The sequence below is a fragment of the Silene latifolia genome, chromosome X, assembly GCF_048544455.1.
Source record: "Silene latifolia isolate original U9 population chromosome X, ASM4854445v1, whole genome shotgun sequence".
NCBI classification, from domain to species: Eukaryota; Viridiplantae; Streptophyta; class Magnoliopsida; order Caryophyllales; family Caryophyllaceae; genus Silene; species Silene latifolia.
This window is the reverse complement of record NC_133537.1, coordinates 117,765,719-117,837,807: the sequence shown is the minus strand read 5'-3', so window position 1 is coordinate 117,837,807 and position 72,089 is coordinate 117,765,719. Positions and strand designations below refer to the sequence as shown.

At 38.0% G+C, this 72,089-nt stretch overlaps 1 long non-coding RNA gene across 1 annotated transcript; it reads left to right on the top strand.

The window, feature by feature from the left end:
• Nucleotides 1-45,746: 45,746 nt before the first annotated feature.
• On the top strand, nucleotides 45,747-46,786 carry LOC141621569 (uncharacterized). Its single transcript, XR_012532457.1, has 3 exons — nucleotides 45,747-45,848; nucleotides 45,985-46,064; nucleotides 46,686-46,786. It is a non-coding gene; the product is annotated as an uncharacterized LOC141621569 (long non-coding RNA).
• The last annotated feature ends 25,303 nt before the right edge of the window (nucleotides 46,787-72,089 follow it).

Below are 72,089 nucleotides of genomic sequence, written 5' to 3'. Positions count from 1 at the left end.
AATCGTCTGTTTTAGCCCAACCTGTCTCATCAGCCTTTCCGGGAAGATGCACACCATGAATTCTAAGCCAGGAATGTGCACAGATCAGGTAGGATCCAAAGAAGACACTCCAGTTAGGTGGATTGTGCCACCATGGTACAATCCACCTAACTAAAGGGCCATCATCACTCTTCAGTTTGTTCTCCCAATAATTGCAGACTCGGGTGAAGTCCACCATGTAAAGCCTGGTCCTCATTGCAATTGAACGAGCATGATAAGAAGGAATGTGAACTGGGGGCTCGATCAATCGAAGTCGTTCCATAAGCCAAACCTACCCAAAAGCAGGCATTAGACAAAAAATAGAAAAAAAAAACGCGTTCTTTTACCTGCAGAATGACGGGACTTCCCAAATACGGTAGGTCGCGGTTGGCTTTTCTATTATCCAAGCCCAAAAGGATCTCTCCTAAACATAAACAAGCTGGGCTCCTGCGCAGCTCCATTTGCTCAACAAGGCCCAGAAGACGGGGATCACCTCTCAAGTCTTCATCAACATGCCCTTGGAAGACATACACATGCAACAAGCAAAACCCAAATGTCCTTCGCCTAGCAACATAAGAAACGGTGGGGTCGGCCTTGTTAATGAATCGGTCAATAAAGTCCAACATTCGCACTCCCTTCGAGGTCACTAGACGGTCCACCTCAAGTCTAGTCAACCCAAGCAAGTCTCTAAATTTGCTTTTATACCCTTGCGAGGTAGAAGGAATGGCAGGCAAGTGTTCAGGGTCCCACCCACCAATCGCAGCAATTTCTTCAGGAAATGGGCAAATATCGCCTCCAGGAAACGCAAAAACATGGTAATTCGGGTCCCAATAGTCAAGACAACCATCCATGAATGGTTTGACAACCTTGATAAGCTTCAAACTCAGCAATGATACAAGATTATAGGCGCCCATATCATATTTCTCCATGTTGGAAAATTCGTTGGTCCATTCTTTTAAGCGAATCTCCAAAGTATTCATGATGAAGAGATTATTTTGAGAATTTTATGTAATAAGACGAAGAAGAGACGGAAGAATTGTGTGAATAAAAGCTCCATCGACGTCTCTATTTATACTAATTTCTGTTTCCAAAAATCCGCCAGAACGGAACCACCTGGGAACAGGCGCAGCACCTGCTGCGCCTCTTCAAAAGGACGCAGCTCGTGCTGCGCCTCTTCCTCTGCTTGACTTCTGTGATTTTTCGCGTTGGATCTTTCCTAATTCCTCGACGAATAATTTCCTATTCCTACGGGTTATTATTTTGGTAAATACGTGGAAATTACCATATTTCGTGTTTCCTAATTCCGCGGGCACACATTTCGAGACGATATCAACATTTTCGTCATTCTACCACACTTGTATAATTTATTTTAGGAAATAATTTTCATTTTAATTCATTTTTTTTAGGAAATAATTTTCATTATAATTCATTTCAAAATTTATATGTTTATTTCATTTACATATTTCTTTCATTTCTTTTTTCATTTCATTTCTAACTTATAGGTTTCTATTTTTTTTTCTTTTTTTAGGGGTAACCCTCCCTACCGTCCGGTCATTTCCGGCAAAATTTTTGCATTTTTGCGTGCTTTCGAGTCATTCGTTTTGCGCTAATTCAGGCCATTTATATATACAAATGTATGTTTTGCGTGATTTCTATGTAAATTTCGGCAGCATGACGGCGTAAAGCGTCCTCTACCAAACCTGTTCAAAACTAACCTGCAGATACAAGCAACACAACCCAGCAGCAAAGGCACTCAGGCCATCTTATATACAACCAAAAAGGAAAATGTACAACAAACTGGGGGCTCGAGCCCCAAACAAAGTCCGGAATGTTCAAAATGAATGTACGAATGTACAAATGTGCAAAATACAGCCAACAAACAAACAAAAAACTGCACAAAACTACTGCTGGTCGCCCTCCAGCTCTGCAACTCTTGCCGCAAGAGCAGCAATCTCGGCGTCTCGAACCTCGAGCTCCCTCAACAAGCGAGCAGTCTCCTCCTGAGACTGAACCAACTCTCGCTCCAGCTCGCGGTCCCCCTGTAAACAACAAAATTGGCTCGTGTCAATCACGTCAATCGTTTCAAGAAAAGTTGGAAAATCAAAATTCAAAAATGAAACAGGCACAAGGTTCATACCTGACGACCTCGACCGCCGACAAGTGCCTCGACGGCAGTAGCTCGCAGCCGGTTGGCCACCCTCCATAACGTCACGAACCGAGACGGCGCAATCTGCATTTTCATAAAAAGAAGTTCACAATAATTGAACAAACTCAATCAAATGTGTTCTTACACAAAAATTATGCAAAATTAGAGGCTCACCCTCCGAATCGATGATCTTTGCCCGTCGTCCAAAGCCAAGATCTCATCACGGCCACGTCAAAGTCACGTAGCTCGGAGATCGTCGTCCTCCCGGTCGCGTCAGTGTACTCGAGGGTCTCGGGGTACTCTGGGGGCTCGATGCCCGCCGCCTCCACCTCCTGCAAGACCAAATATTTCTCACTAATTGGTGATCTTTCATCGTAGTTTCAAAATCAAGTAAAGAAGAAGAGTAGAGATACTCACCACTACCGGCCAGTACGCCAACCTCCCGTAGAGAAACGCCGAGTAGTCCTCGCCAGGAAGAAGGAGGGCGTCACCACCGACGTCAGCCAAGTCAGCCTCCCTCTCTGCCTCAGAAGGCTCCCTAAACATCGTCATAGGAGGATTGACGGGAACCGTCAACACGTCCCGACAGCACTGACGAGCCAAGCGCTCGCCCAAGTACCACACAGGACCCATCGACATCCTCAATAGCAGCCGGTTCGAGCTCCTAGGTCGAAGGACCTCAGCCACAAAAGGAGGCGCTCCAGCGTACTCCGCCCAAGGCCTGGGCACCCACTGGGACAATATAAACAAGGAATCATTCTTATGATCAATTTAAAGGTAATATAGAAGCAGATGAATATAAGTGAGATGCTTACGCTGTCTAGTTGAAGAGCGTTCACGTCCCGCCGGTAGACACCATGAGAAGAACGCTTGCTCTTCGTCCTGCACATCACCCAATCCCTCACCGCGGGATAGGCCTTCTCCAGCAGCTCCGTCCTCTTGGGCGCGAGGCCCGGAAAGTAGGAGTACACCCACGCCTGTGAAGCAAGATAGTTAATAACGATCGTTCGTGATTTGATAAAGAAAGGAATTGATTTTGGTCTAAATGAAGGTTCATACCTCCAACAGTAGCCCAGGTCCGACAGCGCTAGGAGAAGTCCCCTTCTCCATCAACTCCGGACAAACCATGGCCCTCATGAAGCGGATGAGGACCGCAAAACCAGCCGTGACCCAGTCCCAACACCCCAGGGAGCTCTGGTCAGAAAGGAAGGGAAGAAGCTTCGTCGACAGCCTCTCTCCCTTGTCTCCGAGGTAAATCGAAGACAGAAACCACCAGAGCCACAAACGAGCCCTCTGCTCAGCTGTACAGGGAGGAGGAGCCTTCTCCCTCCCGTCAATCGTCACCAGCGCCGGGATCTTTCCCGCAAAGTAGTCTCGAACGTAGGAGCTGGGTACCAAACCCGGCACTGTGACAGCCTTCGGCGACAAGTTCCAGCCGATCAACCTCCTAGCCTCGGCCGAGTCCACCCTCATGGCAGTCTCCGGCCACTCCACAACCTCAGACCCACGCGGCAGACCAGAAATCATGCCGTAGTCCTCCAGAGTGACTCCCACCTCACCAAAAGCCATGTGAAAAGTGGAAGTCGTATCCCAGAATCGGTCCAAGAAAGCGCGGACCAGGCTAAGGTTAGCCCGCAGCTTCCTCTTCGCGATATCCCTCCAGGCCTGCACCAAGGCACCAAACGCTCCACGCTCGATCATGGCGCGCTCCTCCGCCGACAGCCGCTCGTAGCACTCCATCGCTGTTGTGTAGCCCGAGAACGACCTGATGTTCCCGGCCTCCTATTGTGATTTGAAACAAAAGCTATCTTTAGTTTTTTTGAATGAAAATTGGAAGAGATATGAACAAATAAACGAAAGAAGGTGAGTGATGAGTAGTGAATTCCTATTTACCAAGCTCTTCACCGTCATGTAGGACAGGTGACCCTCTGCAGCCCACAACAAGTGCCTACTCTCCCGGGTCTCAGCCCACGCGGGAGCTCCTCTCAGCTGACGACCTCCTTGTCCGACGTTGGCCCGTCTCGGGGCCTCCTCCTCCTCAACAGCCTCCTCCTCATGGACCTCGTCCCCAACAGCCATCACCGCAGCGGTGAAGGCCTGCTCCAAAGCCTCCTCGACAACAGCAGCGTCTATCTCCATGGGAGTCCTCCCAGAAGTAGAAGCCTCATCACCTTCAACATTAAAGCAAATTTAGGCCGCGTCACGTGACGACAAGCCTTGGTTAAGGGATTTTTCGAGCCTTCGGAAGCCCTGAAATTGCTCTTTCTCGCCATCTTTGGCCATATTCTCACAAACGCGATCACTCATGTGGTAATTAGGGTCAAGTCAAGCCTAATTTGAAGCCTAGTCTTGGGTTCAAGTCGAAACTTCGGCAGCATTTAGTTATAACGACGATTATGCCCTAGAAAAGTGTCCTGAAAAGCTGTCACAAACCAAAATTCCGAGATGGTAGGAAGTTTACCCATCATCCAAGAATCCCAAATATCAAGTTTCATCGGAAATGGGCAATCCTAAGGCTATTTTCGAAGCAATTTACGGTTTAGCTGTGAAACCGTCTCAAATTCACTCAAATGCTCAAAACTCAACAAAAATTCGAAGCAAATACATGGTTATGTTCCTTATATTACCAATTATTCATTTCTAATACCAATTTGACGAGGCAAATGCATTTGGGAGAAAAGCCCCAAATTTTCGATTAATTGGGTCATAAACCCTAATTTTTTCGATCCAAAATTGAACAAATACAGAAGATTAATGCAAGAATGAGACGCATACCTCGATTAGTCATGATTAATGCAAGCTTTTGGATCAAACCTTGGCGGAAATGGTTAAGATTTGAGAGAGAAAATGAGGAATTTGTGTTTCGAACAAATGAAGTAAACCCTTTGTTTATCGCGTTTTTACGCAGAAAAAACGCTTTAAGGAAAAGACGCAGCAGGCGCTGCGCCTATTCTAAGAGACGCAGCTCTTGCTGCGCCTCTTCCTTGTGTTCCCTCCATACGAGTTTTCAAAAATTCGTTATGAGTTCGTTATTTGTGGGCCCATCTTTGGTGCGCCTCTTCCCCGATGCTATTTATCCTTTTGGTCCGTTTGACGATTAACTTTCGTTCCGACCCGCATTTCTTAGCCAGCAGCAGACTATTACACGTTATTTATTGCTTCCAAGACCCTTACTTGTCACAACGAGCAGATATTCCTTCACAGGTGTTTCGACACGCCTTCATTATATTTCCCCAACGAGAGTAAGCGGATAGACTTTTCCTCTCGAGACATGGAGATTAATTCTCGATTATGTTCCCCAACGAGAGTAAGCGGATAGACTTTCACTCTCGAGACATGGAGATCAACATCAACCCCTATCTTTTCCGAAGTTTGTTCAAAGCTGAACACGAACAGATTTCTCCCAGCAGTTCCCGCCTGTGTTCTGCTACTCACAGTATTTCTTGTTTCCCCTCGGAGTGCGATAAAGATGTCGTTCTCCATAAGTTCCCAAACTAGTAGAGTTCCTACACTCGAACCTCGTTTACCCTTTAGTTTAAACTTACATTCGGGCCTCCTTCCCGCCGATTCTTTCCTTTGGGGTCCCATTGCCTAGCACCAACCCTTATATATTTTTTTAGGTCTTAACCTTAGCTCCTATGCACCTCCGGAAGCATCTCGAGAAAGAAGTCTCAGGTATGGCCTCTTCTTATGGCTGGCGAGCCTCCTTACGTAGTCTAATGGACTTTAAACGACCCTCCCCGATAGTCGACAGACTCTAAAATGTTCCCGACAATAGGTCCCTGGCTCAGACCCCTTGAATCGCCTCGCGTCGCCATAGTCGTCAGGTTGTAATCTTCGATTGACCTGATGGCTATACTTTGACTTTCGCCTTGTCCGAGCCTCAGTCAAAGTGGGGGCTCTGTAGATACCTCATTTCTGCACCTCTCGCAAACCACCCGGTGATGATTGGGCCGCATGTTTGCTACGCGGAACAATTTGTGTCAGTTCGTAAGTTTATCGTCAAGTGATTGCTCAAACACTGATGTCTACCTCTTAGTTGTCATCTACGCGCCGATACGGTCGTTTTGACAGTAATTAGAGTACATTTGGAGTCCGGGCCTAAAACCGTCTTCATTTTCTGATAACCATTAAATCCCGAGTCAGAATGTTCTGGAATGTTCCGGATATTTCTATTCCATATTTTATAAATATTTCACAATCTTTATCCTTTGGTAAACAATTTCCCTAATATTCACATAAGATATTAAGGAAAACCGAATTATTCCGTCCTTCTATAACTCAAACACGGAAATCTTTCTTCCGCAGGAGGAAACCCCTTAGGAATAGACGCAGCAGGTGCTGCGCCTCTTCCAAGAGACGCAGTGACTGCTGCGCCTCTTCCCAGGTCCCTTTCTGCGTAATTTTCGTATCTTTTTCATATCTTTCCGAGATTCACTTCCAAAGACTCTCCGAAACCCTAATCCCTTCATGTGATTAGTATAAATAGGAGCCTTCGCTCCTCATATTTCTCACGCGAGTGTATGCCCTTCTTTTCTCCCTTTGCATTCTAGACCTTTGTTCTTACTTTTTGGCGTCTACGTGCTTGAACATTCGACCACGTAAGCTCGGATCCTTCTGAGTACCAGCCTCGTTTGCATGACCGACCAATTTGACCAACTCCACATCAATCAACTTAATTAACTTAATCGTTTTCCTCTTACGAGGGCACTTTCATATTTGCATTATAGTTCGAGTCGAGCATCACTAATCGATAACTTAGTCCTTCTCGTTTCGTCAAACATGTAAGTCTGAGGGTGTAAATCCTTCTTTTATTTATTGTTCTTTACTTTTGTATCGTCACTATTGTAAGGTTTATGTCGAAAATACCTCCTTAGAACTGATTTCTAAAACCGTGCTTTAAAACCTCTTTTTACGGATTTCCAGAAGACAAACCGTCGAGAAAAGACGCAGCAACTGCTGCGCCTCTTCGAAGGAGCGCAGCACTTGCTGTGCCTCTTCGTGAGGCTGCCGCAGTTCTTGCTTCCTTTCTTCTTCCTTCGTCCTTTGTAATTCGTCGTCTTTATTTGTTTTTCGTCTTGTTCTTTAATTCTTTGACATAATAGCTTATAATCTCACATGTATATTAATTATCATCATTAAGCATGTTTTATCCATCATAAATCCGACTTAAATCCCTTATAATCTCATATTTGCGGGTTTTCGTCATTAAATTCAATCCGGGTTGTAGAAATTCGATTTGTTCATATTGGGTTTCTGTAATTCACTCCTTTGATATATTTTCATCTGTTTATTGTCATATTCATCGCATGTTCGTCATTAATTTGTCATTAATTCATCATGTTTAGTTTATTTCATTCACCCATGTCACTAATCAATCATTCTTCCATGTAAATAATCCGTTTGCATCCGTCTTATCCATGTTTTATCGCTTTTATGACCAATAATCATATGCAAATAATCCAATGATCACTTCCATCCGAGTAAATATATTAATATATCCTTAAATTCACCGATTCAAATAAACGATTTGCAGTTCCGGCTTCACAGCCAGAACTCACCCTTGAAACGTACGCAAAGAATCGTTGCGCCTCTTCCGAATATATGGCGCATCTGCTGCGCCTGTTCCAGGATGATTTCTGTCTCTGAACTCCGTTGTTTCCTGACCTAGTTTTAATTAGCTTACGTATAATTAACTATTATCCGTATTATCACCTTCTGACTTGCTCGGTAATTCTTTTGATTCTTTCCTTTATTCGTTTTTTCCAAATTATCCGTTTTTTAAGGTATTTTCGACATAAATCGCCCAGTCCATTGTAATTATTGTAATTTTCATTATTGTAATTTTCTTTATTGTATTTATCATGTTTCTTGCGTCATTTGTATGCCTTCACATGTAATTGAGCATTAAATCCTACTTCGACATTAATTGTATGCTAATTACGTGTCAACCGACTTAGCCTAATTCTCACATGTTAGGATTAAAACTTGGATGTTGCATTGCATGCATATAATCGACGATATATCGAGTATAGATGATGTCCCTAATCATTAGTAGAGGCCGCTATCGAGGCGGGCGGGATTAGGTGTTCGATCAAAAGAGCTTCCTAATACGTACCCTCACCCCTTACTCCAGATCTCTGTGAACATCTGTGCTCATTGGCATCCACGAGAGTCATTCTAGACATAGAATGCTAAGGGTAACGATTTCTTAGTGTTCATGTCACTACTTTGTGTCTTGACATGACACGAGGTATTCGAACGGTTCCAATTTCCCATAAAAATTGGTGGCGACTCCAACAAAAATGCAAACGCTTGTTCTCTTCCTCCCAAGCGCCCCCGTGGGCCCCCCGCTGTCCACAATGTGTTGTTATGTTGTTGTTCACATGATAAGCACGATTGTCTAGCATCTATATGCTAAGGTTATGTGTTATTCATATTCATGTTCTTATGTTTACATGTTATATTAATTATGACATTTCGTGGCTGGAGGACTCGGAGTTACTCCCCACTGACTGTGGCTTTCGTATTTGTATAAAATGCGATCGACAGGTATGGTGATGCTTATATGGGGTTCATGGACGAGCTAGCGAGCAAAGTAACCTTGGGACTTACTTAGATTTGGTTTTATTTATAGAGACCCTTATACGAGTTTTTATGTCACATATATTTTAGGGACATATGTCTCCCTCTTTACATTTGGTTGTATAACTTTGCTATTCGCGACTTTAGCGATGGTTATGTTTTGAAACTTTTATTTAGACCTTGTATGTTTTGACACCTTTCAATTTGGATATCTTTATAACAGGTTCAGGTTTTAAAAATTACAGGTTTTTACCCAAGTGAACCTATTACAAACATATCCATGCAGTTTTATTCTAGAATTACGTGTTTACTTTTCCGCAATGAATGAGGGTGTCACAGTTGAAATCAGAGCAACCCTGCGACCGTGTGGTGATTGGAGGCAGTTGTTATACGCTCCTGGAGAGGCAGTGGTTATACGCTCCATTGTAATCACACACCTAGCGGGGGAGGATTCTGGGTTAGCGGTTATGCTCCCAGGCGCAACGAGGATGTTGCGTTCTTCAAGTGGGGGTGATTGTAACACCCCAGGTTAATTGAAGAGGTCCAGTGATAGGCTTAAATGACTAGTGCTTAAAGGGATTAGAAGTACTACTCATATCAACAAAGTGCACTTTCTTTTATGGTCATCCCTGCGAAAGAACTCCAAAGTTAAGCGTGCTTGGCTGGGAGTAGTCTTAGGATGGGTGACCTCCTGGGAAGGTTCCCGGGATGCGTATAAGTGAGGACAAAATGCGCTATAAAGGACCCGTATTGATCTGTGGGCCATGTACACAGCCTGGTGAGCTATCATAAGTAACCGCTCCCGACCAGGTTTTGGCCGGGGTGTTACAGCAAACCCCACAAAGCTCAACTTATGATGAGATAAGGTGACATAGTTGCAGAAAATCTGTGCAAAGGTGTAAGTATAGTTACTAAATCATGAGTATAAGAATAGGTTAGTTACATTGGCGCCTTTTTTTTATTTCATATTTGGTGGGATTGATATGTACTTTGTTCGTTGGTTATTGCCCATTGTCTAATCAAATTATAAGTATGCACGCATGTGTTGAATGAGTAGTTCCTTGCACAGTACAGAGACCAGTTCATTTAGACAATCTTGCAAGTTGTTTAATCTTATACTGTATTAATAAGGACTTGTAGGTATTATGCGATACAAATACGCTTGCTTACGTAGTAGTCTTAAGTAAAATTTCAGCATTCATAACGTTTTTTTCCTATTAAGCCTGATGAACACATGATAAGATGCGTGCTTGTTCGATGTCTGATAAAAGCAATCTGCTAAAATAATCTTTAAGCTTAGATTTTTAGACAACGGGTTGAAGACTGCCATAAACGAAAGCGTATAATAAGGATCTGTTTTGTCGTCAAAGAGTAAGCATATGAAGACAACGGTGAATCTGGGAAGCTGAATTGACACTGTAACTCTGAAAGTAGTGTTAAGCATGTGTCACAGTCCATCAGAGGCAACACGGGTACTATACATTAATACAATTGATTAAGAATACATGTAATCAACCAGCAGAAAGATCAGACCCAATGTCATTTAAATTTGAAAGTACTGATTATCAAACGACTACACACCATGGATATTTAAGTATGATCTAATTACTAATTATTGTATGAATGAAGGAGCTCAGATGCTTTATGTTACAGCTAAGCATTGGTTGTCAACAACGTTTTGATTTTCTAGCTTCGCATACACACTACTCAAGCAGTACACGTAAATTATAGACTTATAACTCCACAAAAGCATGACATGGTGATAGTCGTCCACATGAACATAACATATTACTAAAGTGATTAGAAAAGAACAAGTACTAAGAACATTAATTACAAGAAAGCATAAGCAGGCAAAGTCCATAATTAAAAGGATACATACTAAGCAAAATACAGCTTCCACAGACACAGGCAGAACACCCCAAACAAGAATGACCGCTGCCAACAAGCAAAGACAATACATGAGGCAGCGCAGCAGGGTCACAATATTACAGCCAAGTGACAACTACCCCAAAAACGGACCTTTTATTTAGAAAACATAACATGGCACCTGTGCATCTGGGAGCGTAAATATTTTAGACATTCCTGGTGCGTTTGCTGGTAGACCTTGCTGTAGTGGAGCCTTACAGTAAACAGGGTTACGACCATCTTGACACACAACAACATTACTGGGGCTAGCCAGACGGCTACATCGCAGAGGCTCTGGTTTGACAGGTGCTGGAGTAATTTGGGAAATATGAGCTGTTGCATTTTCAAATGACATTTCATCTTGCTCAATAAGTAGGTTTGAGAACGTTGGTTCATTAAGGACCCCATTCATCCTTGCTCTTATCGCAAAGCAGCTTTCCAGTTCAAGACCACATAACAAAGTTCCTAATTTAGATTCACGGGATCCATAATTTGCGTCAACAATCTCAAGATTGTATACAGGTATAAGATACTGTACAACTTTCTTAGCCAAATAGTTTTTTGCATTCACAAGGGTGTCACAAGTTGGCCCAACAAAGACCTCCTTGGATGCATTATTAAGCTGAGGCTGGACTATTATCCAAGACGTGTAACGACCAGTGCAGTGCTTGACAGTCTCCAACGGTGTACACTGAATTGTAATAGTCTTGAAAATTTTCCTGAGAAGAGGCATATAATCTAATAAAACATGAGTTACATTCGCAGGACTACCAGGCACATTCTCCTCTAAAGCACCCCTGCTTCCTCCTTTGATAAGATCTTCTAATTCATAGCGCTTAAGCTTGTAGAGGCCACTGCAGCGCTCCAGAGCACTGTATCGATCAAAAGTTAAGTCCTCAACAAGGACCCCCCACCTCTTAATTAGATTACGAACAGCCTTCTTCGCAGCAACCTCGCAAGGCTCTTCTACTGTATCAGCGCGCCCACCTACGTATGTTAGAGTTAAAATCACAGTAGGTGATTGCATGATATTCGTTTCAACTACCACATATGCACTATTCTTAGACAGGTCCAGAATGTGGTAAACAGGCTCAGGAAAGCAGAGCACGGCAGCTATTTGTTTCAGTAGTGGATGGAAAAGTATGGTTATCCGATTAACCGTCGCAGGGAACACCTGTACAAGTTCAACATGTACAATCAGCTCTGTGACACGCTTTACTCTTATCACATTTAAACAAGCTTACATATGTACAGTTCAGATCAAAGCAGTAGTTCAAACTCTAACACTAATATCATGAACGTCGAAAATGAATGGAGCAGGGACACAAGACACATTCTAGATTCAAACTTTCAGAACAAGCTGCAGCCAATGCTGCAAAAGACGATATCATTTAAGAGCTGAGTCAGCTTATATATGCCTAAAATATTTGGAAGAGACATAGGAGACAATTTCAATATCACTTTTAACGAACTTAATTTGATTTGAACTTAACACATCTGTATTTGACAAAGTGTACCCTGAAGTGTTTTTGCATAATTTTAACTGAAGTAATTTGAACCAGTGATTTTAAACTTCATGAAAGTTAAATGTGTTGTGTTTAATACTGATTGAAAGCACACATGAGTTGGTGCAACTTGACCAAACTTATCAGAATGTTAATCTTAATTGTAACAGTATAAACAACTAAATTAGAAACATGCTCTGATCTAGAAACTTCATGTAACAGCATTGTACTGACCAAGATTTAACAATACTGAGGTCAAACAAATTAAAAAACCAGTGTGTCAGCTTGATCTAACTAACTGTACTTAACTTAAGACCGCTATGCGAAATAAATGATAGCGTTTTAAAAATGGAACACAGAGTTACATAGCATAATTAGACACAGAGCTAAATACCATGGCGAGGAGGGTAAGCATGTAGCTAAATAAATCAAAGCATACAATTTTTCAAATGTTTAAGCAAAATATATACCTTCGGAGTAGGCATGTGAAATTATTGTTGATGATAAGCCATCAACCGTTCAGTGAAGAAGAGTTAGTTGTGTTTTCGTAAACAACAAAATAATGTCACCACTTTTTATAAAACCATATATAGCAAATAAGCCAATAATGAGTATGTATATATGTAAATTGTAGTCATTGTCTCAACAATACCACTATAAAAGTGTAGTACTATAAAAGTAGTTTACATAGCAGAAAATATGGAATTGTTTGAGATATCTTAACCAAAGTTTTGAGTAAGTACCAAGTTGGTATGCAAATTTAAAGAGTAGGGAGAAGCCATGTGTAAAGTGCTTTCATAGCCTTACTATATTTACTGTTTATGGGCCACATTTGTTAATTTCTCAATTGAAAAAGTGCAGAAACCCTGGAACCGAGACTTCCAAGTTACTTAGTAACCAAGTACCAATTTTTGTTGTCAAAATCTAAGGGTTATGAAAATGGTGTGAGTAGGGCCCTTGTAGATCTGGAGTGCTCACTATTTTAGATTCAATTACGTTTGCAGCCTTTGTTGAAAAATATAGTAGTTCTGAGCGACAGTTATGATCACAGCTAAACAACATAGTGGAAAGCGTCGAGCCAAATATTACATATATATACATTGTCGTGCAAAGTTTACAAACACGCATTGTGTTGCTCAGTCAATCAAAAGACATCGTAGACCAAACTCCTAGTCAGGACACCCATCATCACAGAAGCTATCCAATTATTACATCTAAACAGGCCACCAGAACTCTCTAACATTAAGTGATTATAACCCTAAAACTTATAACAGGTGCGTGGCTAACTACTGATGCCATTTAAGAGACCCCCACAGTATAAGCTACAAAATATCAACCACCATAACTATCAATAGAGGAAGATGAGGATTCAAGTTCTTGAAGCATTTCTTCTCTTAGTCGTATTTCATGCAGCGCGTCTAGATGGTCACAATACACATCAAAGATTCTCAGGGGCTCGTGGTGTCCTTCTGGCAGAATCACTATCTTCCCACGGGCATAACAGATATCAAACACTGCATTCCAGTCCAAGACATTCCGCAGCCTTTCAAATAGTTCAACAACTTCTCCTGTCAGATTCTGAAGTTCTTCTCGTTTCAGCGCTACGGATCCTGTAGTAACTCAAAACAAAAGACGCACCAATAATCTGGAAATGTAAAGTAGCAGTAGGCTGTAAACCTTTTACTATATAAAGGTTGACTGGAACTTACGATCTGTGACAATCCCACCCAATATTGGCACGGAAATTGGGCATGAAATGTTAACATACAGAGGGCAAAGAAGTCTAAGGACTGGACCGGGTCGAGACAACAAGTCAAACACAGCAGTTGACGCCATGACAACATCTAACCGCTGAAATAGCTTTGGCGCATCCGACACAATGCGGTCGATCTTTTCCTGGATATCTCGGACTATAGCTGCATTCTCATTCATCTTGCCTATCTCCTGTCAATCTACATATTCCCTTAATATAACGATCATTACACAAGAGTTGATGGACACTAATTGAAAAGATAACTCACGTAAACCAATTACACTACTCTTATTAAATCAAAGCATCCACAACTGCAATGTCTGTCCTAGAACCACATTACAAGATCATGTTGACGAAGGACGTGTTGGTTGAGACAGTGCTGAGGCTATCAGACATGCTTTTCTGTTAGCGACTGTGATTAAGTAGCGTTGTCATTCTTAAACTGTAATTTTTACGCAATAGCTAAGCACAGTGACTATACACACCAGCAACAGTCAACAATTGAGTAACAATTATCAGCATTGATTCCTCAACAACAGACCACTAAATCTAATCAGAATACACAACCCTAATTAACTCCTGGGCAACTGAAGGCAGCAACTCTTAAAATTATCAATGCACACAAAATAATAATAACAAAACCACTAAACCTAATCACAAGACACAACCTTAATTTTATTTCCGAGCAACTGAAAGCAAAATCGCTAAAAGCATCAATCAAGTTAAGGTAACAAATTAACAATAAACTTAAGGAACAAATTAACAATAAACTTACCAATGTCAAAACCTCCAGATCTACAACCTCCGTTAAACCCGTGTGAAAATGAAGCGACTTACTGTAAAAATGAAGGTAAGAGGAGAGAAAGCAAGAAAGAGAAGGAAAATGGCGGATAAAGAGGCGAGAAGAGCAGCAGATCTAGACCATTTTTCAGGGAACCCGTATAGAAGGAGAAACGTATACAAGGAGAAATAATGATAAATGATTAGCGATTAAGAAATAAGAAATAATGAGTGATGATTAGAGACGCAGAAAAGGAGAATGAAAAAGCTCAAAATAACCAGGTGAAGGAGAATGAGAGACAGAGTATAAATGGAGAGAGACAATAGAGAGGCAATAATAAAAAAGAAGATTAAAGAACAAGAACAGTACAAAGACTGTTTCTCACGTGAGCAGCATGAATACTACTGCTCTACTGTTCACAAGCAACTTATTTGTAGACGTTTAGACATTTATAAGGGTTGTAGAAATCAAAATAGAAAACAAATGCAGACTATCAGCCAAATGGGATTTTCCATTAGATGATTATGAGAACTCGAAGGAATTTTTCTTGTAGTTTAGTGCATTTGCTTAACCATTCACCTCATCCCTTGTCTCATCCCGTAGTTAACGTTAAACTTCACACCAAAGGGCGCGTGAAAGAAACCAACTCATCTCTTTGTAACTATTTCCAGAGGTTGTCAACTCGTCATACTCATTCGTCTGCATTGAATTGGCTTTGATGCATCCTATCCAAACTCATACTCCGTAAAAAGATACAAACAGGCTTTTATGTTAATGACCGGCATTATCTTACTTCACACCTGTGTCTTCTTCCCTTGTTTAAGGAAGTTTCAAAATCACTCAATTAGTGAGCTTTATTGCTCCCAATTCAACCACACATTTGAGCTATAAAACAACCAATCAACTGCAGCTTCAAAGTTAACTAATCTTCGATCAATCCATTTAATAATCAAACAACTACAAACAAAACCGATGACACCATAGTAAAAATTTTACATAAAGACGACGCTGTTAACATCCAAATTTGCTCTTCATGTGTTGGGATCATTTGGAGAGCACCATGGAGAGCGCTTGAAGAGCCTCTACTATACATGCTCTTATAAAATAAACTTGACATATAGGTTAAGTTTAATTTGTATATTATGGATCATTAAGAATTAAGATGAGAGAAACACATGGGTATCAATGGCTTTGTACATTACAACACAAGTGTTTTGGTAAAAATTTACCGGTTACGAATTATTATGTGAGTGATAGTGATTAATCTAATGCCAATTACGGTTTGGATGCAATAATGACAACGAGCGAAGAAAAGACGAAATGAAAGAAAATGACACGGAGGATTTTTGGTGACGCGGAAAACCCGGTGTGGGAACAACCGCGGGGGGAGTCGGAATCCCGCCAATTTGCACTATAATCGGGGTCAAATATGCAAGTAAGGAAATACAAGGATAAAATTTCTAATGGAGTATTGTTGTATGGCAGAGGGAATTAGGCGAGTAAGAGTGTTGAAGTTCAATGAGATGCCCTTGGTTTGCTCTTTCTTGGCTTTATATAGCTGTTGGGTCTAGGTCAGAAGTCCATCAACTTCCCTCCTATTTTGCTGTTGTGTACTTGGTCAACCCCACAAGAATAGGAAATGTTTGTTGATTTCTTCACGTGGGCTTTGACAAAGTAAATACCCCACTTGCGTTTATTTGCCATCTTGATCCTATGGCTCTCAATATACCACGTCACCGGTCCTCTTTAATTGCTCTCCTCCAATCAATGTCGGCCACGTCATAGGTAATAAAAAATGTAGTTTTTTATCCCTAACAATTGCCCCCAATTTTCCTTCTCAGCCTCAAGATGAGGAGGGAAATTAGTCTTTCAGTTACGGATGCTCGTCGTCGATATGTAGCTCGCTTCGCTTTATTTGCGATCTGCTGCTGCGCTCTTCTTTTTCTTGACTTCTCACCTTCTTTCCGGATCTGCTAAGCCTAAGGCTACACTTGCTGCGGTTACGGCTCGAGGGAGAAGAAACGTCTTTGAAGATGCCTCCAAGCCGACGAGAAGAGAAAGCGGCCTGCCTCGCTTTCTACGCAGCCCCCGCTTCCGAATCCTACCCTGCTTCTGAGTCCAACCCTGATCCTGGGGGTCCCTCCGAAGTAGCACTCAGATTCCCAGGAGATTTCGGCTGGTCGAGATCTACACGATACCTGAGTTTGCTTGGTTGGATGCTGTTTCCTGCTCCTAGGTCTGCTGAGAAAAGAAAGGCAGATTCTGGTTCTGCATATGGATCCAGCGCGCCAAAGAGGGTTGCTCTTTCTTGGCCGTAGTCTACTTCTATTGAGATTACTTCACTTGCAACCATGCCCCCAATCTGTGGGCCTGCTCCACCATTTGGGTGTGTTTCTGCTTCTGGAAATGCTCTGGCATCTTGTTCTCCTGCTGCTGAATTTCCCTGGAGCTTTTGGCAAGTTCAAATTCTCTAGAGATTTAAGTTTCTATGATGTTGAGGGTCGCACTTTTGATGCTGAGATTCGCCTCTCACGGGCTCTGGATACTGAAGCTTCTCTAGTCTTCAAAGTGCAGGTGCTAGAATTTGGAAGCAGAAGAGAGAAAGATGGCTGCAAAATTTCCTGAGGGTCTGAACCTGGACGTGTTATCTGGTCTGGAGGGGGAAGGTGCTCCTGTGACGCGCCGGATGCCGAGGAAGAAGTGACCTGCTTGCTCCCGGTATTCGAACTACGCCTCTCGAGACTGCTTTCTGTTTACGGGTCTAACTCGCATCTGGATCCCACGCTCGGTGAATGATGGATCCAGCTCATGGATGCTAGGTCCAACCTCCTCCTTACTCTACTGATCTGCGTCTGGTCGGCATAGGTGCTTCTGGTGGCTGAGAACCTCTGTCAAAACTTGCTTACGCAGTTTATATGCAGCTGGTACCTGAGAAATGTTAGTAATACAACCTAGGTGTATGCGATGACCTTCTAATGCATGATCTAGCGATCTAACCAATGTAGACACGTTATGAACTTATATGTCGGGAATGCAATGTTTATCAATGTGTCGTGAGAATGATCACGTCTGAGCGTGTGTTGCGAGTGTCGCAGGTGTTTAATCGTTTGCTTTGTATCTTGCCGTTTCTGGCGTACTTTTGATTTGTGCATGCACGTCGGTTGTTTGGCCATCGCTGTTTGGATGCTGGCTAAGGGGTCTAGTATGCCCACTCGTTCAGAGGAGCCAGCCTTGCGTGGGTGCTAATGCATCGCGGGAGGCTGGTTGTCCCGGTTGTACGTGCTTAGCCACGGACACACGCCTTCTGTAGTGAATACAGATTCTGCCAGATTAGTTTGCATTTTATTCACTTGGCCATTTATTTGAAATGAATTTCTCTATTTGAAACATTTAAAGTGGGTTTATAACTTGAAAAACTTTCAGAATCAGGAAATATCAGGGTCAGAATACCTGTAGGGTCTTTTCAGAACCAGAAAATGTTGATATTGAAATACGTGCAGGAAATTTTCAGAACCAGAAAATGTTGAACTTAAAATATATGTAGAAAATTTTCAGAACTAGAAAATGTTGAACTCGGGATATATGCAGACAATTTTCAGAACCAGAAAATGTTAAATTCAGAATAGATGCAAAAAGTTTTCATAACCATAAAAATATTCAGAGCCAGAGAATTTTCAAAGCAAAATCTAGAACCTGGCTGAGTTGTATCTGGTAGGCTGAGTACCCAGTTGCTGACCATGCTGGTGGCTGACATGTGCGTGCCTCTGACAGGCGTCACACCTTTTTGCAAATTCTACAGTATCATTGCGCACTGTGGGCTAAAAGTATCTCTACCTCAGTACTTTATTGGACAGGCTCTCGCCCGCATGGTTTCCACATTCTCCACTCGTGGAGAGCATGCAAAACGCACTGAGACTCTTCCCGATCCGGGCATCCGAGGTAGGGTCCAACGAGGGATTTCCTCCTTTTATCTCGTTGGAAGGGTGTCATTCTGTGCAGCCCACCAGTGCGGTTTCCTCCATCTGAGTATCTTCTTCACTTTTGGTCTTTGCACAACACTCCTGCTTCCGCTTAGGTTTTAGTATCGCTGGCTCCAAAGACGTGGACAATTGGTATTGTGGAGATGGTTCCTGCTTTGAAGGTTGCCCCCAAGGTGGCTAGCACATCTGCTTCTGCGTTCTGGTCTCTGGGGATTTGTTTGATGTTGAACTTGGCAAATCCGAGGGTCAATTCCTTTGCTATATCTAGATATGCCATCATCCTGGAGGTGTCTGATTTTCAGATCCAGAGCTAGCTTCAGACCCAGGATCAAGGCCTCATATTCTGCTTCGTTGTTTGTGACCTTGAATTCACATCGTATAGCTTTGACTATGAGATCTCCCTGGGGTGATTTGAGGACCAATCCTACTCCTGCACCTCTTGCGTTTGGAGGCTTCGTCCACATGTAGCTCCCACACTTGTTCTCCTTTGTCTTCCTCCAGTTCGTAATGTCCCGCTCCTGCTGGGTCCTCCCCTGCAGAAGCAGAGACTTAATGACGTAGTGTCTTGGATGTTGTGACCCCTCCCGCTCTCGTACTAGCACGCACTTGCACTTGCGCTACGTGGATCGCGATGCAGGAATAACGGTTCCCCTGGCTCTGGCTTTGTTAGGAGTGACGGGGTGCTGAGATAATGTTTCAATTCCTTAAATGCTTTTCTCATGTTCCTTTGTCCACTCAAATATTTGAATCTTCTCTTGGGGGTAGGTCTGTGTCGTCCTTCCCTTCCGTGCTTCCGACACCTTATTCTCGCCTGTTTGTAGGGTCCTGGTCTTTCGCTCCTCTTTTCCACTTGGGCTTTCCTGGATACTGGTTCTGAATCGTAAATGCCTCTTATGGGTGCAGAGTCTTCCTCTAGCCTCATGACAGCAATCGCCTTTGATTGTACCTCCTCAAAGGAAGTGCATGGATGCATGGTCAGGTCCTTGTATAGCTCTGAATCCTGGTGCAGTCCTTGGCGGAAGGCTTGTATAGCGGTTGCTATATCGCACCTCGGAATTGCCACTTTCTCTTTGTTGAACCTGTTCAAGTAATCACGGGTAGACTCCTCAAACCCTTGCACTATCCGGTGAGTCACTGTGCCTTCTCTGCGGCTTTCTCACTGCTAGCGAACTGCTGGTTGAATGCATTAACTAGGTCGGCGAAGTTAGCTATACTCTTGTTGGGCGGTAGCCGACGAACCACTGCAGGTCGCTCCAGGACAAAGTTGACCCAAATCCTTTGCACATACAAGCTTCCTTAACGATCCGATTGCGGTTATCACCATCATTTTTTGCTTGTAGTGGTTGATATGATCGAGTGGATCTGTGGTTCCGTCGTAGAGCGTCATAGCTGGCGGTACACATCCTTTAGGAACACCGACGAGGGCTATGTCGTCCACGAAAGGTGAGTCTGCGTAGCTGTCTCGGGCTGCTTTCTCCAACGGACGAGCTACGCCTGGTATCCTGTACATCGCTCCTCGGCTCCTCGGTGCTGCTCCAACAGTTACCCGCTCTCGCAAGAGCGTTAAAACAGGCAGGAAGGAACCAGCAGGTGTACCTCCTAGCCAGGGCACTCCAGAAAATTGGCCTGGTGCTGGATGACTGGTTACTGGTGTTGCACTGATTATGGATCCAGGCTGCCATCCTGGTGTCTGCTGGAGTCCTCCGATCCAGCTCCATCTGAATCGGGCCGGGGATGGACTGCTGCGTTGATGACAGTCCAGACGCCATCCTGACGTCCTGGTGTGCGGGGTACTGTAAAAGGCGAGAAGGTCGATCTGACGGGGTGGTAAACAAAGCATTACCTGATGTCTGCTGCAGGCTGGACGGGTTATCAAATGATAGGCATCCCAATCCTCTGGGCTCAATTGGTTCACTGGATGCTACTCTTGCAAGGTCTAGTCTGGTGACTAGCTCTGATGGAATTGGTCGACGTGATCCTCCACCGTTGGTCAGGTTCAGAGCCTCGGGTGCTGGTGCTGGTTTGGGCTGGACTGCTGTCACGATCTGAGCAATCAGGTTCTAGTTATCTTTCCTCAGATCCTCAACGGCCTGACGCAGAGTGTCCATCCCCTGAATCATCATCTCAGACGGGTCAAGCACCGGAGGTCCTCTCGCTCGAGAACTTCGCACCCGATCCCTCCCGGTCGGGGCTCCGACGCGACTTCACCTCTCTTTGGGGTTGCTTTCCTGCTGGATCCGGGTGTTGGGCGCGCGCTTCCTTTGGTACCTGCGGCGGTTTCAGAGGCAGAGGCGGAAGCATGGTTCTGGGTGACATGCTGACGGAAACCATCTGGCTGGATGCTGGAGGAGCGCTCACTGATCCTGCAGACGCAGAAGAAGGTCCTGCTCCAGAGGAAATGGCTGATATGCTCTGGCTGCTGGAAGGATTCTGGTTGCTGGAAGGATTCGGGCTGGTTCCAGACATCGTGACGGCTGGTTCGGTTTTGCGAGATTTGGCTATAGAAAATGATCACTATGCCCCACGGTGGGCGCCAAACTGTTTTGGTAAAAATTTACCGGTTACAAATTATTATGTGAGTGATAGTGATTAATCTAATGCCAATTATGGTTTGGATGCAATAATGACAACGAGCGAAGAAAAGACGAAATGAAAGAAAATGACACGGAGGATTTTTGGTGACGCGGAAAACCCGGTGTGGGAACAACCGCGGGGGGAGTCGGAATCCCGCCAATTTGCACTATAATCGGGGTCAAATATGCAAGTAAGGAAATACAAGGATAAAATTTCTAATGGAGTATTGTTGTATGGCAGAGGGTATTAGGCGAGTAAGAGTGTTGAAGTTCAATGAGATGCCCTTGGTTTGCTCTTTCTTGGCTTTATATAGCTGTTGGGTCTAGGTCAGAAGTCCATCAACTTCCCTCCTATTTTGCTGTTGTGTACTTGGTCAACCCCACAAGAATAGGAAATGTTTGTTGATTTCTTCACGTGGGCTTTGACAAAGTAAATACCCCACTTGCGTTTATTTGCCATCTTGATCCTATGGCTCTCAATATACCACGTCACCGGTCCTCTTTAATTGCTCTCCTCCAATCAATGTCGGCCACGTCATATCCCTAACAACAAGTCCCTTCGTACCCATGGTAATTTACAATGACTTGAAAATTGCCATTAAAAAAAACAATTGAAAGCTTAATTACCATAGAAGATAATAATGAAAATAAGAACATCATAATAAATTACACTTCCTCCATCCCATTTTTATTGTCCCCTTAGCCTTCAAATTTTATCCCATAATTATTCCTTTCTAAATTTAAATATTGCCCCTATATAACTACCTACTACTATAACAACCATAAATTTGGGACGTAAACTCTTCTTTCATTCCCAAAGAAAACTTGGTAATTCACCACTTTTCCTTAAATCCTCCCAAAATAGAAAGACAATAAAAATGGGATGAGGGAGTAGGAGGTAAGGAGGGTATTGCCATACCTGATGCTAATTGTTGCCTTGTTGGCAATGAAGATGAAAATCGCCTTTTCGAAATTTTACTATTAAAGTCGAAGTCTTACTATCAATTTTAATTTTGAGCAACCCAACACACCAAGACTGTTATCATAACTCTTAGGTATCATTAACATCCTTTTACCTCGGTTACTTATCATCCTCGAATTAGAAATCAGGCATAAGCAAAGAGTGTTAGCACAACTAAAAATTAATCGACCAAGCATAATAGAAATTCATTACTAAATTAAGAGCAAAATAGACCTATTCAATAATCAACATTCTCCAAAACTCTAATTCAACAAAATACGGAAAGCTTAACTAAAAAATAGAGCAATCCCATTTAAAAAGCAATTAAATGAGTAATCTTGAACATGAAATCACAGTATCATAATACCAATATAAAAATTACGAACAGTAATATTAACATAGGATAAGGTATGAAAACTTACAAATATTACAACTCTGCGGCTATTGCAATTCATGGAGTTTATGAGGCACAACTCCATTTTATGGAGAGGAGGGTCAGCAATTAAAGAGAGTAATTTCTGGAAGATGAAAGGAGCCAAAGAATAAGCGTTATTTACCCTAAAATCTGATTTAAGCATGATGAATGGTAATAATTAAAATTAATTAGGAAGTAAAGAGGCATAATGGAAGAGTTCCAATAAACTGAAAAGCATGTCGAAGAGGCTACGCTACCTAGTACACTTGAAAAGAATTCTGAACGCTTACGTCAACGTCAATCAATGAAAATTTAATAAGATTAATTAAATAAGATTTTTTTTTTAGCTCAAGCAAAGAATTTTCTAGCGAGGCTACGCTACCTAGTACACAAATCACAATAGCGTAGAGAGTTGACACGTGGACTACTCAAAGTAGCCTTTTTACGTTATTGTATAGATTAACTTAAGAGTAATTCTACCGTCCTCCCGAAAGACGGTACTCCTTACACACAAGCTATTATAATATTCTACTTGGGTGGATTGTGTTTGTGTGTGAGGAGTGCCGTCCTCCGGGAGGACGGTAGAATTTTTGCTAACTTAATTATAATGTTATATCCTATGTCTAATTGTTTATTATATGATTAAAATATCTTTTTTAAATAAAATAAAAGATAAAACATTTTGTTAACGAAAAAAAAGGTTATAAACCTTAATATTTGTATGTTATTGTTGTAACTGACGTGTGCCATTAATACAAACACTTATAAGAGCTCTCTAACATAATATTTAAGAGACTCAAACGATTTTGCATTGATACCTAAGTTCGATGATACTCTTATTTATAGTAATGATATCACCCCACCCTATGATAATCTTTTGATGTGGGATAATTCAACTATTTATATGTTAGAGAGCTCTTATAAGTCATGATATCCCTCTTATTAATATTTGTATATTATTGTTGTAACTGACTATGAATATTTATAGTCATGATATCATCACACGATTCACACCTACATTATTTTTCAATGTGGGATAAATAAAATACTTAAAAGTACATCATATTTTCGCACCTAATTTGACATCAAACCTGGTTTAATAATGAGAAAGTATTATACTATATATTTAGTATTTGAATTTGTGCACTGCACGGGCGGCTAAAAAACTTTGTCATTAAGGAGGATTTTAAAAAATTTGATTTATTTTGTGTTATATATTGTACTTCACCTTATTCATTAGAAAACACATCTGAATGGGCACTAATATTCAGAAAAAGGATTGTACGATAAGAGGAAATACAGCTAACTTAAGACATGTAAAAACTTAGCAACTAATATATATTGTTTCAAAGTTACATTGCAATAATCTTGTAAATCTTTTTCTAATTAACTTCTGATCCTGTGCCCTTAAGGCACACAATAGAAAAACCGGTTAGTTATTTACAACTCTATAATTAATTACTTTGGATTTCAGATCCTCCATGCAAATATTTACAGTATTTGAAATATTCTCTATATATGTACCCGAAATTCTCTATATAGAGTTACTGCTGTGATGGATGAGCGTCACCGCGTAAATAATATTTCATCTAACCTAAACTCAATCAGTTATTGATCGTCCAATTTCAATTTTAGACAAATAATGAAAGTAGTGCAGGGTTATAAAGAGATGTAATTATGTATTACACGATGACTTTTTACTGACACTTGTATAGTTTGTACTCAGTCTACCAGTCATTCTTATGAGATGTTCATAAGCCATTTTATTTTAAAAACTCTTATTTTACAGATGTTTATTCGCCATTTTATTTTCATCTACTTCGGATATCTTTGAAATTGCGGTTAAAAGCCAATACTCGAATAATCTCAAGCCTCATCTTATTGCGTATATCCCCTATATGACTCACTTCAAATTTCAAAGCAACGCTAATGTAGGTTGTTTGTCTATCAATTACGAGAGGGGATTCTCTATCCCATTTTGTGTCCCAATATACTTACCTTGTGACACATCATTAGTTAAAGAGAATTTGCTATCAATCTTATCATATGAATAATGATGTGTCGTAAAATAAAGACAATGGGATAGGAGATGAGACACAAAAGTGGGATATGTGATCTCAACTCATCAAGTAGCTTAGTTTTTGTCTCTTTAACCTTGTTTGACAAAATTCATATACCTTGATTACCCATGTACATCCATTAATGAGTCCATACACAAATTCTCATTTATAACCGACTTCTCATTTATAACCGTCGTAACTAACGACGTTCGTGTAAAGCTATTTAAACCAACACTTTTTTTAGATAATGATATTTCACCCTCCGCTATAATTGCAAGTCACAACGGTTAAGTAAAACTTAGTTGAGCGCTTGATATTGGTGAAGAGTATGAATTGCATGTATGATGTATCACGTACCATTACCCAACAACAAATTTTGTTCCCTTCAATATTCAACCATGGAAACTTTAATAACCGCCACGCTATTATAATCGTCAAATTTTCCATAATATCCTCCCTTCCGACACTATCTCAAGCCACTGAAGTGTTGTCCTGAAGTGCCAAATCACAGGCTCCATGTCCAGCATACACGCCATTCGGATCCCCCACCTGCTAATAAATTTGACCCATCTACAAAAGTGCTTTTATGTAAATAAATTTAAAAGTGACAAAAATTAAAATGAACGTTAAAGGTGGAAATGGCTATTCGGAAAACGTTAAATATGGCAAAAAAAAAATGATCGCTTCCCTTGATATGCAATTTCGTAAAGACCAAGATTTAAATATTTGATGAAATTTTGATAAATTGTGCAATCATTCCAAGTTTGATATGAGTGATACTTCTATTATAGTTTCTACGGATAATATCATTGTAGCTTAATTCTTGGGTTAATTCACACATTCTGGTGCTCAACAACTTACTATTATTAGCTGGCCTTCATTAACATACAGATTCAAACACATTCTTAGTGCTCAAACACATTAACTATGGTTGCAAAAGTTGACTCGTATTTTACGCTTCATTTTAAGCCATCTTTCTTAATGATGATGATTAGTTCAGGCCGGTGGGTTATAATCGCATAATCATCCAACGATGAATTAAAGCTTTTGACACATAAAGAGGTGAAAAACATTACTGTAGATATGGAAAAAGAGTAGACCTCTCTAGGACTCTAATCTGATTGTGTTGTAAAATTTAAAAACCATATATTAACTCACCTTCACTCCATCATTTCATCACTTTTTCCTTTATTTTAAACTTCATTACTACCCAGTAAAACCCGTAAAAACTATCAAAAATAGAAACGATCTCTAACTATGACATCTACATCATCTAAAGACGTACTACTAACAACATAATTTTATCAATCAAAAGAAATTATTTGCTAAAATACACTAATTACGATTATTATCTTAACACCATAGCCACCGGTTAAAAAATTAAACAATCATATCAAAATAAAAAATAAAAAACTAATAATATACCATAACCAAAATTTAAACTATATCATTATAAATAAGTTGTTTCATAAAATTAACCTTTCTAATCAAATACGTTATCCATCAATCTAAATATTTTATAATTAGAAATATTAAGAACAAAATTCAATTCAAAACAAAACAACTATCTCGTAAATATAAAAATTTCATATATCTTTCAGCCCATACATTATGATGATAGTGGGTGGGTCATTTACCCTTAGGAATTATCAAAATTCAAGCCAGTTACCGTCTCTTCGTCAATGTCGCACACTCGTCTAAGTCTCTCTTGCAGAAGAGATCATCTTCAAAAAAAAAAAAAAAAAAAAGACATGAGAAGTTAGTAGTATATTATTCCCCGACTCCCCCTTGTTTCAATCATTTATTTCCCTTTTATGTTCTTTGTGAAAAAGATGTTAATCAAAAGTTAATAAATGATTGGGATAGATGGAGTAGAAGACATTAGATAAAATATGAATATATAAAAATGGTTTTTTTCATATAAGAGAATCCGAAACAAAGAGAAGAACAAAGAAGAATGGGATAAGTATATCATTGTATGGCTTAAATTGTTTTATTGTATTAAGTAATTGGGTTTTTGACGGGTTATATGATTTTTTGAATTGAGATTGCAAAAATCCCTGATAGTCCATATTTGGACTATATTTTGTGTCATAATCATAGAATCAGTTGCATAAAATTTACATTTGAAGAAGATATTCGGTGATACCACCAAAAAAAAGATATTCGGTGAGATACAGAATCTGCTTGATCTTAGTATATGATGATTAATGTAAAATTGTTTTAGGCAATTTTCAAAGTTAATATCGATTCCTTAATTAGATTTAAAATTAACTGTGTAATACCGCGTATTTTAGGGCTTGGTTAGTGGTTAGTCAGACGGTGGAAATAATAAAATGTGTTTTCAAAATGTATTTTATAAACTATAGTAATTAGAGAATTATATCGTGAGATGAAAAAATAATAAAATAATAATGAGTCGGGATGGCAATTGGGTAACTCGTTTTTGTAGCTAATAATAATAATAATAATAATAACAACAACAACAACAACAACAACAACAACAACAACAACAACAACAACAACAACAACAACAACAACAACAACAACAACAACAACAACAACAACAACAACATAACAGTAACAATAACAGTAACAGTAATAATAATAAGGATTAATCAATGAGAATAATCCGTACTATTAGTGCCCTTCCTATAATACTCTAAATTACGCTTTAACTTACTATAATCCTAACTATCCTACTTCCTTCCCATATTACACCTGACTAAAAGGTAGCCCTTTAATTAAATGATATCATGTCTATTTATTTTCTTATTCTTTTATCAAATCAGTAATAACAACACTTCTACACTCCTTGCTCTCTATCAATCTTCATCGTCTAAAATAAAATAAAAATCTTCATCGTCTATTTTCCCTACTTATCAACCCTTAACTCTACCATCAATCACCAAACACCACCCCACCACAATCACCAAATCCACCATTTTTGCATCACCACGACATCGTCTTCAAACCATCGCCAATCCGTCATCACAACTCTCTACCACACACCAAACCTAATTTGCATGAAATCCAGCCACGACCTCCGCTATCCCGTCTCCGCCACCATTTGAACAACAGAGTGAACAACATCAAACCTTCATAATCTCATGTGGTGGTGGGACTGAGAGGGGACGGTAGGAGACTGAGCTTCTTCATCATTGATTTTGGTAAGATCAATTAAGTGGTCTATGCTATCCATATACATACAAGTTGGATTTGTATGATAAATTAGACCCAAGTTTATAAAGGATTTTCGACAGGTTGGGGTAAACTAGCTCACAAATGTTGTTTAGATAAGTTAAACTTTTGTCATGTACTCATGTCTTGTTTGCCCCTAATTCGAAAGAAATAGTTTGATCCTTTGGTATAAGATCAGTCTAATTACCCTTTAAATGAGAAATTTATTGATCACTGATCAAAAACATAGAGCATGAATACCCTAGAAATGTAGGGTTTTACCAAACATATGGGTGATTTTGCTTTAAAATCCAATCTTTTCAAGAAATTCGTCAGTTTTAGTACACTTGATTTTGCTTTTTTGTGTTATAATTTGTCAGTTGGGTGAAGAGTGGTGGTTAACTGGTGCCCTGGTGGTTGATAACGAACAATGCATATGAGGACTTCTCCATTTTTATTAAAAAGAGGGGAAGAAAGGACATATACAAGAATCCCAGGAAAAAAAATAGAAGTTCCAGAGGAGAGAGATAGAGAGAATGGAGAAGAAGGGGGGAAGGAAGAATATAGAGTAAATAAAAAGTGACCGGTATTAACAGGTAATCAAACTGACCAAGTGCAACAAGAGAAAAGAGTAGGATACTTACGACTATAGTGAGTTAAAGCATACTTTGGATTATTATAGGAAGGGCACCCATACTATGGATTATTTCCATTAATTAATCCTAATAATAATAATAATAATAATAATAATAATAATAATAATAATAATAATAATAATAATAATAATAATAATAATAGTAATAAGAGTAAATTAGATATTACTCCCTTATAAAACACGTTTTGCTAAAATTACTCCCTTTTAAAACAAAATGCTAAAATTACTCCCTTAACTTCAAGTCAGGCAAGAACTTGCTCCCAAATCATAACTCAGGTGAAAAAAAACAAAGTAATGGACAATAATACCCTTCATTTAACATATGCCCAAAGTAAAAAATTTTCATAATCTCAGTCAATTTGTTTTCTCATTCACACACACACACAAAACCTGAACCCCCAATTTCCTAAATCAAGACCCTAAAACCCTAACCCCTAAATTTCTCCCCCAATTCAATTGATTTTTTTTTGCGACGATTATAATCAATCAAATGCTCTGGAAGTAGGCGACAAACTCTAATCTGTAATCTGCGCGTTCATCCAAATTAAGGTGAGTTTTTGATATTTATGGTTGATGTTATTTCGATTTCGATTTTTTTAAATTGAATTGCGAGGTTATTTTGATGCGTTTATTTTAGTTGTTCCATTTACATTTGATTTTGAATGTTCTGTGTTCTTTAACCCTAAATTAGTGTAACCCTAATTTAAACCATATGATGATGTTGGTTGTTTTTACCTATATTGTAGGTTATGGGTTCATTACTTAAGCCATTTAGTGTTAATTTGAGGGTTTTTTATAAGGGGAAGTTTGAAACAAAGGTAGGCCTGACTACTTATAAGGGGGGTTGTATACACAATCTGAATGGTGTAGTGAATGATAGGTTGAATGTGGATTTTTTAAAGGATTTGGGGCAACATTTATGTAAGTTAGCAGACTTTGATATGTGGTATTGAAGGTATGGAGTGGATCTTACTAATGGGAGGACTTTGCTATTGAAAGAGGTTGATGTGGTCCAGTTGTTGAGGACAATGTGTAAGTTGGGGACCATAACTCTGTACATCACTCAACCTAAAACAGGGGTCACTCCTAGAATCACCAGAAGTAGGGGAAAGAGAGACAATGAGGGGGAGATGCAAGTGAAAAGTGATATGGAGAGTACTACTTTAATAGACAAAAAGCCCATATTCAAAGCACACCCCAAAGTAAATGCCCAGCCCAACAAAAATGCACAAATTAAAATTGGTCCATCCACATTTAAAGGTGGTCCAAGCACATTCAAAGCCCCTAGGAAAAAGCAAGCAAACATCATAAATGAGCTTTCACTACCTCTGAGATCAAGTCCCAGGGGTGAGAAAAAAATTCACAAAACTGAATCTTTACAACCTTTGAGAAGAAGTCCTAGGCAAAACAAAACAAACATTTCCACTATAGTAAAACAACCTCCAGCTACAGAGCCAAACAACTCAGATCTAATACCTTTAATTGGATGTAATGTCATCTCAAGTAGAGCTAAGTTGCCTATAAAGAGACCTTTACACTTTGTGGCCAACTTAGGAGCTGGTTTTAGTGGTAAACAGATAGATAATTCTGGGTTTGAGGCTGGTGTTGAGGCTGTTGAAGTGCAGAAGAGTAAAGTTGTAGGGTTTGAGGCTGGTGTTGATAAGAACAAGATTGAGAAGAAGAAATTGCTTAGTGTTGAAACTGTTGATGACAAAATCATAATACCAGATAAGGTGACAGAGAAAGGTAAAGGAAAATAAATTGTTAAAGGCAGAAAGAAGACAGTTGCTAGAAAATTTAAGGGGAAAGGGAAAGTTGTGCTTGGAAAGGGAAAAGAAAAAGAAAAGGAAAAGGAAAAGGTAGAGGTTGGTGACCTTGAAGATGAGTTTACTGATTCAGATATAAGTCAAACAAGTGATCCAGAGTTTGAGCAAGATGAATATGATGATAGGGTTGAAGTTGAGGAAGATCTATTTGCAAAAGCAGATGGTGGTGTGATACTTAAAACTGTTCAGGAGACTGTGGAAGAAAGAGGTAAGGGTGCAGCAGATTTAGAAGAAAGAGGTAAAAGAAAGTTGATAGGAGTTGATGACCTTGAGGTCAAGTTCATTGAAGAGGAGGGTATAGAATCAGATGAGCTTAGAAGTTTGCATGGGTCTGATGATGAGGTTGATTCTAACTCTTGTTTTAATCCTGTGACTGACTTCTCAAAAAGTGTGAGTTTGAGTTTAGGGTTGAAGTTCCCTAGTGTTGAAGTGTTTAGGAAGGCATTAGTTCATCACAGTGTGAGTAATGGGTATGATTTCTACTATTCTCACAATGGGAAAGATAGAGTGACTGCCTATTGTAGGCATAGGTGCAAGTGTCCTTGGAATAGCAAGAAATCTAAATTTGGTGAATGTACATGTGGTGAGGAGGTGAGAAAGTGTAAGTTCAGAGTTCATGCTACACAAATGGAAAATGAGAACACATTTCAGATTAAGGGCTTGAATTTGAAACATAACTGTGTTAGGGCAAGCTACAATAGGAAAGTAAACTTTGAGTTCTTGGTAGAGAAATACTTAGAGTTCTTTAGAGATAACATTGACTGGAAGTTGAAAAAATTTCAAAGCTCTGTCTTGAAAGAGTTGGGGGTTCATGTTAGCTATATGAAATGTTGGTATGCAAGGGCAAGGGCCAAGTTAATCATTTATGGGAATGTGAGTGATCAATATGCACATGTGTGGGACTATCTTTTCTTTTATTTTAAAATACAATAGAGGAAGTTCAGCTTTTGTGGTATGTGATTCCATTGAAAGGCCCCCACCCATCTTTAAAAGGATGTATATATGTCTTGCAGCCTGCAAGGAAGGGTTCACTAAGGGTTGTAGACCCATTCTAGGTGTAGATGGGTGTCATTTGAAGGGAGTGTACCCTGGGATTTGTCTTGTTGTTGTAGGCTTGGATGGAAATAACAACATATATCCTGTTGCTTGGGCAGTGGTTGAAGTGGAAAATAGAGACTCTTGGACATGGTTTTTGGAGTTGCTAGCATCTGACTTGGGTAAGGTGGAGGGAGAAGGGCTAACCTTCATGTTTGACAGGCAGAAGGGTTTGCTAGATGCACTGAATATGGTTGTACCAAAGGCAAATGTGAGGTTTTTTGCAAGGCATATTTGGGCTAACTTCAAGTTGAATTTCAGTGGCCAAGTGTTTAAGGAATCATTTTGGGCAGCTGCAAGAGCCACAACAAAGGTATGTAAATAGTTCATAATTTACTTTAGGTTGAGTGTTGATTGGTTTTTTGTTAGTTTACATTTTACTAACATTTTTAAAATGCTTACAGGCTGAGTTTGACAATGAGATGAATGGTCTAAAATCTCTATCAACTGAAGCATGGGAGTATCTGAATGCTATCCCCCCTAGACACTGGTCAAGGCATGCTTTTGACACAGAATGTAAGTCTAACCTTCTACTCAACAATCTTTGTGAGGTCTTTAATGCTGTTTTAAAAGAAGCCAGAGACAAGCCAATCCTCACACATATGGAGTGGATGAGGAGGTATGTAATGGAAAGAATATGTCAAAAGAGGGAGGGTGGAAATGCATATAAGGAAAGGTTAATGCCTTATGTGAATAAGTACATGGAATGGGCTGAGAAAGAGTCTAGGTTATGTAAATGGTCTAGGGCTTATGCAGGGGTATATGAAGTGATTTATAAAGGGGAGCCGTGTTGTGTAGATCTTAATTTTAGGACCTGTACTTGCTTTCATTGGAATCTCAGTGGATCGCCTTGTCCACATGCTATGTGTTGCATAAATTTGGAAAGATCAGACCCAAAAGATTATGTTCATGAGGCTTACACTAAAGCAAAGTATCAGATGACTTATGAACCAGTTGTATTTCCTATGCCTGGTGTTAAGCATTGGGAGAAAACAGGTCTACCAGAGCCACTGCCACCACCTATGAAAAGCATGCCTGGTAGGCCTAAGTCCAAAAGAAGAAGGAAGGAGCCAGATGAAGATGCAGCTAGGCAGGTTAAGAGGATGAAAAAGACAAATAAATGTGGCAATTGTGGAGGGTCAGGTCATTCCAGAAGGACCTGTAAAAATACAATAGCACCTCCTGTCATTGATAGGGCACCAGGTGGAAGGCCACTAAGTAAAAGTCAGTGGGCAAAAGAAATGAGGCAGAGGAAAGTGACAAGAGCTGGAACAAGGGCACCTCATGGAACTGCAACTGAAAATACTACATCATCTCAGGCAGGCCCATCCACCAGCCACACATCAGCTCCAAGCACCTCCAATCCTCATGCCAATCTATCCTTCACTCAGTTGCTGAGTCAAGCTAGCAATAGTTTACTTTAGTAGTGGTATTATGTAACTTAAGTTTGAATGTTGGTAATGCAAGAACTGATGTAGCTGATAATGCAAGAACTTATGTAGTACAATATGTTTTAGTACTTAAATGTATTTTGTTGACAGTTTCTATTGGCAATTTCAATGGTAATGCAGGAATTCAAGTAACATTAAAACCTTAAATAGAGGAATTCAAGTAACATTACAACCCGGAATAAGTTCCATACATTACAACATCAAATGGCTCATGAATCGTTAATTGAAAATTTTCATGAGCTTCATTTGTTAAACTAAAATGTGGTGATAATTAACACTACAACTACAAACATAATGGCAAAAATTGCCATAGTTGAACCTTTGAAAAATGAGGCCCGTCTGCCAGCAACCTCAATCACACCAAAGACCTTCATCTTCTCAATCTCCAGTACCAGCTTCTTCCTCTCATCTTTAAGCGACTGAACATCCCTACCTCATATATCAACTTCACATTTCAACAATCTCTTCTTCATCATCAGTTTGTTGATAACCTCTTTTTGCCAATCCATTTGAGTGCGATCATGCCAGCGAAACCATTCACAACCAACTGAACCAGTCCTAGGATTTGAGAATTTACACTTCTCAAACCGTCTTCCAGGATTGTCAGATGTCCATGATGTTAATATCGCCACAGGAACTCCACATAAGCATTTCCTCGGATATTGGCTTGTACTATGGTAGCTGCTTTCCTTTGAATGATTAGACATTCTATTGCATCACACCAACAATTCAAATCAGAAAAATACCCAAATAAAATAAGAACCCTAATTGCAAATTCAATTAATTAAAATTTCAATTAATTGTACAAAAAAACAATGAAGAGTTTGAAATCTGCAAAATAAAGGGAGAGATAAAGAAATTCACCTTCAAATAATTTGCCTTCCAAATTGTAGAAATAATTTATTGAAATTTGTTTTAGAGATGGTATATATGAATATGGAGTAAATTGAGCAAAAGCAAGGAATATAACATGAGGGGAAGACATTACAGAGGGAAAACGGTCATGAAATTAGACAAAAGGCGGGAAAATTAAAAAAATGACGGAATATTTCACCTGAGTTGTGATTTGGGAGCAAGTTCTTGCCTGACTTGAAGTTAAGGGAGTAATTTTAGCATTTTGTTTTAAAAGGGAGTAATTTTAGCAAAACGTGTTTTATAAGGGAGTAATATCTAATTTACTCTAGTAATAATTGGTAAGTTTCCTAACAACTTTCTAAGTTGCCCTACTTTCTACTATAAATACCCCATATACCTCACATAATAGTTTTTGTTCATCACATAAATTAAGGAGAGAGAGAGGGGGAGAATTAAAATGGAGAAAAACAAAGGAAATTCATCGTCTTTTATTTTCCACAAGGTAAGTTTTATAAAACCGTCTCATAATATAACTCGTCTTGTAATTAATTCATATAACTCGTAGTATAAGCCACTGTATGACCTAACCCAACCGTGATTTTGGCCGTGGACCACCAGGGGGTTGACTCTGACCTGGCCGGACCACTGTTGACCGAGGGAAGGGGGTGGTTTGACCGCTCGTTTAGGGTAGTTGCTTGTTGTATTAAAGCCGTGTATTTAACAAGGGTTGCTGGTTGTTGGACCCACGACTTGGGTTGGCTGGGTAGCTGGTGGTGGGTCGTCGCTTGTGGGCAGTGTTGGGTGGTTGAAGGTGGTGGTTTAGGTGGTTGTTGGCCGGAATTTCGAATGGGTAGGTGTTTGTGGTGGGTTTGTGTGTAAACCGTAATTGCGAGATCTAAGACCACCAAGACTCGTTTGGACCGTGACCTGGGGATAAAAAGCCGCTGGGGGAACCACCGTGGGTCAGAGGAGATCACGGTGGTGGCTGCTGGTGGTGTGTGGTGGTTATTATTGGTAATTGTCGTGTGTTGCTCTTGTTGTTGGTGTCGTTGCTAATTGTGGTTAGGGCGTGGGTTGGTGACCATGTGGGGTGGCTAGGATGGTGTCAAGACCATAAGAGGGTGGTTGGCAGTGGTGGCTCGTGGTGGAACTGGTGGCAGAGGTGGTTGTGTCGGGTTTGGGTGTATTTCACGGGCTGTTTTTGGGGTGTGCTTGTCACGGGTAAACCGAGGGATTATGGGTTGATTTGGGTGCTTTATTGAGACGGGTTTTGTGTGGGTTGATTCGTGGGTCAACACGGTTTAAACCATGTATGGATTGTGAGATTTGGTTATTTAACATAAGACGGGTTTTTACATTATTAAGTTACGTAATAATATAATTAACATAACTAATGTGTAACTAACATAATATAGATAGATAGATAGATAGATAGATAGATAGATAGATAGATAGATAGATAGATAGATAGATAGATAGATAGATAGATAGATAGATAGATAGATAGATAGATAGATAGATTGATAGATAGATTGATAGATAGATAGATAGATAGATAGATAGATAGATAGATAGATAGATAGATAGATAGATAGATAGATTGATAGATAGATAGATAGATTGATAGATAGATAGATAGATTGATAGATAGATAGATAGATTGATAGATAGATAGATAGATAGATAGATAGATAGATAGATAGATAGATAGATAGATAGATAGATAGATAGATAGATAGATAGATAGATAGATAGATAGATAGATAGATAGATAGATAGATAGATAGATAGATAGATAGATAGATAGATAGATAGATAGATAGATAGATAGATAGATAGATAGATAGATAGATAGATAGATAGATAGATAGATAGATAGATAGATAGATAGATAGATAGATAGATAGATAGATAGATAGATAGATAGATAGATAGATAGATAGATAGATAGATAGATAGATAGATAGATAGATAGATAGATAGATAGATAGATAGATAGATAGATAGATAGATAGATAGATAGATAGATAGATAGATAGATAGATAGATAGATAGATAGATAGATAGATAGATAGATAGATAGATAGATAGATAGATAGATAGATAGATAGATAGATAGATAGATAGATAGATAGATAGATAGATAGATAGATAGATAGATAGATAGATAGATAGATAGATAGATAGATAGATAGATAGATAGATAGATAGATAGATAGATAGATAGATAGATAGATAGATAGATAGATAGATAGATAGATAGATAGATAGATAGATAGATAGATAGATAGATAGATAGATAGATAGATAGATAGATAGATAGATAGATAGATAGATAGATAGATAGATAGATAGATAGATAGATAGATAGATAGATAGATAGATAGATAGATAGATAGATAGATAGATAGATAGATAGATAGATAGATAGATAGATAGATAGATAGATAGATAGATAGATAGATAGATAGATAGATAGATAGATAGATAGATAGATAGATAGATAGATAGATAGATAGATAGATAGATAGATAGATAGATAGATAGATAGATAGATAGATAGATAGATAGATAGATAGATAGATAGATAGATAGATAGATAGATAGAGATATATATATATATATATATATATATATATATAGAGAGAGAGAGAGAGAGGGGGTTCAAGTGAGTCCATAATTTTGGTTGAATCCCTAAGTCCTATTCTCAGCCACACATTTTTTTGAGTGTAACTTTACTGTCTTATAAGTGTAACTTTAGTCCACGAGTGTAATTTTACTTCTTTTCGAGTGTAACTTTAGACTTTTATGTTCATTTTTTATATAAAAAATTGCATTTTTTTTAATATAATGTTATTTTGAATATATAACCACGAATTTATGTAATTTTAACCGTCTAAGTAACTTCAATACTTTATGAGTGTAACTTTAATGCTTTATAAGTGTAACTTTAATGGTGTAAGAGTGTAACTTTAGTTTTTTAGGGTCATTTTATATGGAGAAATTTTAATTTATGTAACTTTTTTACCTGTTAAATTTATATAATTTTAATATTTTACGAGTGTAACTTTAGTCCATGTTAGTGTAACTTTAGTAATTTTAGTATTTTATGAGTGTAACTTTAGTCCATATCAGTGTAACTTTAGTTCTTTAAGGGTGTAACTCTAGTCCATGTTATGAGTGTAACTTTAGTCCATGTCGGTGTAATTTTAGTCCTTCAAGGGTGTAACTTTAGTCCATATCAGAGTAACTTTAGTCCCCACAAACATGAAACCACCAATGCCACAACCACCATTACCACCACCGCGAACATACACCACCTCCACCACCTTTTCTCATTCTTTTCTCACATACTACAACAACAACAACAACAACAACAACAACAACAACAACAACAACAACAACAACAACAACAACAACAACAACAACAACAACAACAACAACAACAACAACAACAACAACAACAACAACAACAACAACAACAACAACAACAACAACAACAACAACAACAACAACAACAACAACAACAACAACAACAACAACAACAACAACAACAACAACAACAACAACAACAACAACAACAACAACAACAACAACAACAACAACAACAACAACAACAACAACAACAACAACAACAACAACAACTCTTCGCCAAAAAAAAACAACAAAAACAACACCACCACCACACCATCACTGCCCCCACCGCCTAACCCCTGACGTCAACAACACACCACCACCACTCGACACCTTCAATAACCCGCCACCACACCCAACAAATCATATCAGGAAAAAAAAAAGAGAAAGAGAAGGGGAGAGAGGCAGCAGATCGTGGTGGGTAGGCGGGAGAAGAGGAAGAGGGGGAGGGAGGCGGCAGTACAGTGGAAGAAGGAGAAGAAGCGGTGGTGGTGCATAATGGTGGCGACTCATATTTGAAAAAAAAGGGAGGCGGCAGCGTGAGGAGGGGAAGAGGCGGTGGTGGCACGTGGTGGTACGGCAGGCGGCTTAGATCTGGAAAAAATAAAGAGAAGGGGGAGAGGGAGGGAGGCGGCAGCTAGTAGGCGGCGCGGAAGAAGGAGGACAGGCGGCGCTGGGTTGGCGGCTGCGATGTGGTGGTGGTGGCAGTGGTGGTGGTGGCAGGCGAGAGGAGAGGAGGTGGTGGTGGTTGGGGAGATTTAAGGTTTGTTTAGAGAGAGGAGAGAAGGAAGAGAGAGAAGTGGGAGTTGGTGTTGTGAGAGGTAGTGGGTGAAATGAGAGAAATGAGGGTTTATATTCAGTTCACTCCCACATTTTTTAATTTAATCCTAACCTTTCATTCCCTTATTTTGATCTAATCTTGGCCCTTCATCTTTGTCATCCAAAGGCTTAAACTAGGACTTATGGACTCAACCTAAAATATAGGACTTACATGATTCTCTCTCTCTCTCTCTCTCTCTCTCTCTCTCTATATATATATATATATATATATAGAGAGAGAGAGAGAGAGAGAGATGAGTTCTAATGAGTCCTCATCTCCAATTGAGTCCATAAGTCCCTTCAAGGGCCTTTGGATGGACACAATGAATGGTTGAGATGCATTTGATTAAGGGCTATTAAAAAGAAAAGGAAAAAAATGTGGATGGTTAGATTGAGATGGATGGTTGAGATTGAAAATAACCAAAAAAAACTATCACTAATCAAATTTCTACACACTAATTAATTTTTCTTTCTCTCTCTAGCCCCTAATTAATCAATTTTGAGTTTCAGATTTCAGAAGTGTAAATGTAATGTTGTATGAGTTTTACAAGTGTAAATCTAACATTTTACGAGTGTAAATGTAACATTTTAAGAGTGTAAATTTGATTTTTGGTGACGGAAATTTTGAATTTATATAATTTTAGCATTTTACAAGTGTAAATTTGATGTATTACGAGTGTAAATGCAATATTTTAAGAGTGTAAATTTGATTTTTTTTTACGGAAATTTTGAATTTATATAATTTTATCATTTTACAAGTGTAAATTTGATGTTTTACGAGTGTAAATGTAATATTTTAAGAGTGTAAATTTGATTTTTTGTGACGGAAATTTTGAAATTATATATATTTAACATTTTACAAGTGTAAATTTGATGTTTTACGAGTGTAAATGTAATATTTTAAGAGTGTAATTTTAAATTTTTTGTGACGGAAATTTTGAATTTATATAATTTTAGCATTTTACAAGTGTAAAATTGATGTTTTACGAGTGTAAATGTAATATTTTAAGAGTGTAAATTTGTTTTTTTGTGACGGAAATTTTGAATTTATATAATCTTAACATGTTACCAAGTGTAAATGTGGTGTTTTACGAGAGTAAATGTAGTATTTTAAGTGTAAATTTGAAGGTCTACGAATGTAAATTTGAAGGTTTAAGAGTGTAACTTTGGTCCTTTGAGTATAACTTTGGTCCTTTACAAGTCTAACTTTGGTCCTTTACGAGTAAAACTTTAGTCCGACTACCAACAAACACCACCAACGTCATCCTCCACCACCAACTCATATCCACAAAAACTATGAGTGCAAATCTATATAATTTTAAGGAGTGTAAATGTACAGATATACGAGTGTAAATGTAAAAAATATGAGTGTAAATGTAAAGAAATACGAGTGTAACTGTAAATAAATACGAGTGTAAATCTGAAAAATGTGTGTAAATATAAAGATATATGAGTGTAAATGTAAAGAGATACGAGTGTAAATGTAAATAAATACGAGTGTAAATCTGAAAAATGCGTGTAAATGTAAAGAAATATGAGTGTAAATGTAAAGAAATACGAGTGTAAATCTGAAAAATGCGTGTAAATGTAAAGAAATATGAGTGTAAATGTAAAGAAATATGAGAATAAAAATCATGATAATACGATTTTTTTTCAAAAATCTACTATATATTTATTAGATCTACGAATGTAAATTTGAAAAATGAATATAACTTTAATAAAATACAAGTGTTTTTTGTTAGATTTACACTTGTAAATCTGATAAATGACACCAACACCACCACCGTCCTCTTTCACCAACCCACACAAAATGATATTTGTGAGGACTCGAAAAAAAAATGAAAAAAGAACCCAAAAAAACCAGATCTGAACCATAAATCTAAAAAAAAAATATAACAAAACGATTTTTTATAAGACGAGATTTGAAAAAATATAAAATAAGACGATATTTGAAAAAAAGACGGGATTTGTGAATAAATAAAAACAACAAACTCCAATCTAAATTAAAAAAAAATATAAATAAAAAAATTCTATAACACCAAGAATAACTTCTCGTAGTAAATAAGAACAAAAAAAAAATGAAACACAACCCATCAAACATAGACGACGCATGTCAGGGGATTTGTGGATAATAAAAGTAGTAAAAATTTGAAACACAACACATCAAAAGACGGGATTTGTGAATAAATAAACACGACACACAAACAAATAAAAAAACAGGCACAAAAACGGATGGTGGTTGCAGATCTGACAAAGGAGAAAGAAGGAAGGTGACGGAAATAGGAGGAAGAAGGAAGGTGGTGGTGCGTGGTGACGTGCGGCGGAGAATGGTGGTTGTGTAGGGGTGGTGGGGCAGCAACAGATCTGAAAAAAAGAAAGGGCGGTGGCTTGGTGGTGGTCGGCAATGGTGGAGAAAGGGTATCGGGTTGTGAGAATGGTGGGTTGGGGGTGGACGGCTGGTGGTGTCGTCGAGGGTAGTGCAAGAAGGGTGACTGTGGTGGGCCGTCGCTATTGGTGTTGTGATGGCCGTTAGTTTCAATTTTTTTTTTTTTTAGATGGCGGGATGGTGGCTGTGGATGTGGGTTGTTGGGGAAGGAGGCGTTGTGGCTAGGTGGTGGGTGGTGGTAGTCGGGTTGTTTCAGATCTGGAAATAGTGGTGGGTGTGGGTGATGGTGGTGGGTATGGGTGAGTCGCGAGGTGTGGTGGTGGCTGACAGGTCGGGGTAATAGGGTGAGGTGGTGGTGAGGATGAGAGGAGGGAGTTTTTTTTTTTTGGTTTTGTGAATTATTTGGTTTTTTGTTTTTTGTTTTTTTTGTTTTTTAGAGAGATGGAGGGATGATATTTGTGTGATATGAGAGAGAAGTGAGTGGAAAAAGAAGGGTTTTATAGTGCAATTAGGGTTTGATTAGTGATAGTAGAGAGGGAAAGTATTTAATTAGGAATGATCCCCTAATTTGTGCACTACTCCTCCCTTTTTCTCTTTCAATCTAAGCCCTCCATCCCATCTTTTTAAGGGTCATAAAGAGGACTTATGGACTCAATAAAAAAGGGTGGACTCATTAGATCTCATTTCTATATATATATATATATATATATATATATATATATATATATATATATATATATATATATATATATATATATAGGGTCGGGATCCGGTGAGAACCACCTACATAGTGAGAACCACGAGAACTCCACTATAAGGATTATTTTTGTAAAAAATAACGACATATTTGGATTCGGCATAGAATGTTATGCCTAGATAACATATTTTTTTGGTTCGAAAGGTATAAATTATTGACCGGAATCGAAACGAGAAACATTTTATTAATTTTCATGCACCTACTACTTATTTTTCATGTATCTAACAATTTTCACGCACCTAGAACTCGTTTTCGTGCACCTAAAGTCTGATATTTTCATGCACCTAGTAATCGTTTTCATGCATGTAACATTTTTCACGCACCTAGTATTCGTTTTCATGCATCTATAGCCATTTTAGTATACCTAATTGTATTTTTGTACATTAAGTTTATATTTTGTTAATGAAATCAAATTTTTTTGTTTAGCTTACTAAAAATGTATTGGAATAAACTAAACTAATGGTAAATGATCCATCAAAACTTTCGGAACAAGATTTGATGATGATTTAGTAAGGGTTCTCACGGTTCTCATTATATTAGTGGTTCTCATCGGATCCTGACCCTATATATATATATATATATATATATATATATATATATATAGAGAGAGAGAGAGAGAGAGAGAGAAGGGTTCTCATGAGTCCCTCATATCATATGAGTCCCTAAGTCCTAATATTAGCCTTTAGATAGAAGGGATGGAGGGATGAGATTACATCTCATTGAAGGGTCACAAATCTCCCTCCCTAATCCTTGTATAACTCCTTCTAATCTTGTATAACTCCTTCCTTATTCTATCCTCCCTACCCACTTCCTCATTATTCATTTTCTCACACTTCTCTCCTTCCTCATTCTCTCTCTTTTTTTTTTCTCTCATCCTCTCAAAACAAAAACAAATAAAAAAAACAAAACAACTTCATCATCGACCCACATCCCTCCACCACCCCGCACACACGCCTTCTTTTTGTTTCTTTTTCTTCACAAATCCGGCGCCACCTCCTCCCTCCTTCATGCCTCACTGCCGCCGCCTTCTTCTTCTCCTCCATTCAATTTTTTTTTCTTTTTTCTTCACAGATTCACCGCCACCTCCTCCCTCCTTCATGCCTCACTGCCGCCACCTCGTTTTTCTGGTTTTTTTTTTTCATTTTTTCTTCAAATAGTACTGTTGTGTATAAGGTGGGTGCTTGTTAATTTTTGTAATAGATGATTTATGCTCATGTATATCTGTCTGTTAGATAAAATATAAGGAATGAATTATAATAAGTACCAATAACGTAAGTTAAATCACCGTTCCATGATTTTGTCTTTCTCTTAATTTCATTTTTTCAACAATTAGGAAATTTTGATTTATGATTAGCCGTTCAGCCACGCACTTGGTATTATTTTGCTTTGGAATATAATGGTATGAAGCAAACTGAATCATGGAACTCTCTATGCCCTTATCTTTGAAGTAGTAGTCAATTGATGCAATTTCCATTACCGAGTACATGCTTTTTTTGTGTGTTGTTTTTGGTTTTGGCCGTTTTTTCGATTTTTTCAAATGTTTTCATTGTTATTTGTTTTATATTGTTATTGTATTTTCAGATCTGGGTATGGTAGGTTGTTATTGTTATTTGTTTTATATTGTTATTGTATTTTCTAATGTTTTCATATTACATTTGTTGGTTTTTAGTTTTTATCCGTTGGTGGTGGTTGATTTGTGACGGTTTTTTAAAATTTTTGATTTACATTTTTTATTGTTCTTAAATCTGGTTTTTTTTATTTTAGAATTTTTAATTTACAATTTTCTCATACTTATTTGTGACGGTTTATCACATATTTTTATTATTCATTAAGCACCATTTTTTATTTTTTATTTTATTTTTCAGATTTAGCTCTTTTTCTCATTTTTCAGATTATTTCTTTATTTTTATTTGTTAATTTTCGTAATGATATTTGAAATTTTTGAGATCTATATGTGAAAAAAGAAAAGTTACATTATTTACAACTGAAGTTATACCCTTGACATATTAAAGTTATACTCTTTACGACTAAAGTTATACGCATAAAATACAAAAGCTATAAGGTTTTTTAATTTGGTATTTATTACGACTAAAGTTATACCCTTAAAACATTAAAGTTATACTATATACGACTAAAGTTATACCCTTAAAACATTAAAGTTACATTATTTACGACTAAAGTTATACTATTTACGACTAAAGTTGTACTTTTGAACTAGACGAAAAAATGAGTTGGTATTCCAAATCTGATTACTTGTGATTTAAAATCTTGTCTAGTTTTATATTTTTTGTTATTTCAAATGTGTCTTATTTTACATTTTGATAATTAAATAATGGCTTTTTTTTTCCGGATTTAGTATTGTTGTTTTAAAGTTAGTATTACTGGTTTTTAGGATTTCGGTTATATATTGGACTAAAGTTATAAGTTTGTTGGACTAAAGTTATATGGTTTTGGACTAAAGTTATACAATTTTGGACCAAAGTTATACGATTTTCTACTAAAGTTACATAATTTTGGACTAAAGTTACACTCGTAAAGCAAAATTGGACTAAAGTTATACAAAAATGATTAAAGTTATACAAAAATGGACTAAAGTTATACAATTTTGGACTAAATAGTGTAACTTTATGGACTAGAGTTATTTGGACTAAAAGTTATACAAATATGGACTGAGGTTATACAAATTTAGACTAAAGTTATACAAAAAATGACTAAAGTTATACTATTATTGGACTAAAGTTGTACCTTTTAAATATTAAAGTTACAGATAAAAGTTATATCTTTATGGATTAAAGTTATACAAAAATGGACTAGAGTTATACAAAAATGGACTAAAATTATACAAATATGGACTAAAGTTATACAAAATGGACTAAAGTTATACAAAAATGGACTAAAATTATACAAATATGGACTAAAGTTATACAAAATGGACTAAAATTATACAAATATGGACTAAAATTATACAAATATGGACTAAAGTTATACAAATATGGACTAAATTCATACAAATAATACTTATATAAATTCAAATTTGTTGTGTTGGTTTTATTTGTTATTATATAAAACTTGTCATGTAAATTTACGTATAGTATAACTCTAGTCCTTTTCTATATAACTTTAGTCCAAAATTGTGTAACTTTAGTCAATAATAGTATTACTTTAGTCCTTTTTTGTATAATTTTGGTCCAAAATAGTATAACTTTAGTCTTTTTTTGTATAACTTTAGTCCAAAATTGTGTAACTTTAGTCCATAATAGTATAACTTTAGTCCTTTTCTGTATAACTTTAGTCCATACTATTATAATTTTAGTCCTTTTTTGTATAATTTTAGTCCAAAATCGTGTAACATCCATAATAGTGTAACTTTTGTCCAAATGTAATTCAGATTTGAAACTAACACAATGTCATTGTTGTACATAATGTAAGTTAAAGTTATACATAATGTCAGTGAAGTTATACATAATGTCAGTGGAGTTATACATAATAACAGTGAAGTTATATATAATGTTGATTGGAGTTATACATAATATCGGTGAAGTTGCACACAATATCATTAAAGTTGTACATAATGTAAATTAAAATTTAAATACTAAACTGAAAAATTTATATAACACAACGAATTTTAACGAGACGAGATTTGAAAAAATAAAAAACAAGACGATTTTTGAAATGTCAAAATATGAATTATAGTAACTTTAATATATTTTAGATTAATATTAACAAATAGAAATAAAACAACTCCAAACAACAAATTTAATACAAAATCTGAAAAAAAAAAAAATACTTTAACTTACTCGCGGTGGTGGTGGTGAGTGGTGGTGTCGGGTGGGGTGATAGTGTATGAGAAAGAGGGGTTTGATTTGTTTGGATTTTTGATTTTTTGGGTTTTCAATTTATTTGGATTTTTTGAGTTTTTTGGATTTTTTGGGTTTTTTGGATTTTTTGGGTTTTTTTATTTATTTGGATTTTTGGGGGTTTTTATTTATTTGGATTTTTTGGGTTTTTTATTTATTTGGATTTTTTGGGTTTATTGAGGTTTTGAGAGAAGAGAAAAGTGAAATGTGTGAGATGAGAGAGAAATGGGTGAGTGTAAAACAAATATATAGTAAATTAGTGGTTAATTATGATGGATTAGTAAGGTGTGTTAATTAGCCTGTATAATGGTTTTGGGTGAGTTCATCTCATCCCTCCATCTCCCTCCATCCAATGGCTCATAATAGGACTTATGAACTCAATACATATACATGGACTTACATGATCCCTTCTCTCTCTCTCTCTCTCTCTCTCTCTCTCTCTCTCTCTATATATATATATATATATATATATATATATATATATATATATATATATATAGAGAGAGAGAGAGAGAGAGATTGAATCATGTGAGGCACCCTTCTTAGGGTGAGGCGGTGGACACCTTCTAAACCGTCGATCTAATAACTATAGACGCACCCGATCTTTGCCACGTGTCCCTATTTAATCATACACTCAAAGCAAATGCCAGCCAACAACTTCATTTACGACATTTTACTCTCTCTCTCTACTCGCTCTCTCCCTCTCTCTGTCTTTCACTCATTTACTCGCTTCACTCTCAACACTCAACTACCGTTTTTCGATTAACTTGTTCATCATCGTCTGAATCACACGCAGTTCATCATCTGATATTTTGATCGCGATCGTCATCATCATCATCATCTCTGTTCGGTCGTCCTTTTTCGGATCTATGTATGTGATCTTCTCATTCGTATCACTATTTTTCTTCATTTTCGATCAATTATTGTAGATCTACTATTTTCAGACGCTTTTCAATCTACTATTTTTTTCGATTATGTATTACTAAATCATTTTCATTATAATGCAGGTTTTAATCATCCTCGAAGAATTATCCGATCAGTACGAACGCAACAAAATCAATTTCGGAGCATTTTCGATCTACTATTTGTATGTCCTGTTCGCTCTCTTCAATACTTACTTCGTCAATTTTTGTTTATTAGGTTTTTCTCATTGTTCATTGCTTAATATGTTTCGTTTTTGTTAATATTGTGCTTTTTTGTTGTTGTTGTGGTGCTCTGTTGATTCTGCAATGTCGATATAGTTATGTGTTTTTGTATCATGAAACTTGGAGGTGATATTGTGAATATTGGACTGATGTGTTGTTGTTAAACCTGAGTTAATTTTGTGAATTTTGTAGTCGTTTTTGTGAATCTGGTGGAATATTTTGTGAATCTGGTGGAATATTTTGCGAATCATTCTCATTATAATGCAGGAAGTTAAACCTGCCTCATGATTGTAATCTTTTTATGATGAGTTTATGTGAATGCTTGTCTGAAGCATAGACCTTATCTTGCGAAACCTATAGACCACTTTGTCCATAGTTGGTCATTTGTAAAACTTCATCTGAATGCTTTACCTTGTTTTGATATGGCTTTTAATCCTACTTATCTGGAATGTACTTATACGAAACATGACATTTTGTGTATGTGTATGAAATGTATTACTTATTATGTTTTAGTTATTTTCATTTATTTTTGTCTGAACTGTTTTAGTTATTTGTATGACTAGGTCAATTGCTCCTGTCTGCGTATACATTGCCAACTATGGACACTTGGTGTACGGGTCGGGTAGTCGATATCTTTGAAGAGGCAGAGTTTGAGCTCATTAAATGGATATGCTATCTTGCTTGGACACTTCTTGTTGTCAGGGGGACTAATCTTGGTCATTTGAAATATAATTTAGTAGCTACATTCCCTATCACGCAAGGGTACACTTTTAAGTCTTACAAATGTGTTCTTAAGGTATTACTATGCTCAAACTCTGCCTCATCTGTACAATTCCTTGGGTTGTATTAAAACGGAATTTTAGGTTACCTTTCTTTCCATGTACTAGTAGAAAGAATATGTATCATAGATGAAGATGATAACGATGAAGATCGATCCCTACAAACAAGCCTTTCTCACGACCTATATTTTCTGCCATATCCCAACATTTGTGTTGCTCATTTAGCCCGACCTTCTAGTTGTGACGGTTTCCTGGCTAAATGAGCAACACCAAATGGTGGGATATGGCAGAACATATATGCCATGAGAAAGACTTGTTTTGGAGGGATCGATTATCTTCATCGTCCTCATCTTCATCTTTGATATATTTGCTTTCTTGTACATCTAAAGAAAGCTTGCCTACAATGCCCTTATAATACAACACAAGGAATTGTACTGGCAGTCAATATGAGGACATTAATACCTTATGAACACAGTTGTCGGACTTGAAGTTGTACCCTCGCGTGATAGGGATGTAGCTTCTAAATTATATTTCAAATGAACCTATTATGTTTAGTTGTCGGTCGGTGTACTTAGGTCTATCACCGTTAGTATTTAATCTTACTTTTGTATACTTGCTAAGGCACCCTTGTATAAATATGTAATCAGTAGTTTTCTATTTCGGATGTTGTATCAACATAATGTATGAATACTATGTTCTATTAATCAAGTTTATTTTCCTTTTATTTTGTCAATCCTCGAGCATCTATCTTTCATAATAACTTCGAATACAACTTTGATAATAATTTAGCTGGCATGCACTTGATGAGATTCTTTCGTCTCTCATTTGTTGTAATGTTGATTCATAATTACGTGAATCCTATACTTGATTTTGTGAATCTTGGAGTAGTTGTTGTGAAACCTAGATCTGCCATTGTGAAACTTATTCATTTAGTTACTAACCTACTATGCGTTCCTATTATTATTTTTAGTGAATTATGGAGTCTTGGTGCAAAGGGTGTGTCGTTAATGCTTTTGAAGAAGACGAATCGTCATTTCGTGCACTTATGTCTCAAAAAACAAAACGCAATCGTTTGTCTTTTAAGGAAGGCCGATTTGGCGAGAGTTAAATTATCTTCCCTCGCTATCACTCACAACATTCTGTTTTCAATATTCAAGGAGTTATGCATAATATATTTTCTAAACTTGATGCCTTTGAAGACAAGGCAAATATGGCTATTGTGTGTGTCGGAATTGGTCTCGATTATTTCTTATTCATCCCAATGCTCCCGGTGTAACCGCTGCATATTGGCTTTCTCTTGAAATCAACCATGTGGAGGGTATTCTAATTATTCATAGGGGTGCTAACCTAATATTCCAAACGTGCAAATGTTTGCTTTGACCGATAATATGTCAGCTAAATTCATCCTTCATTTTCACCAATATAACCATCCAAGTGCCATGAACCTTCTGAATGCTATTGATCGCTACAATTTATGAGAACTTACGTTCTTTACCTCCGATGATGTCTCTTTGAACGAGCCACTTTGCAATTGCTATTGTCAAACTTATTACGCAATTGTATAGATGCATGTTCTATTGATTTACCTTCTATTATGGACCTATAGCCTACATTTGTATCCCTTTTCCTAAAATACTATCTTTGTAATTTTCGGCATTGAACTTGCTATCTTGTTTGCCGTGTTCTATTGTCGATAGTTTATAAATATAATGTATGACTACTATGTTTTATTAATAAAGTTTTCTTTGTGTTCTTTGTTTTTTGTGAATCCCTGCGTTCCCTATTGTTTCATAATAACTTCAAATGACAATTTCAATAATAACTTCAATAATAACTTCATGCCCCGTTGACATTTCCGGCCCCCTACTGTTAACCCCGTCCCCCAAAAAGGGTTCACCCGTCCCCTCCTAGGGTGTCTTTTGGTCCATGTCATTGGTCACCGCGGATCCGCCTAATCCAACCCTAAACCCTTTCTCGTCCCGTTTTAGGACACCCGGCCCCTACTGTTAACCCCGTCCCCCAAAAAATGGTTCACCCGTCCCCTCCTAGGGTGTCTTTTGGTCTTGGCGTTGGTCGAATGACTATGTACAAGGGAAAGGGTTTAGGGTTGGATTAGGCGGATCCGCGGTAGCGGATCCGCCTAACCCAGCCCTAAACCCTTTCCCGTCCCGTTTTAGGACACCCGGCCCCCTACTGTTAACCCCGTCCCCCAAAAAGGGTTCACCCGTCCCCTCCTAGGGTGTCTTTTGGTCTTGGCGTTGGTCGAATGACTATGTACAAGGGAAAGGGTTTAGGGTTGGATTAGGCGGATCCGCGGTAGCGGATCCGCCTAACCCAACCCTAAACCCTTTCCCGTCCGTTTTAGGACACCCGGCCCCTACTGTTAACCCCGTCCCCCAAAAAAGGGTTCACCCGTCCCCTCCTAGGGTGTCTTTTGGTCTTGTCGTTGGTCGAATGACTATGTACAAGGGAAAGGGTTTAGGGTTGGTATCCAACCCTAAACCCTTTCCCGTCCCGTTTTAGGACACCCGGCCCCTACTGTTAGCTTATTTTTGAATCCTATAGCTTATTTTGTGAAACTGGGGGTTTATTTTGTGCATCTCAGGTCTTATCCCTGGATTCAGACTATATAAATTTTATGCCTTATTTTGTGAATCATAGAGGTCAATTTGTGAAACTGGGGTGTTATTTTGTGAATCTCAGGTCTTCTCCTCACATTCAGACTATATAAATCTTATGCCTTATTGAAAAGAATCCTTGAGGTTATTTCGTGAAACTGGAGAGTTATTTTGTGAATCTCAGGTCATATCCCCCCAAAATAGACTATATAAATCTTAGTTCTTATTTTTTGTGTATCCTTTCAGCTTATTTTGTGACGCTAAAGATGATTATTGTGAAACAGGCTACAAGATGAAGCGACCATCACAGGCGGTTGTGCAACCAAGCGCTTCTGCGCCAGCAAAAAAACAGAGGGTGCGTACAGAGGGACTGCCTACAGTGAGGACTCGAATGTCGCCAAAAGGGTTGTACAACTTTCTGAAAGATACGAAAAATCCACCGAGCGATCAGCGATTCAAGTCAGTAAAGACATGGGCTTTGGCGGTGCATTAATGATTGAAACAGACAAGGTTCCCGGGGACCTTGCTTATTGGCTAGTGTCAAATTACAACCCAACAAAGGGATGGTTATTTGACAAAAAACTCCCTGTATTAGAGGGGGACATCCATCTTTGCATGAGCATTCCAATGGGTTCAAGACCTGTTGAGGAAGCGTCACATGTGGATAAGTGTCCTGCTTATTTAGCTACGTTGGAAAACTTCCGAAAGCAATATCCACACAAATATATCGATGATCACCACGTCTTGAACAAATTATCCATGCAGAAAGATGGTGGAGATGACTTTAAACGAAATTTCATCGTTTACATATTCTCGTCTCTGTTGGGTGGTGTGCAAGGGAATCGCGCAAGTTTGAGGATTTTAAAAAGTTTAGGTGATACTTCACTGATTCCGGAATTCAATTGGTGCAATTTCATCAAACAGAAGTTGGCTGACCAAGTTGAGTCTTGGCAAAAGGAGGAGTGGAGAGATGTCAAACGCTTGAAAGGAGATAATTTTTTTGGTGGACCCATTATGGTGCTCGTGTACATTTAGTTGGACCGTTTCGTCTACAAATCAAGATTGGTCGTAAGAAAGTTTCCAACTTGTTGTAATTGGACGAAAGAAAAAATTGCAAAAAGAATTAAACAGGAGTTGAAGGCAAATAAAGGTTTCGGTCAAGGTTCTGTGGGCCTCCCCTTGTCATGAGCTACCACACACTCGCACCCGCACCTCAGCCACCGGTCACAAAGATTGAGCATGTTCAGTCCAAATCAACCATCCAATACCACGAAGAAGGCAAACCAGATATAGGGTCTGATATTCCACATTGTGGTGACAAGGAAACTGATGGCCTTAGTGACAGTAAGTGTGAGATTGTTCACAAACTTGCTGAAGCCGCAAAGGTAGCGGCTGCAGCTTTCGCTAGCTACAGATCTCTTGCTATTCAAGCTACGATCAAGCTACCTTCCTCACCAGCGGTTTCTACTATGGTGGCAGCCGTTAATGGCATTGCGGACGGGTATATTTCATCCCAACAGGATGAGTTTGATGAGAATGTTGGGGATGAAGAAAATGCCGATGATGGGAATAAGGAGGAAAATAAAGAGATGGGTAATAATGAGGATGCTAAGAAGGATGAGGACGGTGAACTGAATTTGGACAACGTGGTCAATAATATCGTTGGAAACACGTTATCCATTGCAGCGAATGTTGTGGAGAATGATCACGTTGTTAATGACGATGTGGACAGGATGGGTGGATGATCCGACGCTGATTTACGTGCGACATTGGAAATTATGGATGACACTTTTGTACCGATTCGTCCACCAGATCCCAAAGTGACAAGCAAACCCATTCGGAAACGTCGTAAACCAAGATTGCCAACCCCATCAGATTGCCCACGGTGGAGGTCACTGCGACGACGATCATTTTTTGTCTTCGAAGAAGACAGATCTATTGATCCTCGGTCCCGACCAACACCAACACCAGTTGTCGAACTAGCCGAAACCCCAATTGTTATTGATTTACGATACTCCAATGATTCCGATCGTCCGTCCACCATCTCCGAAACGTGTGTGGGAAGAATCGAGCAATTGCCGAAAAACCATTGGTCACTCACCTGTACATTCGTTGTCGTCATGGAAACCGTTTGTCGGGTGATGAAACCACCGTCCGTGCCGAAAGCGAAAGAAGAAGGACCAGGTGAGGAAAGCATACAAGGTGAGGAAAGAATAGATCGATGTCGAGGGGAAGAGGATGAGGGAACCAGATTTCCTACATTATCGGTACCATCAGTTTCTGATCATGTTGATGTCAATAATGTTGATGTCAATACTCCTGCTATTGTGCGTCCTAGAAGAGAGATAATTCCAGCTGCTGCCTATCGATCTCCGTATCTCCAAAGAAACATCAGTGTTATTACTCCTTTTAATAGGGAGGAGAAAATACTGTTGGATTTCGGGCTTTGCTCAACAGTAGAACAAAGGTATTTGACTATGAACTTGTTTTGTAAATCTCAGGTCTCATTTTGTGAATCAGACAATTTATAAATCGTAGGGCTTATATTGTGAATCCAATAGACTGTTTTGCGAATCTGACGGCTTGTTTTGTGAATCGATTGTTTTGATTGTTGAGTGCGGTGATATTCTTTTTCAAAGTAACACTCGAGAGATTGACAAGGAGCATGTTGAGGACTATACCGAAGGTGATCGAGTATGTTCTAAAGTCAGTAAATATTTAGTGTGAGATCCTAAACAAGAATGAGAAGTTGAAATCACCGGATTCTCCTATTCGTTTATTTGTTCCATACTCCAATGACGGTGTTAGTTCCCCCCGGGTTGTCCGGAAAATATTTATGTTTCTTGATTCAATTAGTAAGTTTTGGTTTGGTGTTATTATGTTTTGTGAAACCTATTTTCATCTTTATGTTCTTCTTTTCATTTCATCTTGTCTTGTTTTCAGATTTGCACTCCAATCATGTCTACATCATGCCCACCGTTCTTCTTTTGTTTCGACCTTCGATGGAATAAATTGACAGTCATACACCCTATGAATGGAGTAGATGTTAACTATTCTGATTATGTGCAACCTACGGTGCGTCTTTTCCTCCATTTCTGGTTATGCAAAGCCGTGAATTTACTTTTTTTCGTGAATTCACGATCAAAGTGTTTGACAAGCATGTAACACATCCACATAATTAAGTGCTAATTTAGGTTGTGTCTGTGCAGAAAGACAGGCTCATTAATTGGGTTTCACCAAGATTCGCAGCATGGGCGACATGATGCCTGAGTTGTTTATCCCTCCTTCAATTTTGAAGTCCGGTGAAATGGATACCGGCGTCTATTTGTTTCACCTTGTTGGAGCATTACAAAGGGAACAAAACCGACGTCCTTTAATTATAACTTCTGTAAGATACCTTTACTTAACCTTGTGAACCTGATAGTTAGATTTGTCGGACACTGAGTTAATTTCCTGAAACACAGGGCCGATTACGTGAACTTTGGAATAATTATAAGGACTTTTTGTTTTGCATTTATAGGTAAGTCAACCAAACGCTATGCATTGAAGTTATGCCTTCGAATTATGACCTCCGGTGACAACATGTTGAAAGCTATTGTCGAACGAAGTGCAGAAGAGTGGAATTGTGTGCCTATGTATGACCCATTCCCTTATTAATCATGTTTTGTGAATCTTAGATGTTATTATTGGTTTTATCTGTTGTTCTTAATTTACAATCGTGGGTCTTATTATGTGAATCAAAGATCTTGATTTGTGAATCACGATCTTAAGTCTGTCTTATTAATATTTGTCAGGGGCTACCGACGTCTACCTTATTCTGAAGACGACCTTGTGAAGTTTATTTGGCACCGCAAAGGAAGAGATGCGATCACACAAAGTAAGTATTTTTCCCCTTTACTTTTATTTTTTTGTGCTTTTCCCTTGCCCCTTTACTTTAATTTTTATTTTTATTTGGATAATTCTAGTAATGTTTCTTAATGTGCCTTACTACGAGGCTATGGTGTGTCTTGAGTGGATGGAAGTCACACGAGCGGGTTTATCTACGCTTAGACCGCGTCGATGGGTTATGGATCAAGTAAGTAGACTACTATCAGCGTTCATTTCATTGTATTATCTGTAATCTTTTGTTTCATTCCTAATATTATTTTTTAGGTGATTGATATGTTTGGGATTAAGACGACACTTCATCGACCGGATCTTACGTACTTGCCATCGATTGTCATCGTGGTTAGCTTTGAACTTGTTTTAATATTCAAGTATCTTGATTATCCCAAATTGATATGGTTTGTAAAATCACCTTTTGTGGTATGTAGAACTGTACAAAGAAGAAAAACCCTTGTATTTGGAATCAATACATCAGTGGGACATACAAACCGGTGAATGATGCCACAATCCGAAAGGTCTGGTCCCTCAACAATATTTTTTTTTTTTTTTTTTTTTTTTTTTTTGTTGCGGACATGTAGGGCTGTAAATTGAAGACTAATCTTTATTATATCAGGTTTTTATACCGCTGATCAAAGACAAACATTGGTGGGCTTGTATATGCGATATGGAGAGTAAAACGAATTACATCCTCAACTCAAGCGCGAAAGTACAGTCTTATGATGTACATAATACAACCATAGACACGGTATTAATTATTTGCCTAATCTAACCCTTGACAGTTTGTGAATCAGAGTATATAAAACATTTTTAGTGTACAATCAGTATTAACTCGAAACATTTTCAGGTGGCCAAATTATCTCCTATTTTGGCAAGTAGTTCCCCGTCATATTATCCCATGCGGTTTCTGCACTCTCACAGGGTTATAACTCTCAAAGTTCCTCAACAATCAAATAAGTAAGTTATTCCCTAATGTGTCCGCTTTACGGAAATTAAATATTGTTTACTAAACAAATTGAACACTATACTACATTCGGTTTTTGATTGTGGAGCTCACGTGTTGAGGTATTTGAGTATGTTGGACCGTGAGCTCGGTGATTGCGTAGAATCCGGACAATTATCGGTAAGAAACAAGTTGAACAAGATATACGTACATAAAATCAGATTTGAAACTGTGTTGTTCATTAATTTCAACTATAATTTCTTACAATTGCAGAGAATGCCAGAATTTCGAAAGTCTGTAATGATGCAACTACTTTCATGGGATGCAAATACTAGAACGTACAGGGCCCTGGTTCTTTAATAACTTTTGCATATCAAATCCCCATTCATTCATAGTATCCGTGATATTTTGAATAGTAGCGAGCCATGCTTGTCCGTGTATATATTTTGAAATATTTCACGTGTTTTCTGATATAGGAGTATAAGTAGCAAGATGTGCTTGTCTATGGTGGTGATATGATGTGAAGCAGGGAGATCGTTCTTCAGTGTATGCTTCTCTGGTTGGGAATTTATTCTTCATGATTGTCTTTGTGAGCGTGTAGTAGAAACGGGGCAGCATTTATTCTTTTACTGTGAGTTTTGGGTGTTATGCAGTGTATACTTACTTATCTCTGGTTGGTTCGTCGGAGGCATTTGTCCCTTATGCGTGGAATTTAACTTGTGGTGGATACAATCAAGTATTATGTTAGTATAGTATTAGATGGTATATGCAGGATCTATCAAGTATTCTAGTGAATTTGTTATTAGTCATTTAGTTGGGTGCTAATCTGCTTATTTAGTAGATCTCCTTTTGTAATAGTTGATTTTAATCAATGGAATTGATTAGTCGCTTGAATTTGTGAAATTTGACGTGGATGATTTATAAAGCGTCTGATTCGCAAAATGAGACCTGAGATTCACAAAAGAATGTCTGAGATTAAAAAAAAAGACGATATTCACAAAAAGATGGATTCACAAAACAAGTCGACAAAATGAGACCTGAGATTTACAAAAGAATGTCTGAGATTCAAAAAAAGACGATATTCACAAAAGATGGATTCACAAAACAAGTCGATTCACAATATTAGACCTCGGATTTATATATTGTCATTCACACGGTAAGATTCATGAAATAACGTCTATAATTCACACTAATCCATTTTATATAATATTTAAATTGTGTCATTCACAAAATAAGACCGTTTAGCCAGTCGACCGTTCCTTTCTAATAAGATTACGAATCTTCCTAATAATCGCGAAAATTAGACCCAGGATTCACAAATTAATACCAACAAATAAGATTTCCAGGTCTTTTGTACATATTAAGATTTAAGATTCATAAAACAACCTATTACATTCACAAAAGAACCTCTCAGATTCACAAAAATAAGATGTCCATATTTTTGGAAACCAATAATATGTTGCCAAACTAAAAGACTGCTCCTTTCAAAATTGTCAGTGTCTTCTTCAATCATCATATCTATTTCTCAAGGCTTAAGAAGACTCTTTCCTTCATTCTTCATCCTCATCCCCTTCCTCTTCTACTCCTTCGTCCGCTAGCTCTCCCTACGTAAAAGACAAAGCTGGAATTAGAAAGATGTTTACAAACATTAGATGTACAATAATAAAAGTGATTCAAAAATAAAGATATGTGATTCACATAATAAGACCCAGGATTCACAAATTAAGACCTGGGATTCACAAAGCAACCTCTGGGATTCTCAAAATAAGATAAACAGATAATTAAGACCTGGGATTCACAAATTAATATCAGATGTAGTTGCGTAGATGAATACAAACCTGATTCACTGGAGGAAGGTCTGCAAAATCATATGGACAATTCCTTTTGTCGTGGTTACCCTTGCGCTTACAGTTAGCACACAACCTTTTTGCTTTTTCCGCCTTCTTGATTGCCTTATTTTTCTTGCTCACCAACCGTTTACCACAACCTTTGTTCCTAGACACATTAGGCGGTAAGATGTTGGTTTCTTCTGGAACCTTGCAGCCCAGTAGAAGCTCAATCTGTTGTTTTGTCAACGGTTGAGTGTTTCCCTCTAGTTTTGTCCTGAATTCCTTGATTAACTTGGCAAACTCTCTCACATCCGACTCTTCTTTCCTTTTGAGCATACCAACGATTAATCAATCTCGGACCACACCACGACATTCCAATCTGCTTTTGTACTTGGTATTGTTGTATTTCTCTAACAGATTCCCATTCCAATCATAAACGTCACTTTTGAGTGCATTCTTGCTCCACCTTTGCAAAATATATTTATCAGGTATGTCCTTAAACTTTCCCGAACAAACCCAAATGATGTGACTGCATAAAATACCTCTCCTTTCAAACAGTTTACATGTGCACCTTACATCATTCGTGCTTCTACTGCACTCAACTGCAAATTTTAGTCCTTTCTTTGCATCCTCAACTAACGACACTTCAAAGTTCGTCACGGGATCTCAGATCGGAGTGTATCCAACCAAACTGCAGGTATTTATTGAAAGCTTCACCTGGTTTTGGAACTCATAGAACATCGCATGGGTATAGCTTCTCACCGCCGTCTCCCATTTTGACCCACACAAGTGTTTCGGGATTGAATTCGCATTCTCCTCTTCACGGAGCTTCGAGCGGAGTGCTTTTGGTGGTCAGTGGCGCTTTCATAGCGCACCAAGAACTCAGTTAATGTCCCGTATTTGTTTTCAAACCGCTTAAAGAAACTATTAGCACTCTCTGACCTTTGTGTAGTTCGTAGTAAACCGCCCATTGGCACATTTCGAAATAAGCGGGTATCCATGTGTGTCTATCGTGAACTTCCCATTCAACCACGTATTGTATTCCAAGGAGAAATCGTTCATGACTTTAAGCCACTTCTCTTCAAATTCCCGGGCTCCGGTCATCGTCCCATACAACACCGTTCAGACGGGTTAAAAAGTCGGTATCTCTACAAATTTTACTCCCAACCTTGTCGGTTATTTTCTTCATGATGTGCCACATGCAAAACCGATGTTTCGCTGTTTTGAACTTAGCTGCAATGAACAAAATCAAATTATCGACCGTCACCATCATTTTATAATAACTAAATTCACGCAGTTTCACATAACAAAGTCATACGATGCACTATTATGTAAATCTCAAGTCTTATCCTCCGATTCGGACTATAAATCATATAGCTTATTTTGTGAATCCTATAGCTTATTTTGTAAATGCTGGGGTTATTTTGTGAATCTCATGTCTTATCCTCGAATTCGGACTATATAAATTTTGTAGTTAGTTTCGAAACATACCTGGAACTCGCTTTAATTATTCCCGGGTCTTCGTCGGTGATGATGTAGTTAAGCTCCTTCCCACCCATAGCCGCGCAGAAACCGGTCAAATACCCACATGAATGACTCCTCGTTTTCATGTTCTATAAGCGCACATGCAAATGTGATTGACCTTTTATGATGGTCAATGCCCGTGAAAGGCGTGAACGTCATGTTGTACTTGTTTGTACCATAAGTTGGGTCGTATGAAACTCCATCCCCAAACAGAGCATACGCTCTTTGCATGTCACAATCCGTCCAGAAAATCCTTGTCAATGCGTTCTTGGAATCTTTTTCATAAACAAAGTGGTGCCCTTTTGTTTCAGCTAGGGTGTCTAAGCGTGATTTGAACATTTCCCCATCATGACTGTTCATTAGACACTTCATTTCCCTCTGAAAATTTTTGAATTGCTTGACTGTTGCCCCGACATTTTGAAAACCACCCAATTGTTGAGTGCATAGTTGGTGTGTTAAGCTAGGACCAACATTTGCTTTTGAATTGCTGACAATCATTTGCATATGAAATTCATTGATATTTTCAGCAAGTTTCTCAAATTCCTTATTTTTCACAACATCAAGCGGGTGATTGTGACCCTCAATAAACACGTCAACCATGTACTTGTTCTCATGGAACTTGAACTTTATCATTGTTGGACAGCCCCACCTTCTAATCTTTGTTATTCTTGTGGTTGACCCTTTGTTGGAACTCTCCGCCTCTCCTCCACCTTTTTTTCACCCTACGTTTAGCACCGGTTTTTTTCGGTTTGCTCTTTGTACCACCTATTTCTTTATTTCGATGCAACGGATTCATCCGCCTTTCGCAACACCAGTTAGGGCAGGTCGTCTTTTCTTCTTATTACAGCCTTCCCGATTGCAAACCATGCACTTTGTTCTGATAATATCATCACGAAACCTTTTGCTTGAAGATTTCCTTGATTTAAACCCACAAGCAACAACGACGTTTCATAAAACAAAGATCGGCTGAGTCTAAGTCAATAAATGTTTTCCCAATCGCTGGTGTAAACTTTTCATCAATCCTATTTATCCATCGTTGGCTGCCACTCGGTGTGTAAGTTATAAGAGTAGTAGGTGTGGAAATAGTTGGTGCTTTGTAGGGCTTGTTAAAACAAAGGAGGTAGAAGCTTGACCGCAATTAACATTGGAATCAACAACTGAAAATTGTAGATTCACAAAATAAGCCAAAAGTGCAAGATAGGAGATTAACAAATAAAGTTCCACAATATTAGCATATAAGGTTCATAATCTCTGCCACAAACCAAGTTTCAGGATCTTATAGTCTATATTTCAATAAATAACCTACTAGATTCAAATAATTAGCTCTTATATTTACAAAATAAGCACTCTGATTCACAAAATAGACAATGTTAAACAATCTCTGCCACAAACCAAACTTCATAATCTTATAGTCTATATTCACTAAATAACCTATCAAATTCACATAATTAGCTCTTATATTCACAAACTAAGCTATCTGATTCACAAAATAAGGAGAATAGCAAAACAATCTCAAAAAAATAACATCTCAAATTCATAAAAGATTGATGTTTCTTCGGTTCAATTAGTAAGTTTTGCCAAAAAGAGCAACATAGGAGATTCACAAATCAAGTTTCACAATATTAGCATCTAAGTTCCTCTGTCACAAACCAAGTTTCGGGATATTAGTCTATATTTTTCAAAATAACCTCTCAGATGCACAAAATTAGCTCCTAGATTCGCAAATAAACTTCTCAGATTCACAAAACCAGACCAACATAACGTCTCAAATTCATAAAATAAGGACAAAACAGAATACCTGTTGCACTAGCACTCTTATCAGGAGTCGCTGTAGTATCAGGAGTTAGACCTGCAACATCAGCAGGAACACTATAATAAGTAGGACAAAATTGATAAATTTTGATCAAATTCAGGATATTATAGCATACATTCACGAAATAACTTCTCAGATTTACAAAATTCACTCTTAGATTCACAAAATAACCTCACATATTCACAAAATCAGGATAATAGCGAAAAAAAAGGAGATTACCTGTTTCAACAGCAATATTATCACCAGTTACTGTAATATCTGTAATCTCCATTGAAATTGAAGCTGCAACGTCAATTTGAGCCTTATTAGCTCTTATATCAACAAATAAAGTTTCACAATAATAATGTTTCAAATTAACAAAATAGTAGGAACACCATAATAAGTATGACATCGACAACCATAGATAAGAAAGCATGCAATATTACTGATACAAGACAATTAAAGCATTCAATGGTGCGGACTTGTGCAAACTTTTTGGAATTTGTCATCTTATTTAGTTTTAATCTTACCCAGGTTGTATATATTAGTTATTTAAGTTTCACAAAATAACCTTCTAGTTTCACAAACTAGGGTCTCTGATTCACACAATAAGAAATAAATAAATTGCATCAGTAACGTTTAACAACAGAGATTCACAAAATAAGGCCCAAGATTCACTAACTATAGGCTGAGATTCACCAAATAAAGTCCGAGATTCACTAAATAAAGTATCAGATTATTAGTTCAAATAATTAAAAAAAAAAATTGGTGAAGATTATGAATTCACTTTTAAGAAAAGGTCAGGTTGTATGTATCTAGATATTTTGTTGGTTTGTTAATAACAGTTCCATTCCCAAGAAAAGGACATTGAACAATCAAGCATTCAATAAAAAACTTTAATATATGGGTAATGTGAACAGGCACTGTTGACAGTTGTGCCAAATACCAGGCCTATAAATATCTAATTTACAAACATAATAGTATATACCAATAACCTCTCTTCTCTCTTCTCAGAAACATTTCAAAATCCCTATTGCACACAATGTCTCATTTATTTGTATTTCCCTATACTTGTGTTTTGGCGAATGTTCCAGGTTATATGAATCAAAAAGGGAAGTATGTTTGTCCTGACCTCTCTAAATTGGCAGATTGTTTAATGAGCCAAGGTTATGAGATAGAGTCTTTGGTGCCTGTTATCTGCAGGCAGACTTGTCATTTTATGGGATTAGTACTAATTCAATTTGGCACAAATGACAATGGTCGCAAAACAAAGCTTTTAAGTTGCGGGAGAAGTTCGAGCAATTTGGGCGTACTAGATCCGAATGGTGGCTACCTATTCCCGAGTTCAGGGGCCCTTTCTATGGGTAGCATCAAGGCTTGATTCAAAATATTTTAGCTACACTCCAGTATGTAGAAGAGTCCCATATTCATCTAAACATGCAGGAAGATCACTCGCTGATGCAGATGAACGCTGCACCTATAGCTATATCAATATTGCTCTATGTGCATTGCCTCGAACAAATAGGGGTGATTGATAAACTAAACAAATATCATATCTTGCTTAATTTTTCAGCTTTTCATTTATTTTATTTTTGAATGTTGTTGTTTAGTTAATTCGAAAGCCATGAACCTGCGAAATTTTATGTGATGAAAAATTACAAGATTTTTAAGTTTTCTGAATATTATATTTAGCTCTTATATTCACAAAATAAGCACTCTAATTCACAAAATAGACAATGTCAAACAATTTACGCTTACGATCCAAGTTTCGGGATATTATAGACAGTTTATATTTTCAAAATAACCTCTCCGATGCACAAAATTAGCTCCTAGATTCGCAAAATAACCTCTCGATTCACAAAACCGGAACAGTTTATATTTTCGAATAATAACCTCTCAGATGCACAAAATTAGCTCCTAGATTCGCAAAATAACCTCTCGATTCACAAAACCGAACAGTTTATATTTTCAAAATAACCTCTCCGATGCACAAAATTAGCTCCTAGATTCGCAAAATAACCTCTCAGATTCACAAAACCAGAACAAAATAACGTCTCAAATTCATAAAATAGGGACAAAACAGAATACACTGTTGTAATAGCACTATTATCGAGTCGGCTGCGATGATCGGGGAGTTAGACTGCAACATCGTAGTAATACCATAATAAGTAGGGCGAAATTGATTATTTTTGATCAAATTCGGGATATTATAGCCTACATTCACGAAATAACTTCTCGTTTACGAAATAACTTCTTAGATTCACAATATAACCTCACATATTCACAAAATCGGAGAATAGCAAAACAGACTTCATAAAATAGCGAAAAAACGGAGATTACCTGTTTTAACAGTATTATCACCGATTCTTTGTAATGTCCTTAATCTCCATTGAAATTAAAGCTGCAACGTCAATTTGAGCCTTATTAATGAATGAATTATAATCAATTAATGAATGAATTAACAAAATCAACAAATTTTACACCGCGAATGACGAAATTGCTCAATTGCTCGGTTTGATCGAATTCAAACCCTAAACTAACGAAATACTTGATTTTGATCCTTATAAATTTACAAAACAGTTCGATTTTGTTCAAATTTGATCATTATATCATCAATTAATGAACGAAGTTAAGAAAATCAATTTTTCATCAAATAATATGAAATTACCTGGAAATTACCTCGAAATCTTCTAAGAAATCGATTAATTTGATGAATTCGCCTCTTTGATTGTCAGAATTTGATTATTTTGATGAAATCGTCTCACAAATTTGATGATATCGCCTCAAACTCAGTAGTTTTGGAAGGAAAGAATTTGGGCCTTTTGTTTAGATTAGAGAGAATAAGGTATTTGGGCTTTTTTTTAGATTAGAGAGAGAAAGTGTTTTGGACCAAATGAAAAGTTTCTTGTTGACCCCTAATTTTCATCCTTGTTTTTTCAGTCCAACATTACAAAATCAGCCCATCCATGTATAATGCAAATCAGTCCAAGGCAGTAATTTGGTGAGACCGGCCGCCTCGCCATAATGAGGTGCCTCACCGGATCCGGCCGGCTTCACCCGGCTACCTCTACTTACCATTATATTTTTTTTCATTAAATAAAATTACTTAAATTGCATAACCCATAAATTTATCATTAATATTTTTTTCTATGACATATCCTAAAATTACGATGAAATAAATTTTGAGACAAATTCACTACTCCTGTTATTAATATTTTACTCTTATTAATGAAACAATAGTAATGATATTTCACTACTTGCCCATAATCATTGTTTCACTACTCCCGCCGTAATTATTGTTACTGTCACTACTGCCGCATTAATATTGATAATTTCACTACTCCCGCCGTAATTATTGTTACTTTCACTATTGCCGCATTAATATTGATTATTTCACTACTCCCGTTATTTCTACCACTTTCATTAATCTCGCTGATAATATGTTACTTTAACTATTCAAATGAGTGATTATTATCATATAACTATATCCAATGTTACTATATATCTAATAAACTATAAGTTTAATAAAATTGCATAGATTTTAAATTTAATATATAATTTTATGATGATAATAATTAATACCATAAGTGTGCATGTTTATACTAATTAATTATTTTATTTTAAGGAAATTGACCATCTTCTAGTCCTCTATAAATATTTAGGAAAATTACCAAGCATCTTTTTTTCTTTTAGTCTTCTTGAAATTGACCATCTTAATTAATTATTTTATTTTAAGGAAATTGGCCATCTTAATTAATTATTTTATTTTAAGAAAATTGACCATGTTTTAGTCTCTTACAAATGTTTAGGAAAATTATCAAGCTTCTATATAATTTAATTTTAACCCAAACTATATAATATTTGCATTGAGATCCCTTAGTCGGGTCAATCACAGGGTGCTAGTGATTTAAAACTATATAGTATAATTAATTTGTATAATTTTCTTTAATTACATTGAAGTCCCTTGGTTTCTGGATTTAATATATAGTATTGATATATAGATTTAGGATCCGGTGAGAACGAATACTCGGTGAGAACGGTGAGAATGAACACTAACCATAAGATTAAAAATAAATCCACGGTCCAAACTCTACCTCACATAAACATAATCATAAATTACCCAAACAAAAACAAACTTCATCTTCGTCACTATCTCCCATTAAAACCTGCAACTCCTAACCACCCCAACATCCAACACCGCAACATTCAAGCGCTGTATCTCCTGCTCCGCCACCACCACCTGGCACTGCACCATCGCTGACAATGGCACTACGTTGCATATTCTACTCTCTCCGATTAGAATAAGAGAGCCTATTATAATTGGAGCTTGTTGTTATCTTACATCATCATCCCTTTATTCGGCAGTCACTTAAGCGCCGCCATCGTCGTCGGTGCCATATGAGGCGTAGGTAATGTCGCCGGAGATAGGTCGACGATGACGAAGGTGTAGTTGTTGTTGGCGGCACATAATTAAGGTGGTGATTGAGAAGGGGAATACAAGGAGGGACAACGACGATCCGCCATTAGCACATTTACTTTCTCCGTCCAACCATAATCAGATCCATCTCTGCGAATCGAAATTAATGTATCTAGTTTATATATTGATGTATCTCAAACCAACTTTGATGTACCTAATAAATAATTGTGTGTATCTATGTTAAGATACATCAAAATAGTTGCTAGATACATAAAAAATTCGTACATCAAAAATTAGTGCAGATTTGTTGTAGTCGATGACTTGTCTGCTGGTGAAAGATGCAATAAGGGAGAAGGTAAGAGATCTCTAGTGGTGAATGGCTTCTCGGAACCAGGCCATTGCTACATCAACTTCACGCATTTTCAGAATTATTAGCAGTAGGCGGTATGTGCACGAATTTTTGGTAGGCGATAAGAGATCTCTAGTGGTGAATGGCTTCTCGGAACCAGGCGGTATCGGTAGTCGATGTTGAGTTATCGAAGATACACACAAGGTCGGATGGCAACATGACAACAGGGATGAAGACAAGGGAGATAAAGATAAGCCAGAGTCGTCATATTGTTGGTCGTCGGCGAAGAAGGCGGCAGCGTCGACTGCGCAAAGGTTTGCTGGTGGATGAGGGCGAATTGAATGGACCGAGATGATGTCCTCTGGATATGCGTCGGCGGCTGCGCTGTGCTCCGGCGTGATGGCCAATGGTGATGGATTAGGATGACGGAAATGTTGGGTAACATTGAAATGTGTGGGAAATCAGAGTGAGTTAGGAGATGTTGGCTTTTGTAATTAATTTTAGTATTGCGTTTGTTGAGGTCGTCGACATAGGGGTGGTGGTGGTTGTGGGTTAAGCTGTTGTTTGTGGAGGTCGTGGTAGTGGTCGGCGCGCGACTTCAGGTGAGGGAATTTGTAAAGTATGCGTGGCTGATCATGAATAGGCGTGTGACGATGGTGGTCGGCTTATCGCCGGCATCAGGAAGGTGTGTTTGGCCGGCGTGATTTGGTGATCGACGGTGATGAGTGATGATGAGGTGGTCATGTGTGAGTGGTAATTGGAAATGACGATGTTGTTGAATGAGGGGTGAGAATTTAAGTATGGGGTCTGATTGTGGGGGCAGTATATCACGTGAGGGTTGATTAAGTTGGTACAGTTAGTTCGTTCTCACCGTTCTCACCGAATAATCGTTCTCACCGGATCCCACCTCTATATATATATATATATATATATATATATATATATATATATATATATATATATAGTATCAAGTTCAAATAAGTCCCTTATATCTTTTGAGTCCATAAGTCCCTCCCACAACCCTTGGATCATGCATGGTGGAAGGTTGAGATTGAAAGCAAGAAACACACTTAACACTAAGGGGGCGTTTGGTACGGGAAAGGGTAAGAGAATGAAATCAAGAAAGGGTAAGAGAGGGAAATGAATGGGATCACCCATATTATACTTTGGTGTTTGGTTGACAATTAGAGGAAAAGGGAATTAAAAGTCAACATCCACCACCTCCACCACCATTACCCACCACCTGCCACCATTATCTACACCGAAACCACCACAAGTAGCGGCGCCGACGATCTTCCTCGCGGTACCCCACGACGAACCTAATCACCGCGCCTCACGCCCTCAACAAATACCACAATCCCGACCCCAAACACCTTATTCATTCTAAAAAATCCACCACAACCCTTCGAAAACCCCTCCCCCACCGCTTAAAACACCAGATCTGGTGTGGCCGGCGTCGGGCGGTTGCAGTGGTGTGACCGAGGAAGGTGTTGGTGGTGGTTGGTGGGGTGGGAGAGTTACTGAAGGTGTTGGTGTGGTGTTTAGTGGTTGAGGATATGGGGTAGTGTGGACAGGCGGCGTCGCTGGTGGTGGTTGTATCGGCGTCCCTGGTGGTGGTTGTGTCGGTGTGGTGGGTGTAGGGTGTAGGTGACAGTGGTTGACGGTTTGAGAGGGTGTGGTGGGTGTTGGTGAGAGTGGTGAAAATAGGGAGTAGGAGAAAGAAGGGATTATGGGGTTATGGGCTTACCCAAGGGGGGGAGGGGTAAGGATGAGAATGGTTTTTGGGGTAAGGAGGGGTATGGGTTACCCTTTCTTTGTGTCAAACAAACAACAACAAAAGGAATCAACCATTTTTATTCTCTTTCCCTTTCCTTATTCCCCACAACCAAACGCCCCCTAATTAATTTACTTCTCTCTCTAGTTTCAGTAATACATTCACTAATTCATTATCATACACAATTAACACCACCTTTTGTCTTATACTTCAAAGTTTGTGAAAATTTTGTTAACATTTTTCCTGGTTCGGTTTTTTCATTTTTTTTTTCGAGGCAAATTTTCGACATTTTAGGATTTTGCGAGTGTAATTCTAACAGCAAAAAGTGTAATTTTAAGGAATATTTTCGAGAATTTAGCGTTTTACAAAGTTTAACTTCAATCTTTTCCGAGTGATTTTAACGAATAATATTTTGAATTTTTGTAATTTTATCACAAGTTATTGTAATTTAGCATTTTACGAGTGTTATTTTAATGACAAAAAGTGTTATTTTAGTCCAGGTAAGTGTAATTTCAGTCCAATGAGATTGTTTTTTTAGTCAAGGAGAATGTAATTTTAGTCCAGAAAAATGAAATTTTAGTTCAGAAAAGTATAATTTCAGTCCACTGAGAATGTAATTTTAGTCCATTGAGAGTGTAACATTAGTCCAATGAGAATATGAGAATATGACCAAGTCCATTGAGAGTGTAACATTAGTCCAATAGAGGTAAGTGTATGTAACACCCCGGTTTATGAAGGGGCCTTTAGCAAGACATTCCCTAATAAACCGGACTGTTACCATCTCGGTTTCCCGAGGTAGTGAATAACAAATTAAACTCCAAGGCAAAATTATATAATTACTTTAACTTAATTATTACAAAACCTCTTTTACGTCAATTTACAAAGAACTAACAAAAACAAAAGTGAAAGTCTTCTAGATGATGATCTAGCTACTAAGTCTTCTGATCCAATGTCTCACGCCCACCAAGCTCCCGTTCTATCTCTTAAACCTGTCAAGTCTGCTCGCCAATATTTGGGTCATCACAGGTGTTCACGAATACACAGGGTCAACCACGAGGTTGAGTAGGGAAAACAATTAAACAACAAAATATGATATGCATGATCCTCCGTCACCTCCATCTCCATCTCAACTCATATCCCATATCTCATTTCTCATAATTCATAACCCGAACGCCCACCATACCGATCCCCCAGACTATATATCGACCGTAGCCGATCCGCCACTTCCTTGTGAGGACACCAGGGCAAGTCCTGCAGAACCCGCCTGGGCCTTATCACAACATCGTCATCACCACACTACATCACCACAACATCCTCCATCTCCAATGTATATGAATGCTCAAAAGAAATTAATGCAACACAATATATATAAATCAACGAATGATAAATCATAAAATCATGCCGGTTATCCGATGTTGTGATAATATATTCAATACGATCAATTCATCAATCACCTTCCAAAGATATGAATCATAACGTAAATCAACAACCATGAATCAAGTCAACACAATTCAACAACGATAATAAGTCAAGTGTATTTCCCTACCTCGATCGCATTCAAATGGTCGGGTGTCCAAAGAATATTCCACAACAATTCGCCCTCTGAAAGATGATTAAATGATAACAATTACTTAACTATTCCCGTTCCCAAAATAGAGAGTTATTAAAGATAGAACTTCCTAAAAATGGAAACTTTCCCGATATAGTAACTTTTCTATTAAACCCATCTCTAATTAATTAATTATCATTAATTATTATTTTATTTTAAATAGCTCGGAACTAAAACCAACATGATAATTAAAGGATTAAACGGATTATGCGATTAAGAAAAACCCGAATCAAACATTGAACAACTCAACAACCCGATTCAAAAACCCGTCTTTAATTATTTAAATAACTCGGGAATTAAATTAATTAATTAAGAATACGACCAATTAACGAATTATAACGATTAAACTATGAAAACCCGTTTCAAAACAATTCGAATAACCCGACTCTTACCACCCACGCCTTCACTCTCGCCCACACTCCTCACGCGCCGCCTGAACCACCGTGACAACCACCAGCCATGCTCCCCACTTCGACCCCACCACCAACAACCACCATCAGCCTGATCGACTGCCGCCGGCGAGTCGAACCAGTGCTGCCCTTTGGCCTGGTTCACCGCCAAGCCTCACCAAACGCCCCATTTTCTCCACCTACAACCACCGCAACTCTCACCTGTCCCCTGCCAAACCACCACCGTCATGCTCGCCGCCAAACCACGCACCCAGACACAGTGGCACCACCGTTCGACCTCCCCCAAGTCCACGGTGGCGCCACCCCAAACCTACCCATCTAAACCCGTCTGAAAACCCGCATTATAAACCCGTTTGGTACCCCTGTCGCTGCCACCTCTCTCTGCCACTACCACCACCCAAAACCACCCTAACCACCACCACTACACTCGTCACATACCACCCATTACCATTACCCCGACACCAACCACCCTTATCCCCTCCCTAAGACACGCAACAGCCACCAACAACCCGACAGAAAAGCGAAAACAGAGGGGAAGGTTGTGCTCTTACCTTTTTCTGCCGCCACTACCGCCACCAGAGCCACCCACGGTTGTCTACAAAAGTCCCTAGCTCATCCCTGCTGCGTCGTCAACCACCACACACACTCTCTCTCTCTCGAATTGCGTGAAAGGCTGCCATTTGGTGTTGATGAAGAAGGGAGGCGGGTTGAGGGAGTAAGAAAGGAGGGAGGCGGGTTGGGTAGGGTACTATTAGGGTTAGGGTATACTATTAGGGTTAGGGTTTAGGGTTAAATGGGCTGAACAGTTATTGGGCCAACTCAAATGGGTTAGCTCACATTTCGAATTCCATATAAACCCGTCTCAATTAACTTACGATAGCTTAACGTAATTATCGACTCAACACTTAACCCGATATAATTAGTAATATAAAATGTATAATAATTAATATATAATAATATCCGTTTAATTGATTATATAAAATACGGGGTATTACAGTCTTCCCCCCTTAAAATGAACTTCGTCCCGAAGTTCGCTCCCGTACTCAAACCTCAGAAGGGTATTGTATATCGTACATACGGACGTCACACATTTCTAACACAGTTAACACACACTTTTGACACATCAATTAAACATAACAGACACGAAATGTTACATTCCGTCCTCCTAAAAATAAACTTCGTCCCGAAGTTTAACTCATCTTCACTTAACCCAACTAACTATAACTAATAACTACCTGAGAACCTAAATGTATAACCACTAAATAATCACCTGAGAACACCGTCATCTTCCATCTAAATTCCGATCTCAAACTCAAATAACTCAATCACCATGGTCCCACTGGACCATAAACATAACTCGGCTCATAGGCTGACTCATAACTCAATACCCGTAGTTTAACTACACTCTCGTTTTACACATCAACCAACTAACAGAAGTAGGAACAAAACATATATAACTCGTTTGCATAGGTACCCCACAACGAAATATCAACTTGATCAAAACTACGATCTACAAACAAGTGCAACATAAACCTTAAGATTTTACAATCCTACCCGACTAGAAACATGGTTACGTCCTCGTAACCTCTTTTCAACTTTCATATACCTATGCAACAAAATAACTATCAACCACATGTAACAGGAAAGAACACATGATAAGAGATTGCGCATTAATCATTAAAGTCGAAACAAGATTTTATTATGGAAATAACTGATTGTAAACAAGTAACATTTATTACTTAGCTCATGCTTAACTTAAAAACACAGCATCAAACTAAAAGAACAACAAGAAAGGGACCAAGTTTTACACGGTTTCACAACTAACAAATTTGATGATCAATTATAGACCATGAACGAGCAAGTGTAAAATCAACAAAACAATTTAAGAGACTTCTCACATTTGTAAACATATCACAGAAAATAGATCTACCACTACTATCCATCACAATTACAGGATCTTATTGACATGTCCGTACCACCATTTACTCACTCACTGGTTTAGGTCACGAATTAGGCCGATGAATTTAAGCAATCAACAACATACTCATAATTCATATTTTAAATTATCAAAATCGTTTGCACGATATCAATTCTGAAAACATGTTTCCCCATAAAAGTAACTACATATGATCTATGACAGCGACAACATTACTTCCATATCACACATATGTTTCACATTTTTGCAATCATATCATTCAATTGTGTCTAGCAACTTAGTATACTCATTTTCAGCAAAACAAAAGATATCGTATAAATAGCTTAAACATATACATTTGTCATCACATACTTTGTAAAACACTAGCTACGATAAAAGATTAGCAACTTGAACAACTTCTCTGATTTGCACGATTTGAATAATTAGGCAACTCGTAGGCTCAATTAAACGTAACTATAATGACTATCATTTAAACCACTGCATATCATGTGAATCATCAAAGGGTTATCCCATTATAATTGCCAACATAGTTATCATAAACAATCTTTATTATAATATAACTGATAGTAACGACTCGAGAATATAGATATGTCAAATGTCGTGCTACAATTGCAAGAATCACTTTAGCATTTTATGACAATATAATAACGAACATATTCAAGAAGGAATAACGACACTGTTTATTATCATGTTATAGGTTTTAGGTTCAACTGAAATAATTTAATGCAATGAAAGCAATAAGTATGACTATAGGCACACAGACTCACATAAAGGACCTTAGAACTCAGATGACATCCTACATGTGGAAACATTTAGACATAATCCTTACTACCATCCATGTGTAAACATTTAAACATAATTATTGTAAATATTCATGCGAGTAATTTAGAACAATCAAATTAACATTTAACGCCATCAACTTTACCAAGATATGACAAAGATAGTTTTGCATTTATATATATCCGACCACTATGCAAATATGATGAACACCCCAGAGATATTACAACATGCCTAATGTATATAAAATATGCAAACAACTGGACTCGTATAAAATATTTCACCCTCGATTAAGAATCAAATTAAGTTATTCAATTTCACTCATACTATCATGCCAACAATGTTATCAACTAAACTTTAATTTTTATCACTTGTTAAGATACATAACTACTGAACATGCATGCTAATATCATCATATAAGGACACTATAATTTCACATTAATAAGGCTCATGAAATAATCGAACAACTGTATGAAAACTCAACATAGAATTCACATTTTAAAAGTCATGATTCACGTTGTAACTTCCAAAGACCACGAATCATTAACCGCTCGATTAAAACTTGATTCATATTACTTTTATAAAATAAGGAGAGTTAAATACACAGGGGAAAAAGAATTAGGTCTAAAGCACAAAAATTCCATTTTTAAAGAATTTTACAACTCAGTTGGTCCAAACAAGTATGTGACAGCAATTGGTCCGAAACTTGGGTCAGTTTGCAAAACTTACCATTTAATATAGATATATCAAGAATTTTCGTGGCTTATCAATTTGGAAACATATGCGAATCTTCTGATCGATGGAGTTGGAATTATGCAAAAATTATTAATACAATTTAAATGAGGATTTTTACAAAATCGTTGGTCAAAACATCACTGCACAGGAACTTCCTGACCACAGCCCACTAAAACATTTATTACTCCTAATCCGTATATCCTATAAGCATGAAACCAACGCCAAATGAACACTAACTCCCGAGGCTATCTCCCATAAAATTTTTATCCATAGGAAATAAACAGAAAAGAAATGGCAGTAAGGTCAATCAAAGAGTAAAATTAAACAAAACGAGTTTCAGCACTAGGTCATTCTTTACTATGTTACAAGCTCTTATGAACATACTATGTATACTAACCCATCCCAACTTAAATCTCACACTTTGTACTTACGTAAACATCTATCCCATAGAATCCCTTCGCATCTCGATCTACTCCTTACATCTAATTCACGATTGCTATGACTAGAAACATGCAATTCAATAGTGTTTCTTATTACTATCACAAGACTATACTAGCATGGCTTTGGGATCACATAACCGCATATCACTAGAC